Genomic DNA, 72,089 nt, shown 5'->3' with positions numbered 1-72,089 from the left:
ACTGGTTAATCCAGCCCTTAGTGTGACACTGATACTCAGAAGATTATGAAGGTGGTTTTTTTTTAGGAAAGAGTGACATTTGGGAAGCACTAGGCCAAATGACCTCAAGGATCCCTCCTGCTCTGAAAAGCTGTAAAGCAGTAATTGTGCCCATAGGCATAAGCGCCAGACTGCCTGGGTCTGCATTCTGAGCTTGGCCACGTACAATTTTGGGTAAATTCGGGCAAGTTACTTAATCTCTCAGTGCCTTTGTTTCTTCATCTGTGTAATGGGAATAACAGTATACCTAACTCAAAAGATTGTTAGGTAACGTACCTAGAAGAGTGTCTGGCTCAGAGTAAATGCTATATGAGTGTTACCTATTATTATGACATGCAAGAAGTCCTTGATCAGATCACAAGCATTTGGAAGGGAGAGGTTAGCCCCAGCAACCACGTCCACGCTCATAGGTTTACCAGAACTCCACTGCTCGCCCATACATGCCATACCATTTTCTGTCCCTGAGCACAAAATCCCAGTCTCTCCTTCCCTCCTTCTTTCTCCTCCTCCTTCTTGTTCTCCATCTCTATCCTGTCTCTCTCTGTTGGAAAGTGACTGAGCCTTCCACAAATGAAGGCGGTGAAGGAGAGTGTCTATCCGGCCCCATTCTCCATCCACGCAAATGGTATAAAGGTGCCCAGGTGTTACCTGTCTTCTCATCGTTTATCCAAGATCCCTGCAAGAGTCAGCTGTAAGCCACATGTTAAATCAGCTCCTGGGCCAAAAGGAAAGAAAAAAAGGGTTATGAAGCCAGAGAAGCCAAGATGGCAGCCTGCCCACACAAGTGTCTTCTTCAGGCTGTTCCATTTCCACCCAGCACCGCTGCTCTGAGTCATACATATTTTTCTTTCTGATAGTCCCTGTTGTAGTCCCCTCAAAGGGTGGCAAGGTAGCATCTTTGAGACTCCCAGACCTGCGTGAGGCCCCAGGAGGAGGCAGCCTGACCTTGCAGGGGGCCCCTGTGCAAAACCTCAACTGGATCTCAAGCTACAACTGGTGGACCACATCCCAACTCCACTTTGGGCAGCAGAGGTGGGTGCAGGATGCTCCTAGGACTTACACCTGTTATCTTCCTGTGCAACTTCACATTCTCCTGGGCTCAAACATTCGGGCAGGGCCATTCTGAGCAGCCTGGGTTTTCATTTATAATTTACTGCTCAACACTCAGCAAGCAGAGACGAGTGAGATGCTTCCCACCTGCCTGAGCTCCCTCCTGGCAGTTAGCAGATAGCAGGTAATAGACTGGCTCGGAGGGTTTAGTTAGAGGGAAACGTTCATTGTATGCTTTTCCAGGGAGGTGTGAACATGACCAAGTATATCCACCATCAGAGGGCATCTTGAGGGTGTTCCCAAGCAGTGACAGGAAACAGTGCCAACTGTCACCGGGGCCATTGTGTATGTCCAGATCTTTCTGGTGGAGCAGGAGCTTCTGGGCTCTTGAATGTGCTCTTCTGAGCACAGTATCAAACAAGCCTCCTCCACCTCCTTTGGGTTGTGACAGTCCTTGATATTTTCTTTCCCACTCTCATAAAACAACTGCAAACAGCACCTACCTCACAGGGTTTTGGGAAGATTAAATTAATTAATACACGTAAAGCACTTTTAATAGTGCCTGGAACATAGTAAGTATGAGATAAATGGTAGCATTCATTATTTTTTGGAAAATTTTTCCACCTGTCAGATATCTATCTCCTACCTTGGGTGTAGTAGCTACCCTTCAAGATGGCTCCCAGTGATTCTTGTCTCGTGGTATTCATGTTCTTGTATAGCTACCTCCCACATTGACTGTGTGACCACTAGGACATTGATGAAATGATGTGGGGTGACTTGTGAGGTTAGGCAATAAAAGCCATTGTGGCTTCCCCCTTGCACTCTCTTGGATCACTCACTCTCAGGAAAGTCAGTTGCCATGTTGTGAGGACACTCCAGCAGCCCTATGGAGAGGCCCATGTGGGGAGAAACTGAGGCCTCCTGCCAACAGCCAGTATTAATTTGCCAGCCATGTGTGTGAGCCACCTTGGAAGTGGATCCTCCAGCCCCAATCAAGCTTTCAGATGACTGCAACCCTGGCCAACATTGAGTAAAAACTCGTGTGAAACCCTAAGCCAGTACCACCCAGCTATAGCAACAGATGACTAAAAAATACATTTAAAAAAAAAATTTTTTTTTTTTTTTACATTAGACTTCACAAATTGGGGGAGGGGGGTGTACTAAAGAATGGAGCTGTGGTGGTTCAGCAGTTAAGAGTTCAGATGTTAACCAAAAGGTCAGCAGTTCAAATCCACCAGCCACTCCTTGGAAACCTTAGGGAGCAGTCTTCTCCATCCTATAGGGTCACTATGAGTTGGAATCAACTCAGGAGCAACAGGTTTGGTTTTTGGTACTAAAGAATTTGGCCTTACTCAAAGAGAAATTCTGGCCTTTGCCCTAGGTTTCTGGAAGGTAATCTCCGGGCCCTTGGGATATTATGCCTGATAGGAGTATCATCGTTTGCCCAGGCTGGGGGAGGAGGGAGAGGTGGTGGTGCTTGGGTTACACAGGATAGTCTAACAATATGAGTTAGGGCTGTCGCAGACCACACCGTTATAGTGTTAGGGTGGAGGCTGGTCATGCCAAGAAGACCAGCAATGTGACTTAGGGTAAAGGCTTTTGGTACACATGGAATCAGTTACCTGGAGACTAACCACAGGGGCAATCAATTAATCATGTCTAGGTGATAGACCGGATGTTCAGTCTGGACACCAACGCTCAGGAGAGCTTCTTTGGCTGGCAATGCACCATGCATAATGTCACACATCAATTGTGCGAGTATGCATCCTGACTCCATAGGGAGAGGACAGCAGAAGCTCCATATCTCTTTCTGTCTGTCTCTTTCCATCTTTCTCTCTTTCCTCTCTTCCCTTCTTTCCTCCCTCCGTCCCTTCCTCTCTCTCTTTCTCCCTTTCTTCTCCTCCCCCTTCTCTTTCTCCTTCTTCCTTATCCATGAATAAAGGAAGTCTCTATCCATGTCTGATGTTTGCCTCTAAACACAATAGGTGGACTTTCCTCGGCTGCTTCATTTAATAATTTTCTTGTTTTCTGCCAGACCTTTCCTTCCAGTTAGCTCTGCTGTGTAACAAGCCACCCCAAATATCATTTAAAATAAAAATGATTTATTATTTCTCACATCTGTGGGTCGGTTAGGATTTGACTGATCTAGGCTGGACTCAGCTGAGGACTCTGCTTCATTCATCTGGAGCAGCTGTTTCTCATTGCCTGATGGTTGGTTGGGGCAATTCTATTCCATATGCCTCGTATTCTTCTTGGACCAATGGGCTAGCCTAGGCATGTTTTCCGATAGTGATGGTAGAGTTACCAAAAGATAAGTGGAAACATGCAACTCTTCTTAACACCTAGACTAAGAGCTGGCACTCTGACGCGTGGCCACGCTCCAAATCAAGGAGCATACAACTGTATTCTGTCATTCTACTTATGTAGATAGTGAGAAAACTGCAAAGTCACTAGGAAAGGGTGTGAATACTCCGAGTGAAGAATTGGGACTACAACTAAAATCACTTACAGAGGTTCAAAGATAAAAGATCTGTTGACTTGGAGCCTGGCTTCAGGGAATCAAAGAAGAAGACTCAGAAGTGATGGCCTGAGAGAAGAGAGGGTGTTAAGGAGGAAGGAGAAAAGACTCCAGTAAAATGCAACCCAGCCTAGCACCACCAAATTTTCCACTTGTTCAAAGCTCCATCCAGGAACTGCCCAGAGCCTGCTGTTATCAGAGCTTCTTATGGAGCTACCCATCAGTTTGCCATACTGTGGTGGCTTGCACTTTGCTGTGATGCTGGAAGCTATGCCATCGGTATTTTAAATACCATCAGGGTCACCCACAGTGAATAGTTTTCTGCAGATCTTCCAGACTAAGACAAACTAGGAGAAAGGCCTGGTGATCTAGTTTCAAAAGTTTGCCAATGAAATCCTATGGATCACAACAAAACATTGTCCAATATAGTGCTGGAAGATGAGCGCCCTAGGTTGGAAGATGCTCAAAATATACAGCGGCTGCAGCAGTGGACTCATGCATATCGACAATTGTGAAGATGGCCCAGGACTGGGTAACATTTTGTTCTGTTGGATGTGGAATCACCTTGAGTCAGAGCCAACTCAAAAGCAGCTAACAACTCATGTAGCCAGCACATTTCCAAACTACTGATTCATGCTTTCTCCTGGAGTCTTGCAAAGAAAAACTATGCAGGGTTGGTTATTTCCAAACTAGTCTAACCACCCCAGTTAGACCCCTCAATCTGCATGTGGATCAGCTGTTACACAAATGAGCACATTTGTTGACTGTGACTCCCTAAAAGCTTTGTTGTTTTTAATTGCAAGTACATGCTCACCAACTGGTACACACAAGCAACTCCCTAAGGGATTTCATTACCGCAATGAGCAGAACTTTTTGTACAGAATAAAAATAGGTCCCCCAAAGGATGGAGCTGAGCCTACATTCTGTATTCTAAGGGCTTTGGTCTCCACTCCACATTGCCCCAGAGAACGGTACTCACTGTCTGCTTTCTGCTGAGCTCTTCAAAGAAACCCATATTTAATGCAAATTATGTTTTCCGCCTACTCCAGGAAACCTGATGGAAGGAAAATTAGAGGTTATCTAGTCCAGGGATTGTAAAACTTTTTCTGAAAAGGGCTAGAGAGTACATATTTTAGGTTTTGTGGACCATGCAGTCTCTGTCATAACTTCTCAAGTCTCCCGTTGTGGCAAGAACGTAGACACAGACAATATAGAAATGAATGAGCATGGCTGTGTTTCAATAAAACTTTGTTTACAAAAACAGCTGGTGGGGCAGATTTGGTCCACAGGCCAGCTTCAGTCTGCCGGTCTCTGTTCTCATCTAACCGCTCATTTTACAGATGTGGAAACTGAGGCCTTCCGGTTCCTTTTCCTGTGATCCCACTGAACCCTGCATACAATCACACTGTGACCAGGATCTTGCTGTGTCATCCATCTTTGTAGGGTTATACTCAGCTGGGATGCCCAGTATGGGTGCCCATGCCTTGCTGGATGTTAAACATTTTAAGTATCAGCCTTGTTTATCTGTTTATATGCAAAGCTTCCTGCAAGATTGAGAGCTCCTTGAGGTTGGAGACACCCAACTTGTAACCCCAGTGACTTCCTAGTTCAGCCTCTGGCACATCAGAAGGGCACAGCTGAAATGAATGAATGAGGTTCAGAGAGTCAAAATGACTTGACCAAGATCATGTAATCTAATTAGCAACCAACCATGCAGGGACCAGAAGGTTGGTCAAAGCATTGCAACAGCTTTGTATTAACACAGGGTAATCTACCATTGGTTAAATATAAAGCTGGTGCAGGGGTTGGAGAATCATAGGAATATTGGTTAATCCATCAACAAATATCTATGAAAGGTACCTGTAAGTTGGAAGGACTTGTGCTAAATAGTGCTGGCAAGTAAAAGGCTACCTTTAAGGAGGTCACAGTCTATGGAGAGACATACAGGCAAATAGCTCCAAGCCTGGTGCTTACTTCTAGCTACTGAATAAATACAGGAAGAATATGGTTAACTTTTGTTTTCTCACTCTCCCTAACTTGGCTCTCCACTGCTCAAACCATTCTAAGAGTTCTTCTTTTGGAAGGTCAGCCTAAGAGTCAGGCACCCATTAACAGTCACACTTCAAACTCACCTGTACATAGGCCTGAATGGTGTAGAATTTCATTCAGTGGTAACTTCCACACACACTATGGAACACTGCCTTTGTACCTTGTCCCTGAACCAGGTGCTGGACATACAGCCATGAATAAAATAGAGGCACAGTCTTGCCCTGGTGGAGCTTGCAGTTCAGCGGGAGAGCCAGACACAGAGCAAGGAATGACAGCAGACTATGCTAAGGTTTACGATTGAAGTGGTGCAGGCCCATGAGGCTGCACAGGAGCAGGCAATCTATATAGAGTCAGGGAAGACTTCCTGGAGGAAGGGACATCTTATCTGAGACCTAGAGGAGTTGTCCCTGGGTGGTGCAAATGGTTAATGCACTTAGCTGCTAACCAAAAGGTTGGAGGCTCAAGTTCACCCAGAGGAACCTCAGAAGAAAGGCCTGGTAATCTATTTCCAAAAAAAAAAAAACAGCCATTGAAAACCCTATGGAGCACAGTTCTACTGTGGAAATTGACTCGGCAGCAACTGGTTACAACAGGCTACTGGAGGATAAGTAAGAGCTAGTCAAGTCGTTGTTTGACTCCTTGGACCTTTTTATTAAGAGGAGACATTTGAATATAAGGGTCTGAGCTCAGAAGAGTGAGATCTGAGCTGAAGTAGTAAGGTGGGCATTAAAAACATATAATGGGTAAGTTAGGAAATTTTCCACAGGTAAGAAGGCTTTCTCAAAGGACCCTCACCTTGAACATCAGCCAGATAGAATGCTGTTGCACACCTGGAGGCTGGGATTGCTCTCTCCAAGGCTGGCGGTCAGGCTCACGACCCAGAAAGCAGCTAGTGTCCCTCCACTGCCTACCCAGATATTCACATGGGGACCAGCCAGGCTCTCCTTACCACTCCCACCAATGTTCCAGGAGTTTATTAGAGAGCTTCATGGCTGGAGGACAGAGCCATTCTTAGTGACCCACATAAGGCCAGACCATGGCCTCGGCACCTCTGGGGGCCCCATAGCCTAGAAACCTGCCAACACCCACGTAGTCTGCCCTTGTGTCATGCCGTAGTTTCCACAGCATCAGAGGTCTGATGTGATGCTATCTTCTGGGTCACACACAACCAAATGGGGAGGTGAAAAATGTCACTAGCTCAAGTGGCCTGAGTTGAAAGAAGCACAATCTTTGACTATAGCAACAGGTACAGAGCAGCACTAGATCTTATTGCGTTCTAGAAGTCCTTTGTTATGGATTGAATTATGTCCTCCAAAAATGTGTATCAAATTGGCTAGGCCATGATTCCCAATATTGGTGTTTGTCTGCCATTTTGTGTTCTGAAGTGATTATGTAATGTGTTGTAAATCCTAACCTCTATGATATTAATGAGGCAGGATTAGAGGCAGTTATGTTAATGAGGCAGGGCTCAATCTACAGGATTAGGTTGTATCTTGAGTTATTCTCTTTTGAGATATAAAAGAGAAAATTGACCAGAGAGGAGGAGGACCTCAGTACCACCAAGCAAGAGGAGCCAGGAATGGAGCATGTCCTTTGGACCTGAGGTCCCTGCACTGAGAAGCTCCTAGACCAGGGGAAGACTGATGGCAAGGACCTTCCCCCATAGCCGACACAGAAAGAAAGTCTTCCCCTGGAGCCAGCACCCTGAATTCAAACTTCTAGCCTCCTAAGCTGTGAGAAAATAAATTTTTATTTGTAAAAGCCATCTACTTGTGGTATTTCTGTTACAGCAGCACTAGGTAACTAAGACACCTTTCAATTCCAAAATCCTCTCTTGCTCCTTGGCCTGAAGCTAAGACACCCACATGAAGAGCTTTCATTTGAGGGGGTGGAAGGGGAGCCATGGGCATACAGGGGCTTCTGAACCACTCTTGAGCTCCATGGTTGGAGTATTAGCCTCCAACAGCTGCTGTAACAGGAAACAGGACCACGATGTCCACGTGTAAGCAATCAAAGGCACAGGTTCGCTTTCCTTAGAGTGAATCCAGCTTCAGGAGACACCGAGCTGAAATGGGGGCAGATGAAATTAACTGGCCTGGGATGGAAAGAGAGGGGAAATGCTTTGCTGAACCAGAAAACATGCTGGAAACTTAATAAAAACATTTCCACAAATTGGTTGGTGACTGAAATAGAACTCTTAGTTTAATTTATTTTTAACAAGAGGAATTAGAGTTCTGCTATTTGACCACACTCTGGGAATTCACTTTTGACAATTAGGCATTTTGCCTCTGTTGGCAATATGTTGGGGATCCCCACCAGGAACAGTAAGTCATTTTGTGGTAACACCCTGTTCAGGAAATCCCTCAGTCCCAGGGTTAAGCCTTGACCGTGTATCACAGCTTCACTCTTGCATTCCATTTCAGGCTGAGCTTTTAGCATGAAGGCTGGTGTGTCCTGTGCCAGGGCCTGAACTATGTGTCTCCATGGTAATGGCTGCTTGGCTGCTTGGCAAAGGCTGCTCCTCCAGAATGAGGAATCACAAGGTGCTCTCTGACCCAACAGCCTATAAAGAGCTGTCAACCCCTCTCCAAGAGTTCAGATTCTTTCTTGAAGATCAGGCCACAACTCTCAAAAGTCCACTGACCAAGAACATGGTTCTCAGACTCTGGAGCACAGGGGAAGGATTTCAATAAATGCATTGCAGAAAGCTCCACAGAGAGAAAAGAAATCTGGAACTGTCTCCCTCTACTGCACACCCTACCTTTAAAATTTGTCAAATGAGTATCTTTTTTTTCTAGAGTACCCAAGAGCAGGAGTTAGAAAACTAAACAAGCACCGGCTCAAACATATGAGGATCTATTTGCCTCATTCAACAAGAGTTCTTGAAGGAAATTCCTGGTGCAATCACTTAACAACTTCATCAAAGACCTGCCTCCTTCCATTTTCCTGTTCTACAGGTCCTGGTGTGTGGCAAAGCTGCCACCATTGTCCCAGCTGCCTAGGGTACTTTCCACATCTGTCCCAGACATAAAGGAGGAGAAAGATGAAGGGCAAGGTCAAAAGCCTTCTCCACAGGAGGTCTTTTTCTTCCCAACATTTTGAGAATCTTCTAAACATACAACAAAGTTAATTCGACTAGGAAGAAGGCCCAGCAGTCTACTTATGAAAAGAATTAGCCAGTGAAAACCTTATGAGTAGCAGCAGAACATTGTCTGATATAGTGCTGGAAGATGAATCCCTCAGGTTGGAAGGCACTCAAAATAAACTGGGGAAGAGCTGCCTCCTCAGAGTAGAGTCGACCTTAATGATGTGGTTGGAGCCAAGCTTTCAGGACCTTCATTTTCTGATGCGGCATGACTCAACATAAAAAGAAACAGCTGCAAACATCCATTAATAATCAGAACCTGGAATGTATGAAGGAAAATTGGAAATCGTCGAAAATGAAATGGAACACATAAACATCGATATCCTAGGCATTAGTGAGCTGAAGTGGACTGGTACTGGTCATTTTGAATCGGACAATCGTATCGTCTACTATGCTGGCAACAACAACTTGAAGAGGAATGGTGTTGCATGCATCATCAAAAAGAACATTTCAAGATCTATCCTGAAATACAATGCTGTCAGTGATAGAATAATTATACACACACCTACAAGGAAGATCGGTTAATATGACTATTATTCAAATTTATGCACCAACCACAAAGGCCAAAGATGAAGAAATTGGAGATTTTACCAACTTCTGCAGTCTGAAATTGATCAAACATGCAATCAAGATGCACTCATAATTACTGGTGATTGGAATGCGAAAGTTGGAAACAGAGACTATACACATGGACCTCACCAGATGGAATGCACAGGAATCAAATCGACTACAACTGTGGAAAGAGACAATGGAAAAGCTCAATATCATCAGTCAGAACAAGGCCAGGGGCCAACTTCAGATCAGACCATCAATTACTCATATGCAAGTTCAAGCTGAAATTGAAGAAAATTAGAACAAGTCCACAAGAGCCAAAGTATGACCTTGAGTATATCCCACCTGAATTTAGAGACCGTCTCAAGAACAGATTTGACACATTGAACACTAATGACCGAAGACCAGATGAGTTGTGGAATGACATCAAGAATACATGAAGAAAGCAAAAAGTCATTAAAAAGACAGAAGAGAAAGAAAAGACCTAAATGGATGTCAGAAGAGACTCTGAAACTTGCTCTTGAATGTCAAGTAGCTAAAGCAAAAGGAAAAAATGATGAAGTAAAAGAGCTGAACAGAAGATTTCAAATGGCAGCTCGAGAAGTATTATGATGACATGGGCAAAAAGCTGGAGATAGAAAACCAAAAGGGAAGAACATGTTTAGCATTTCTCAAGCTGAAAGAACTGAAGGAAAAATTCAAGCCTCAAGTTGCAATATTAAAGTATTCTATGGGGAAAATATTAAATGATACAGGAAGCATAAAAAGAAGATGGAAGGAATACACAGAGTCACTATACTAAAAAGAATTGGTAGATGTTCAGCCATTTCAGGAGGTAACACATGATCAGGTATGCACGGTACTGAACAAAGAAGTTGAAACTGCACTGAAGACGTTGGAGAAAAACAAGGCTCCGGGAATTGATAGAATACCAATCGAGATATTTCAATAAACAGATGCAGCACTGGAAGCGCTCACACGTCTATGCCAAGAAATGTGGAAGACAGCTACCTGGCCAACTGACTGAAAGAGATCCTTACTTATGCCTATTCCCAAGAAAGGTGATCTAACCGAATGCAGAAATTATTGAACAATATCATTAATATCACATGCAAGCAAAATTTTGCTGAAGATCATTTAAAAGCAGCTGCAGCAGAGTATTAACAAGGCATTTGACTGTATGGATCATAACAAATTATAGATAACATTGCGGAGAATGGGAATTCGGAACGTTTAATTGGGCTCATGAGGAATCTGTACATAGGTCAAGAGTTTGTCCTAGGAACAAAACAAGGGGATACTGAGTGGTTTAAGTCAGGAAAGGTGTGTCAGGGTTGTATCCTTATCTGCTAAGCGTACAGGTTGTATCAATCTGTACGCTTAGCAAATAATCCGAGAAGCTGTACTGTGTGAAGAACGGGGCATCAGGATTGAAGCAAGACTCAATAACCATCTGCGAAATGCAGATGACATAACCTTGCTTGGTGAAAGTGAAGAGGACTTGAAGCACTTACTGATGAAGATCAAAGACCACAGCCTTCAGTATGGATTACACCTCAACACAAAGAAAACAAAAATCCTCACAGCTAGACCAATAAGCAACATCATGATAGACAAGAAAAAAGACTGAGGTTGTCAAGGATTTTGTTTTACTTGGATCCACAATCAACACCCACGGAAGCAGTAGTCAAGAAATCAAAAGATACATTGCATTGGGCAAATCGGCTGCAAAATGCCTCTAGAAAGTGTTGAAAAGCAAAGATGTCACCTTGAAGACTAAGGTGCACCTGACCCAAGCCATGGTGTTTGCAGTTGCCTAATATGCATGTGAAAAATGGACAATGAATAAGGAAGATCAAAGAAGAATTGATGCCTTTGAATTGTGGTGTTGGAGAAGAATATTGAATATACCATGGACTGCCAAAAGAATGAACAAACCTGTCTTGGAAGAAGTACAACCAGAATGCTCCTTAGAAGCAAGGATGGCAAGACTATGTCTCACATACTTTGGACATTTTATCAGGAGGGATCAGTCCTTGGAGAAAGACATCATGCTTGGTAAAGCAGAGGGTCAGTGAAAAAGAGGAAGACCCTTGGTGAGGTGGATTGACATCGTGGCTGCAACAATGGGCTCAAGCATAGCAACAATTGTGAGGATGGCGCAGGGCCAGGCAGTGTTTCGTTCTGTTGTGCGCAGGGTTGCTATGAGTCGGACCCAGCTCTACAGCACCTAACAACAATAACAAAGTTAAAAGTATTTTATAGGAAGCACTTGTATACCCACTACCTAGATTCTACCGTTCACATTTTACTATACTTGCTTTACCGCATATCTATCCAGTTATCCATCCCTCTATCTGTTCATATTATTAATTTTGAGGCACTTCAAAGTAAATTGCAAACATTGGTACACTTCACCACCACCCCCATATTCAGCATCCTCATGAGGTTTAGCCTTGCCCGCTGATGCTTATATATCATTGGCCAGAAATGTATCAAATGGCCACCTTGCTGCAAGGAAAGCTGGGAGATTACGTATTTTAAGTTGTCTCTGCAGTTATGCTCTTGGCTGCTAACTGAAAAGTTGGCAGTTCAGACTCTCCCACTGGCTTCACAGGAGAAAGATCTGGCAATTTTCTCCTGTAAAGATTACAGCTTATGCCGTCTGGAACAAGGGGGAATAAAGAAAACCAAAGACACAAGGGGAAGATTAGTGCAGGAGACTAATGGACTGCAACTACCACAACCTCCACCAGACTAAGCCCAGCACAACTAGACGGTGCCTGGCTACCACCACTGACTGCTCTGATGCGGATCACAATAGAGGGTCCCAGACAGAGCTGAAGAAAAATGTAGAACAAAATTCTAACTCAGAAAGGAGGATCAGATTTACTGGTCTGACAGAGACTAGAAAAACCCCAAGAGTATGGCCCCTGAACACCCTTTTAATTCAGTACTGAAGTCAGTCCTGATGTTCAACCTTCAGTTAAAAATTAGGCCCAAAAAACAAAATGAGACTAAATGGACACACCAGCCCGGGGGCATGGACAAGAAGGCAGGAGGGGACAGGAAATCTGATAACAGGGAACTCCGGGTTGAGAAGGGGAGAGTGTTGACATGTTGTGGGGTTGGCTACCAATGTCACAAAACAATATGCATATTAATTGTTTAATGGGAAACTAATTTGCTCTGTAAACCTTCATCTAAAGTACAATAAAAAGAGAAAGACAGAGAGAAAAGATTACAGCTTAGAAAAACTTATGGGACAGTTCTGCTCTGTCACATGGGGCTGCTATGAGTCACAAATCAACCCAGTGTCACCTAACAACAACTGCCTCCTGAGTAAAATCCAAGTTATATAAGTAAGAAAGAAATGGGAATGGATATTGGCAAGATAGTTAGCAGTGTCTACTCAGAGGCGGAGTCCCTGGGCAATGCAAACGGTTAACACGCTCAGCTGCTAACCAATAGGTTGGAGGTTTGAGTTCACCCAGAGGCACCTCAGAAGAAAGGCCTGGCAATTGACTTCCAAAAATCAGCCACTGGAAACCCTATGGAGCACAGTTCTACTCTGACACACATGGGGTCACCATGAGTCGGAATCCACTGGACAGCAACTGGTTGGCAGGCAAGGAACAGCTCTTCATAAAGCTCGGCCTCGTTGGAATTTTTACCCTTCTTACCTGAAAATAATCGGAGAAGCTGGACTATATGAAGAAGAACAGGGCATCAGGATTGGAGGAAGATTCATTAACAACCTGCGTTACGCAGATAACACAACCTTGCTTGCTGAAAGTGAAGAGGACTTGAAGCACTTACTAATGATGATCAAAGACCACAGCCTTTAGTATGGATTGCACCTCAACAAAAAGAAAACAAAAATCCTCACAACTGGACCAATGAGCAACATCATGATAAACGGAGAAAAGATTGAAGTTGTCAAGGATTTCATTTTCCTTGGATCCACAGTCAACAGCCATGGAAGCAGCAGTCAAGAAATCAAAAGACGCATTGCATTGGGTAAACCTGCTGCAAAGGACCTCTTCAAAGTGTTGAAGAGCAAAGATGTCACCTTGAAGACTAAGGTGCGCCTGACCCAAGCCATGGTATTTTCAATAGCATCATATGCATGTGAAAGCTGGACAATGAATGAATAAGGAAGACCGAAGAAGAACTGATGCCTTCGAATTGTGGCGTTGGAGAAGAATATTGAATATACCGTGGACCACCAGAAGAAAGAACAAATCTGTTTTGGAAGAAGTATGGCCAGAATGCTCCTTAGAAGCAAGGATGGCGAGACTGCATCTCACATACTTTGGACATGTTGTCAGGAGGGATCAGTCTCTGGAGAAGGTTATCATGTTTGGCAAAGCACAGGGTCAGCGAAAAAGAGGAAGACCCTCAACGAGGTGGATTGACACAATGGCTGCAACAATGGGCTCAAGCATAACAACAATTGTAAAGATGGCTCAGGACCAGGCAGCGTTTCGTTCTGTTGTGCATAGGGTCGCTATGAGTTGGAACCGACTGGACGGCACCTAACAACAACAATAACAACAAAAACAACTACCTAAAAATGTGCCCAGAGCTGAGAACTGGTGTGGAAGGACTGATATGAAGTTCTTGGGGTGCAGCCCGCCTTATGTGATAACAATCTGTGTCGCATTTGGTAGCCAACCTCATCCTAGACACACACAGACAAGGAGCTGCACTCTTCCCTCTTTGCCAGCTGTTGGGTGGTTCTCAGTAAATTCATCAGAAAGACTGGAAGATCAGCATTAGTGAATATTTACATAGTGAAATTAGGCTTATCTTGATGGTTGTGCTTCCAGAGACTCAGCCACCCTAAACGTAGGCATAGACCCAAATAAGACTGTGCTTCTCCTTCCTGAAAATAAATTATGGTGGAAGAAGACTGGTGTCCAAGTCAAGGAATGTGAGTTCTAGTCTCAGTTCTGCTGCCAACTAGTGTGTAATCCCCAGCAATTCACATCTGTTGAGGCCTCCTTTTCTTTATTTGGAACACAATCTACGGAAAATAACAAATAGCCCTCATGGATGAACAATTCTGTACATTGTGCCTGGGACATTTTCATCACAGCCACATGATCTGGACCTTTAAAAATGTGTTAAGACTGTGACTCTTTTAAAAGGACTTTTCAATTTGATGAAACCTATTCTCTTTACCCTGCAGGCCATCGCGTTGGTAATTATGAGAAAAATAAGGCAGCAACTAGACACACCACAGTAAGAAATGACAACTAATGGAGAAAGGAAATAAAAATTAAAAAGTACAACTGTATGGGATCATTTATTGAAGGAGTAAAAGCTCTGCCCCTGTGGATACCCCTGTATTACAATACAAATCTATAAATGATGATTATAAGGATTGCCCTGACCCATTAAAAGGTTTAGTTATATTCAATTAAATCTGTTTAAGAAGGCAGGGGCATTTGTAATTCATTTTACAAATATTTTCATAAAATGGTTTAGTATTTTAAATGCTAATTGCATTTGAATTACCTGGATAGCTCACCAACATGTTTTATTCCATTGCACAGTAATGCAGGATTCACCATATTTTGCTGAATATGTCCTACACACAGAATTATAAATACACGCACTTCTTTACTCGACAGGTAGAGTGCCTACTCTGTGCAAGTTACTGTGATTCCATGACAGATAAAAAAAAAAAAAAAAGGGTGATGGATGACCAAAAGAGGGACAGATATTGGCCAACTTGAATTTCATGGAGGAAACGGTCCTTCCTCCACCCCTGTAATAGCTGCCGAGGATTTGACGTACAGTGATGGTGGAAGGCTCTCCTGGAAGAATGGGGGGGATGTCCCGGGATGGGAAAGTGTGGAGGATATACCCAGAGGAGAGTGGACAGTCTGGTGTGGCCAGAGGAAAGGCACTAAGGGGTGGGTTATGAGTGATATAGAAAGATCGGTGGACATTTTTGGCAATAATGAGCTTTGAGTTCCATTTACAGACTATGAGACATCACTGAAGGTATGATAGGATCAGTCCTGTGCCTTAGGAAGAATGTTCTGGAAGCAATGTGTAGGATATATTGGAGTAGGGAGAGGCTGAAGATAGCAAGACCCACTAAAAATTCAGTTAAAAACTAAGGAAATGGTCCATTCAAAGATTTGTACACAAATGTTCACAGCAGCTTTACTCACAATAGTCAAAAACTGGAAGCAATCAAATTCTATCAACAGGTGAATGGATAAAAAAAAAAAATATGGTATTTCTATGTGTCTTCCATATGTCTATGCTCAGGTACTGTGAAAAACATGCTTTTAACTCTCCACAAAGTGGTGAAAGCCAGAACTCCATTTGACTACCTCTGACATCCATCCTTTGCTAATAGAGGATCTTGCTTTAGGTATTGTTCTTGGTGAAGGACAAGATCTAACTTGGAGCAGGAGCAGACTACTGAGCTTATTCAAACTAGACCAATGTAAAGATCCCTGGCCTTAAATTTTACAATGATCATCCTTGTGTTGCCAGTGTTATTATTTTTGGCATCAGGAAACATATGGTTAAGTGATGAAATGTTTGGGGAAGAGGTTTCAGTCTACTGAAACCCCGAAAGCATTTTCACTGTTAGGTTGCACTGGTAATTCTTTGTTGCATTACTCTTCCTGTTTAAAAAAATAAATTAAAACAATCCAAGAAGGCAGATAATGTTTAATGGAAAAGGGCAGCAATGGGCTAATGGTTGCCTAGCAACTGCTAGACATTGTTTTGCTGCTTCACTCTAGAGAACCAAAATGGCGGCTATAATCCTTCTATAACCCCCTGGACAGTGTATGTGTGAATGACATTCCCCTCTGGGCCCAAATCATTTTCTTCTTTGTCTTGGGCAACAAATCATTCCCTTTTCAGCTTCCATGTAGGAAATAACTCATTGCCTAATTCTTAAATACGCTAATGCCTACCCTTTCATCTTCTCTGAAAATCTGTGGCTGAACTTTTCAGGTTCTTCCTTTGGTCAGCGCTACTTAAGTGTTTTCATACATTCTGCATTTTGTTCCTCGAGGTTTTCTTCCTGTCAATCAGCTACCAAGACTGAGTAAGTATTTTTTGAGGTCAAACAAGGTAAGTGACATAATTTACTTGTAGAAAGTCTCCTCTTATCCTCGTTGCTTGCTTCCCAAAGGACCTTGACTGCTCAGTTCCCTAGGGCCAAGGGAAGCTTGGTAATTATTTGACCATTGGGTTTCTCACAACTAGTGAATGGAGGGGAGGACAAGTATGGTTATAGAAAATATATTTAGAATTGTCACGGTTATAACCATGATCGTTAAGAATGAATGAACTTTTTTTTTTTTTTTTCACAAATAACATTTTCATTAGCTTGTCTTGGAAACCACAAGGACTGCAAGGAACCCAGAATACCTGAACCGCCTTAACCCTTTGCTACCCCTAATCGCAAATAGATTGGAAGTATGTCTTGTGTGGCCTTGACTGGAGGGGATGAAATAGCAACTGTGCTGTAGATTATTCATGACAGCTTGCTGGTTTAGGACAGATACATGGCATGTGGTTTCTTGGCCATCTAAGTGGGCTGGATACCCTGAAGAGGGTGTTTAAGCCGGGTTCCCTGGATGGGAAGGTTTTAGGTCTGTAAGCCACTGAAATTGTGTGCAAAGTATGTGTATCTGTATGATTGCATGTGTATCTTTCTAGAGAGAGAGTCTGTAGCCTCCAGAAAGGTGAACACTAGTGGCAGAGGGAAAAGTAAGGAAATGAGCTTTTTAGAGGAGCTTCGATTTCAGAAGAATTTATTGAGGACATATTAGATCAGATCTGAGCCCAAAGAAAAGATGAAAGGAAAGAACTTTTCACTTAAGTAGTACTTTTGTTTATTTATTCGGTCAACAAATATTTATTCAACACCTACTATGTACTGGTCATTGGGAAGGGCCCTAGGGATACAGACATGAAAAAGGAATGGCTTATTATTAACTCATGGTGCTACAGCCTAGGGGACTGGATAACATTGGTTGAACACATTCGTACGTGCTAGGAGTTTTATGCACATTAATAAAATCTTCACAATCAACCATGTAAAGTGATTGTATTAAAACTCAAATTGCAATAGAACCTGCAAAAGCAGGAACTGGTGTAAGGCAGAAATCTGACAGAGAAGGAAAATTCAAATCTTTTTCCACTAATAGACAGCGATAGAGAAGTGGTAAGACTGTACCCTGTCAGAGGTGGAAAACTTCGCGAGACCTGGAAAAACAAGGCAGTCCTGTCGAGTTCTGGCTTTCACAGATTTCGCTGTATATGTGAATGGAGATCTGTCTGACTCTAAAGTCAGTTCTCTACCACCTACCCATAGGAGCTTGGCTCTGGGGAATTGTTTGGGCAAAATTGAAGGATATAGTGAGTTGAAGTTTGGGTGGTTCTAGGAAATGGCTTTAGCCTGGAATGTAATACAGTAATTGGGGCCTTCCCTAAAGACCAAAGGAAAGGATTGAAAATGCTCTGGCCTTGTCCTAAGCATAGAAATAATAACACCAACCAATGTTAACTTGGGAGTCTCTGGGTGGTGCAAATGGTTAACACCCTTGGCTGCTAACCAAAACGCTGGAGGTTCAACTCCGCCCAGAGGTGCCTCAGAAGAAAAGCCTGGTGATCTACTTCTTAAAGATCCAGCCATTGAAAATACTATGGAGCAGAGTTCTACTCCGACACATGTGCGTTCGCCATGAGTCAGAATCAGCTCGATGGCAACCGGTTTAAGCATGGCTGCCCTTTGCTCCTGAGAGAGATGGTATCTCAATCTTCCAAGGCTGTTCTATATTCAAACGTCTTCGCAAAGACACTCTGGAAAAAAGGGCGGTTAGTGCCTCGCTTGCGGGATGTGCAGAAATGCAAGAGACCCGTGGAGAACAAGGATATTGGCTGCTATGTATCAGGATCTATTCTAAGCACTTTCATAATCATTAATTCCTTTAATCCTCACAACCCTATCAGATAGATAGTATTATTATCTCCATTTGTCAGAAAGGAAACCCAAGATACAGAGAGATTAAGTAACCTGTCCAAGGTGGTGGTTGTTAGGTGCCATGGAGTCTGCTCCGACTCACAGAGACCTTGTGTATAACAGAATGAAACATTGCCAGGTCCTGTGCCATCCCGACAATCCTCGTTGCTGTGTTTGAACCCATTGTTGTAGACACTGTATCAGTCCATCTCCTTGAGGCTCTCCTTTTTTTTCACTGACCCTCTACTTTGCTAAGCATGAGGTCTTTCTCCAGTGATTGGTCGGTCACTCCTGAAAGCATGTCCAAAGTAAGCAAGGAAAGTCTCACCATCCTCGCTTTTAAGGAGCATTCTGGCTGTACTTCCTCCAGGACAGATTTGTTTGCTTTGTGGCAGTCCGTGGGATATTCGATATTCTTCTCCAACACCACAATTCAAATGCATCAACTCTTCTTCCGTCTTCCTTATTAATTGTCCAGTCTTCACATGTATATGGGGTAATTGAAAACGCCATGGCTTAGTCCTCAAAGTGACATCTTTTCCTTTTAACACTTTAAAGAAGGCTTTTGCAGCAGATTTTCCCGATGCAATATGTTGTTTGATTTCTTGACTGCTGCCTCCATGGGCATTGATGGGTCCAAGTAGAATGATATCTTTGACAACTTCAATTTCTTCACCATTTATGGTGATGTCTCTTATTGGTCCAGTTGTAAGGAATTTTTTTTTTTCATGTTTAGGTATAATCCATACTGAAGGCTGTAGTCTTTTACCTTCATCAGTAACTACTTCAAGTCCTCTTCACTTTCAAGGTCATGTCACCTGCATATCACAGGTTATGAATGAGTCTTCCTCCAATCCTGATGTTGTGTTCTTCATATAGTCCAGCTTCTTGTATTATTTGCTCAGCATGCAGATTGAATAAGTATGATGAAAGGATACAACCCTGCTGCACACCTTCTCCAACTTTAAACCATGCAGTATCCCTTTTTTTTTTTTTTATCCCTTTGTTCTGTTCAAATGACTGCCTTTGGATTCATGTACAGGTTCTGCATGAGCACAATTAAGTGTTCTGGAATTCCCATTCTTCCCAATATTATTCATAATTTGTTATGATCCACACAGGTGAATGCCTTTGCATTGTCAATAAAACACAGGTAAACATCTTTCTGGTATTCTACGCTTTTAGCCAAGATTCATCTGACATCAGCAATGCTATTCCTCATTCCATGCCCTCTTCTGAATCTGGCTTGAATTTCTGGCCATTCCCTGTTGATATATGGCTGTAGCCATTTTTAAATAATCTTCAGCAAAATTAATGATATTGTTTGATAGTTCCCACATTCTGTTACATACCCCAGGAGTGCCAGATTGGGATTTGAATCTGGGTGCTCCAGAGTCCAGGGCATAACTACTTTGCTATTTTAATATTTGAATCCTTCTGGAGCCTCTCTTTTTCTCCATAGCTCATCATCATCACCATACCAGAGCACTGTGGTCCTCAAGCTTCCACACACATCAGAGACACCTTGAAGGCTTCTATGTTCTGTTACAGCCTAGATTGCTGCCAGGCCCCACCCCGGAGCTTCTGCTTCAGGTCTGGTGTGGGGCCTGAGAAGTCAAATTTCTAACTTTCCCAAGTGATGTTGATGCTGCTGCTCCAGGGGCCACAATTTGGGATCTGCTGTGATGCTGGTTAAGAGCTTGGCTGCTAACCAAAAGGTCAGCAGTTCAAATCCAGCCATTTCCTGGAAACCCTATGGGTCAGTTGTAGTCTGTCCTATAGGGTCACTATGATGTGGAATCAACTCGACAGCAATGGGTTTGGTTTGTTTTTTGTGATGCCACGTAGCTTACTTGTTTACCATCTGTCTCCCCTGGAGAATATACGCTCCATGAAGTTCAGGATTTCTGTTTAGTCAGTGCAGTATCCTCAGAGCTTACAATATTGCCTGGCACATAACCAGCCCTCAGTACCCGTTTATTAAAGGGATGAAGTAAGAAAATGGGTAAAAAAAAATCCATTTCTTCCAGATTCTGTTATTTGGCCTTAACTTTGGAAACCCTCTAGTGCCATCCTGGCAGGTGAAGAGCCTCGAGTAGCCTTTACTGCTACAAAGCTACAGCGGTAAAAGAAACAGCATACAGGATCTTGAAGAAAGCAGCTTGCCCCTGATGGGACTGAGCAACTTACAAGGTTTTTGACCTCGCAGATTGTTGGAGCCGTTTCTGGTAATAAATGAATTTCATAAAAATGCCTTCCAAGGTGCATAGAAACATCTGAGGACTTTAATTCAGCCCTCTGCCATGGGGAATGGAACTTTTATGTGCGTGGACTTTGGATTTTCTCTTTCTTTTTTATTTTTGAGTGCGGCTGGCAAGGAAGTAAGTGCCAGGCCGGGATTCCAATTGAGTTCTTTGACGCGGCACCTTTCTTTTCTGTTTTTTTTTTTTTTTTTTTAAATGAAAGTGGCTTACTGAGTAGAGCCTGTCTGTTTGGGGATATGTGCATTTGTATTAATGGAATTAGACTAGTATTTATGCTACATGGTACACCTCCCTCCCTATGGTTTGGGACAAAGCTCATGTAAGTTTCATTGGTTTGTTTTTCCTTCTTGTTCCAGCTTCCCCATTCTGGAAGGAGGTGCTACTCCAAGACAAAGATTCTTCAATTTTAGTATGCATTTTTTTTTTTTAGTCACAGAGGAGCTTGTTGACATGCAGACTCCTGGGCCCTGCCTCCAGAGTTTCTGATTCCTGAGGGCTTTGTGGGACCCTGGAGTTTACATTTCCAATTAAGTGATCTTTCTTGCAGGTGGTACATGGACGACACTTTGAGAATCACTGGAATAGGGGAAAGAATAAAGGCTGGCCTGGATCCCAATCTTGACCCGTTTATGCTAGATTTTTTTTTTATAGGCAGAGGTCTCTCTTAAAACCCCAGCACCTTGGTTTCCTCCGGGGCTTCAAACAGTTTATTCCGATTTGAACCCCTTCTGAGAATTTGCGTTTCTAACAAGTCCCCAGGTGATGCTAATGCTGCAGTTTAGGGACCGATTCTGAGAACCACTAGGAGAGCAGTGGGTCTCAAAATTTATTATACATAAGAATCACCTGAGGATCTTGTTAAACTGTAGATTCCGATTCAGTGTATTTTGGGTGGAAATGCAAGTCCTCAGCAGGGGTCCAATCTGAAATGAACCCGTTTGAAGCCCTGGTTTCCTCAACTACGAAAGAGTGTGTGTGTTCGGCTCCCAGAAAGAGATGGCACAAGAGTATTGTATGGAAACAGTGCTGAAAACATTTTAACTTTTCGGCCTGCTAGAGTAGAACTAAGGTGTCTCACACATTCTAACGCAGGAGCATGTGACACTGAACTCTCAAAGTGTTTAAAAGATTTTCAGTAGAACATTAGCAGTAATTTCAAAGCTTATATTCTCAATCAGTCATGAATATTTATTAAGGACACCAAGACTTCAAATAGCACAATCTTTAACTGGAAGGACAGGTATATATCTGTCCACCTACATGCTCACAAACCCATCCATCCATCCCTCCCTCCAGCCTATGTAAATTGCTGGCTTGCAAACCTGTACCATCAGATTTGCATGAGAATCACCACCTGAGAGCTTTGAAGCAAAACAAAACAGATCCAGATCCCACTCCTGGATATTCAGTAGGTCTGGCTTGGGCTCAGAAACCAATGGCTTCTGATGATTTGATTTCTATGCCCTGGGGTGGGATAGGGGAGAGAGGAGGTAAAAGCCAAGGAAAACTTGGGAGTAAAAAAGGGGGCTTAAAATGAGCCTAAAGTAAGGGAAGGCTAAGCTAGACAGAAGGGTTCAGAACAAACACAAAAGGGGGAATACACAGAAGCCTTTCCCAGACAAGCTCCCCTGGAGCAAGGGGACTGTTACAAAGTCTGAAACGTTACTGTTGTTGTTGTTAGGTGCATCGGGTAGGTTCCAACTCATAGTGACTCCATGTACAACAAAATGAAACACTGCCTAGTCCTGCATCATGCTCACAATCCTTGTTATGCTTGAGCCCATTGTTGCAGACACTGTCAATCCATCTCGTCAAGGGTCGGTCTTCCTCTTTTTCACTGACCCTCCACTTTACCAAGCATACTGTCCTTCTCCAGGACCTGGTGCCTCCTGATAACATGTTCAAAGTACATGAGTCGAAGTCTCTCCATTCTTGCTTTTAAGGAGCATTCTGGTTGTACTTCCAAGACAGATTTGTTCATTCTCCCAGCAGTCCATGGTATATTAAATATTCTTCACCAACACCACAATTCAAAGGCATCAATTCTTCTTCAGTCTTCCTTACTCATCGTCCAGCTTTCACATGCATATGAGGTGACTGAAAATACTATGGCTTGGGTCAGGCGCACATTAGTCCTCAAAGTGACATCTTTGCTTTTTAACATTTTAAAGACATCTTTTGCAAAGATTTGTCCAATGCAATATATCATTTGATTTCTTGACTGCTGCTTGGAAACCCTGGTGGTGTAGTGGTTAAGTGCCACAGCTGCTAACCAAAGGGTCAGCAGTTCGAATCGGCCAGGCGCTCCTTGGAAACTCTATGGGGCAGTTCTATTCTGTCCTATAGGGTCGCTATGAGTCGGAATCAACTCGATGGCACTGGCTTTGGTTTTTGGTTTGGGGCTATTATATAGATTTGTGTTTCCCAAAGTGTCCTGACCAATTACATGAATTGTTAATGTTAGGTGAAAAACAAGACCGTATGTTAAATCAAACTGAGAAGCACTGGGATTGGGTTCAACAAAGATCACCAGGTTTAGTGACTTCTCAGAGTTCCAGTGGGCTCGTGTGATTGTCAGGGTCCCAGTGGAGATAACCTGCAGCATTCCCCAAATATATCCAACCACAGAAACCTGTTTTTCTTCATGAGGCAAGGTTCCATGGAACTTACTTTGGGGGACACTGCTATGTTTATGTCTATGCATTTATCTCTATCTACAGAGATAGATATTTATATATTTCAGTATATCGTACTATAGTAGATGGTTTCCTCTTCCAGTGCTTCTGGTGCCCAAATCCCTGTATAATACCAGCTCTATCCAGTTGTAGGTGCTCATGAGTTTTTGTGTATTTAAACAGCTAATTTTCATACCACCTCAGGGAGGGTTATCACATTCATTCTTGAAATCATAATCACAGCATTTATTATTTCAAATCCAGCAGGCATCCATCCAGGACTCTCAGTCATGTCTACCTCTCATTTAGTCATGACAACCAGGCAAGCTGCATGTTATTTAAACCATTCTGACTTCAAGGCCACCATCCCACACTGCTTGTCCAAAGAGGGCTCCCCTGGATAGATCAGAGCCCGATGCCATGATCAGTGTACATGTGGGTGTGTGCACACACACCCCACTCATCTTGGCAGATGCCAGTCCGTGTACCCATCCCCCAGCTAACAGTGCACAGCTGCCCCTCTTTCTGGAGACTTGCCCTGCACTGAGCGAAGCCCCGCTGCCCACTACCACTCCCACCCACCACCCTGAAGCCCACAGCCATGGGCTGACTGACCTAAGGGTGCAAGAGGCCAGCTCCCTTGCCTCCAAAGAAGTTCAGAGCCCTCCCCTGGGTACCAGGTCAAGGTTGTACCCTGCCCAACTCCTATCTTCCCTATTCTGCTTCATTCCCTCCCCTACTAGTTTTTCCTGAAGTGCACACACACCTTTAATAAATCACTTCCCCAAGACACCTTAGGTGCTGCTTCTGGAAACCCGACCTAAGACACCGCCTATTTTGAACATGGCTTTAATCTTTGGTTTGGCCAAGACCATCAGTGCCCCTCTGATACCAACTCTAACAGCCACCTTACCACTCTTATCCTGCTTGACAGCTCAGCAGCATTTGTTGCTACTGACACATTACCTTTATAAATCTTTCTTCGACCTGTTAGCTGCTGATTCTGATTCTTTCTTTCCTATTGTTCCCATTTAACATCCTTTGTCTCTTCCTTCACCAACCTCTCATGCATTCACACCCAAGGACTGTCCTTTACCCTCTTCTCTTTTTGCACTTGAAGGTGCCCTAAGCAGTTTCGTCCACACCCAGAGCTTTAATTACCAGCTAGATGCTGGAGACATCTAACTGGTGTTCTCCTTTCTAAACCTCTTTCCTCAGCCTGTCTCCTGCACTCACCCTCTCTCTGACATCCAGATCTCAATATACAACTGCTGATTGGACATTTCCAGAAGGATGTCCCCGGGGGCCTTCACACAGGATGTCTAAATAGACCTACATCACTCTTACTCAAAAGCCCGCTCCTCCTCCACTTTCCTCATCCCACACAGCTACCCACACTGACACCCAAGCCTGCCCACACCTCTTCTTTCCCCTCACCCAGATTCTCATCAAGTCTTGTCAAATCTACCACCTCGACACATCTGGTCTTCATGCCTTCCTCTCAATCCCCAACACACTGGTTTAGGCTTTCATAGTTTCTTCCCCCTGCTGTTGAAATGCTTCCTTCCAGCCCACCACTCCTCAAAAGTGAACGTATTTCTTATTTAGTATGTGTTGATCCCCCCTCACTCTCTAGGCTTATCCAAATTCCTAGCATCTCACAAAACTATGTGCTCTGGCTCCAGCCACCCTTGCCAGCATCGTGTCTTTCTGCTGCTCCACCTCCTCACCCCAGTACTCCCCCCCATGCTAACCTCCTTGCTGTGCCCCTCATGTGTCACGCTGCACCTTCTGCCTGGGATGCTCTTGCATCAAATGGTCCACCTGATGAAATCCCAGTCGCCCTTTGTGCCTTACACTAAACATTACCTCTGCCGAGAAGCCTTGCCTGACTTCTGCAGGGTAACTACATTCTTACTGGAGCCCCACTGAGCTGGTAATTCTATTTCAGCACCGATCATACATGGCAATAATTCCTGGGGACCCCTCTGTGCATACCACCTGGTAATATGACTGGCTTTTTTGACTCAATTCTGTCAACAAATCCGAGTGAAAACGACCACATGTATTACACACAGCAGTTTGTGCTACTCAAATCATGCCACAGCAAAACTTGAAGTTATTTAAGTCAGTCATACATGATTTTTTTTTACATACATGATTGAGGCAATGTGGCAGATATTGCTACTTACCAAAAGGTGTTTCCTGTACTGTCTGGGAAACAGCTAGTCTACCTTTCCCGGCCTCCCTGGGAAGGTGTGGTGAGGTAACAAGGTTCTGGCTGGTGTAAAGCGAGCAGAAGTAATGTGTTCCCCTGCCAGGCCAGACCCATAACTTCCCACAAGCGCTCTTCCCCTTTCTGGTCAACTGAGATAGTGACAACCAGGGTACAAAGGAAAGATGGCAGAGCTGCTGTCTGCCTGCGTGTCAGAATGACTGCATGGAGCAGAGCCCTCTGTTGACAGGAATATCCTCGTCTTGCGAGCAAGAAATAAACTTCTACTGTGTTCATTATATGGGGAGGGGGGAGGGCGGTATTTGTTGCAGCAGCTAGCATTACCTAACATGGGCAGGCGCTATGACACAGCCATTCTGATGTAAAAGGACATGTTGATGTAGCCTAAGAAACAAACTCAAAGCTTAAAAAGCCTGAGTAATGTGCAAAACAGACGTCTGCATTCATTTCTGAGTCTTAGCCTATCAATGACCCGCACCTCTACGGTCCCACTCCCTCTAAGGCGAGCAAGTGTGGCTCCACCACTGAGCTGTGACTGTAGCTAACTGTCTAGACAGGCAACTTGGCATCCTGGGTTTTCTTCTTACTGTCTTACATTCAGGAAACCATCTGAAGTGATACAAGCTCAGGTTCTTTGCAGATTCAAGTCACCTTATGGTCACTGTTTCTAGAGTACTGCTGCTGTTGGGTACCATGGTCTATTTTCATGTCACAATTAAGACTGTTTTTGTTAAAAGATTTTGGGTTTTAAGAAGCCACTTACACTTCGCAGTCACCCAGATACTGCTTGCCTTTTTTAAATTAGTGAAAAAAAGAATATATATTCCTTCTGGTGTAGAGAGAATATACTCACATAACTAATATTTGTAGGTCTAGGTTACTTATTACACATTGATTATTTCTTTGTATGTAGCAAACAAAAAGTCACTGATTTTCTAATAGCCTACCTGAAAATCATGTTGTCCAAAATCTACGTTACCTACATGTTCTATTAGACTGCGTACTTCAGAGAACATGCCTTAGTCATCTTTGTATCCACAAGAGCTTAATGTCTTATTAGCGTTAGTAGGTGTTTAGTACATGTTCCTTAGATATTATGTAGGGAGGAATTCAAAGAAATTCAAAGCTTCATTGTTTCACTATTCCTTATGACATTCATAATTTACTTCTTCTAGTATCTCCCACATTACAAATGAAAACACTTTTTACTCTGGGTAGTCAGAATTGTATGCTATCCATCAAACAATAAAACATTTATAGCTGAGGCACATTCTGCCTAAAGATGAAGTGATATATTAACTTCTTGATCAAATGCCAGAACTTACAGATGAATATGAAAGACATCAATAATTACAGCTTGTACTGGAGCTGTTCGTTTCTAAATCTAAGTTCAATGAACAAGTAATAACTGGACAGACACACCCTTCAGAAATTAGAGGTGGGAAAAGATTACCTCATTCCATACCTGTCACCTGGCAGGCCCCCTGCAGCAATTCAGCAGGAGGCAGCCCTGGGCCCAGGAGGAGGTGTGGGCAGGGGCTTTTAGGATGATGCCAGCAAACAGGCACAGGAGGCCTGTTGTGGGAGCACCAGGCAGCGACGCTCCTCTCAACCACTACCTCCCTTCCCCTTCTAGTGCCTTCTATTCTGTGCTTCCTTACATAAGAAACCCGGTCTGGATACAAAATGCAAGTACTTAAATTCTAATTTTTAAAAAATGCCATGTCACTTGTAAATTTTTTAAGCTTTTATACTTGAATCTAAAAAGGGGTTACTAATAAAAAGATTAATTATCCCTCAGCTAATTCTTGATTTTACAAGCACATCTAAAGATACAACCTACTGCATGGCAATTAACAGGCAATGCAACCAAAAGGCTGTACACTTGTACTCCCAGGGTCAAGAATACAAAAGCCAGTATGGCGGGAAGCTACTCCAGCAGGAAGCTACTCCAGCAGCACTGCTGTATTAGAAGATGTTCTAGCAAAGTGAACACACTCCTCCAAAACCGAGGAGGAAAGATGCTGCTGAAGGGGCAACACGACTCAGCTTCACCCTAGAGCAAAATGGTTTGACACCTTTTAAACATTCGTCAGGGCAATCTTGATCTGCCACATGCTGTCAGGTTCTCAGCTGAAGTCAGGAAGCTCTTTCCCAGTAAGTCTCTGAGCTAATTACACATCAAGGATGTACTTTGTTTTGTTATCTTTTAAGGTGAGCAGGGTGATGGGAGAATAAAATAATAAAGACAAAAGTAAATTCAGTTCTGCTCATTTATTAAAATATACAGAACACTCCCTACTTAAAAAATGGAAAATGGGTCTTATTGTCTCAGTATGACTCAAAGGGCAAGAACAGATCTATTCTTGATATACTGATATACATTCATAAAGTAATCTCTTGAGAGTTTATTACAACTTACTCTAACACATACTCTATTTTCTAGCATCAGGTCTCCTACTAACCTAAATGTGAAAACCTTGAAAGACACTGTGATCACTTCATAATAAAAATTAATTACTTGAAATACATTTCCCTGGGTTTAAAATGCCTTAGACTTTTCAAAGTACTTTTGGATCCATTCTGTGTTAGAAGGCACTGATGCCACAAATACCAATCTACATTTGGTTTTGGAAAAGATTTTCGTGTACATATCTTGTCCAAATATTACTATTTGTTTCATGAAAGTCGGGACTAAGACTTTAGTAGAGTGTAAATTTTAAGCCAATGAATAAACAGTTGGCTTGAAAAAATATTAAATTGACATGCAAAGCATTTGTTGCTCTGCCAGATCCTAAAAATAAAAGCAACTTCTGCCAACATGGAAAAACTTGAATTGTTTCAAGTGGGCTCTGAATCTGACGACTAGGTTTCACTAAGCTAATTTTCCAAAATGGGGCCTGGCATGGCATCAATTAATTTTCCAACCTTTATTATCTCTTAAAAAAAACAAGCCACAATTGGCAGCTTATTTAAATATCGACCTCATACAAAATGTCTCATAGTTAGCATTTCTAAAAAATCGATATCTTTACCTAACAACTGGAAATTTGAGCATTTTGAAAATTATATCTGCATATTTTAAGAATTAAAATATTCTTATGAGAATAAAGAAATAAATTCATTAAAATATTTAAAAGACAACATTTTAGACAAAAGGTATCAAAGAAATCAATAGGTTTTAAATGTGAAGTTCTAAGCTGTTATTCAAAGTTCAGATTACATTTTATCCCTGTCCTTGGCCTGCCTCTCCCGTACCTGTCTGCTTAAAAAACAAAGTGTGTTTAAAACACGGAGTTAGAGATTTACAATCAGTTGCAAAAACCTGTTCAACTACTGATTTACAGTCTCGGAGATGTATTTAACTCTGTCATCAGAACTAATTATAACAAACCTGAGATTATATATTCAAACTTTCCTTTCGGTGAAAGAAACAGAATGTTCTGCTGAAAATTAGAAACATCCTGAGGGCTCCCAAACAAGAATGCACTACCAACTTTACTTCTCAAAATCAGCGCTGTAAAGCTCAAAATTACTGTTCTTTAGTAAGTTGTTTTAGCCTACAGTAGTTAAACAGTAAATCACTGCTACATTAATGCCATACCGATGGCCTGAAACATAGTCATCTCAGTTAACGGTAACTGACGTTTATGTTACTAATCTCACTCAGGCATTCTGGTGGAGTATGAGTACATGTCGAAGCTTCAGGGACTCAAGTTATTAGTAATCCAAAAAGAATCCGTATTTCAATGTGACCAGAATGGGGAGGACACTCTTGGGCAACCCTGGCAGTCTAGGAATAATGGCCCCATGTGACTGCTTTAATGAATAAAATGTCTAATTCACATTAAAACTGGTGAAACAAAACCAGTCCCAAATGATATGCCAGCAGGGCCAACCCAAGACAGCCAGCGTCTTCCACTCCCTCATTCCTTCCTCCTGCCCCCAATACCTAATGTCCTTAACTTTCCTGCTATACCAGAATGCTTTGGAGCTTTGCACAAACCATGCCCCAAGAAGTGTGGGCTTACAAGATGACTCCCCTTATCAAGTGAGTTACAATGCACCCCTCTAGGTGAGCATCCTGCCGAGGGCACTGAGGGGCAACTGCTGGCACTGCAGCAGGCTGAAGAAGGCCTTCTCGTCTGGGGCTCTCACCATCAGGCCCTACCAGAGGCCACTGTGCAAGGAGTCAACATGGTAAGAGTGGTGACGAGTGCCTGCCAAGGGTCACTCAATGCTCGAAGGATGTGGAAATAAGAAAAAGAAAAATGAGGCTGAGGCCAAGGGGAAATGCCCACCTCGGGACCCTATGTATCTGCCTGTTCAAAGACGAGATGTTTAATGTTTCAAACAAAACTACTGGATTGTGTAGTGGATTTTCCCCGCACAGGGGTTTTTAGAGGAAAGGCCCCTCCCTATAAGTTAGTCTTCATCTATAGGATTTTGAAATGTGATGTTCTAGGCAAGCAGTACATAGTTCTATCAACAAAACAGAACAGGAAATATCAAATCATAACAAGTAAGATCTTACAATATTCAGTCTGAATACCTTTTGATGATGGTTTCTGTAAGTAGAAACACAATCTTCTAAAACCTTGCTTTCTCTATACTGGCTTTTCTCAAACAAGTAGAAATGAGCTTTGTTCTCGTAAGTAGTAACTAGTTATTTATTCACTTATTCTGGAACACAGAAACATTAAACATGGCACCATAAATTGGTATAATGTTACTATTATACAAGACTAAAAGTAACAAAATGATTAGTATAATCATGACTCATTTTATATGTTCCTGAATTTATATTATGCACCCAGAGAACGTTTATATTAGACAGCTAGCAAAAAGAACCTCTGATGAGGGCTGAGAAAGGGAGGCGAACTGCTGAAAACCACGGTGAGCATGGATACGAGGCAGTGCCAAAAGGCCAAGGGCCTGACAAGGCAATCACAGTGTCCAACTGTGGTCTCGTTTGCTGGCTTGTTATATGGTTTCTCAAAGCCCTTCCCAGTTAGGACTCTGAAATGCACTATGAAAACTACTTTGTATGGTACTAATTCTTTCTTTATCCTGAGTATTTAATCTTTTAAGGAGTAACAGGAAGAGGAGCTAAAAACAACCAAACCACATTCTTAGAAGGTCCAGAGTGGTACCGTCCTGAGTTATAACTGTCTGTTTAATATAGTTATACCATTTTCTCTTCTAAGAACTATTTCATAACTTAAAGAATGACATGGCTGAGAGAAAGATTTAGGAAGACAGTTCCATGCAGGGCTGAATTTAAATCATCCCCCAAATACTACAGTATATGATGTTCTTTATTGAAGTATTATATCTGAAAGTACACAAAAATTAATCAATTGCTTTTACCATGTGACTATGACATATCACCTCTACTGCCTCCCAATAAAGAGTCAAGAATAACTTTTATAACATTAAGGTAATTAAAGTCAGTGGTGAAAGACAGAATCAAGTGAGACTTCCTTAGCACTTATGACCAATCCATCATAAATACCAATCTTAAAAACCACATTCCAGAATAAGTGCAGTTAAACCAAGTACAGACAAGAAAGTTCAAGGAGCTCGCTGGCTACGTTATACCAAACGGATAAAAAGTAAAACTGACTGTATTATAGGTCTACATAAATAAATAAATGAATTCTATCATTTCTTTCTCTGTGTATGCTTAGATTTCTCATACCAATCACAGAAAACTCCGCTTCAATAGGATAAGCTCCCCAGAAAAAGACTGAAAAGGTTTGATAATCAACTCCCAAATTTTAGACTTTGTTTATCTACTTCTATCAGTTTCTTGACGTATTTAATATATGCAGGAAAATCTCTTCAGTAAATTGAGCACTTGGAAGTCTAGAAAGATCTTGAAGAACTCTGGCAAGTTACATATATCCCATGTTGCTTTTGGTTTCCCATCTCTTCTTTGCTTCAAATCTAAAATGAAGAGCATAAAAATCTTGATTTATTTCTAAAGTAAAATAATTACTTTTGCTAAAGTAACATGTTTACTAAGTGCCCAAAGTAAAGCAACCTTAAAAAATTTTCACAGACTCCATTACAAACTAAACATCAAACAGGAGGAAGAAATGCCTCCATATTTATAAGCTGATAAACATTCAGAGACAAAGAACAAAATGAATCAAAATTACATACAAACTGGATTCACAAAATGTATGAACAGGATTTCTCAAACTCCTATGGAATTAGTAGAATTACTGCGAAAAATCTTAACCTTACCCCCATGCAAGTTTCTTCTTTTTTCGAACAACCTGTGAATTTTCAGCCTCCTTTTTGGCTTTTACAAAGTTGTGACAGGCAATAGCTTTGGCAATTTTAACTCCAAGCTAAGAATTGTAAAAAAGAAAAAAGAAAAAAAAAAGTGAAAATAAATCTTCCAGCTAATACAAAAATTACAATACAAATACTTAAGAACCCATGGGTAAGAAAACCACGTCTAGATTTTAGAAATCCTTTTACTCAGGTCCCTCGAACAACCAAAGTGTAACGAATACACAGAGACTGCCTGTATTTCCCTTACCCCCCGGGCTGTATTTCCCTTACTCCCCGAGTGACCTTTCACCCTCGCTGTTTCAGTCTCCTGGATGGCAATGCAGCCCAAACCCAGGCGCCTTAGGGTCCATGAAGGTGGTGATGAGGGCGCGTGGCATTTCACATTTCGGTAGGCCCAACGGGAACTCACCCCTGATAAGACTGCACAGACTGACAGAGACATCAAGTGCCTTTGCTCTGGGCTAGAATTACGGCAACTCAGTATGGTCACACCAGTTATCTCCTGCTCATCAGGAGCTCTGACTGGCAGTTATAGATGTGATTAATACAACATGGGAAAGCTAATTACTCCTTCATAAACGTACTTTGTAAGACAGGCAACTGCTTTTAATTCACTGAAAGAAAAAAAAGAATAAAAGGAGTGCTAAGAGGTGGAAAGGCTGGGCACCAGGACCACAGTACCTGTGTGTGGCCTTTGCCAGTCCCTCTGTCCAGGCTCCACTTATGCCCAACTGCCAGTCCTGCAGGTCCACTCAAAAGGAATCCCCCTCCTGGAAGTCTTCACTAACTCAACCCCAAATCATCTTTGCTCTCTGTATTTCAATGGCCCTTTAGCTTCTCTGCTGTCACTTTACAGTCCTCATTCTTTGCTCTACACAGCTCTCTGGCTGCAAGAGCTATTTCTCAGCAAGTTTCTTCAGCACAGACACACTGCTATCTTCTAGCTTTCGTGGGCTTATTTTAAAAATGCCCACCTACGTGGACTGCTCAAAGTATCTGATAAGACCCAGTTTAAACAACAAAGACTAAAAATCTCTTCCTGGTGTTCCTTGCCTCACCTATCTCTTCTAAAGGACAAGTAGACTTGTGGAATAGAAGAAATGACCCGGAAGCCACTCTGAAGTCAACATGTTAAAGCCCAGGTTGTACGGATCTGTTCATACATAGTAAGGCAGGTAGGAGGTCAAAAGCACACGAAGCCAATTTAGGACAGCAGGCTTGACGTTCCTTCCAGCTTACCTTGGAGAACAATTTCCTTTAGGGTGGACAGACAAGTCGTAATCAAGCCCTGACTAGAGTTCATTAATCAGAACAAAAATAGATCTGGGTTTTCAGCCCAAGGAAGAATATACATAAAGAATGGAAGCAACCTGACAATTAAACCAAGGTGCTGAATTGGTCAATGCCCAGAGAAAAGCCATTGAAGAAAGAATGACGGATTCTGACTTGTGAGAGCCCACTTGGGCAAGAAAACCAATCCCAGTGTCCTCTCCAAATGCTGAACCAATATTAGCAGCCCTACTGTTGCTACCATCTTTTTTCATAAGGACACCATTCATTCAACAAATACTACCGAGGGCACAAATGCATTGGTTTGCCAGGCACTGTTCTAGGTGCTGGAGTGACAGTGTCGAACAAAACAGGGCTTACTTGCAAACTGGGGGCCCAGGGAGAAAGGGTTTTTAGTTACATGTGACTGCTTCAATACTGGCCTTGTTTCTTTGGTTCTCTTTTCATTACTGGTTCTTAATCAGGGAAAAGTTAATCAATGTCACTAACCACCACAAAAGGCTAAGAACCAAAGGCCTGTAGCATCATCATCTAAGGAGAAAATGAACTTCTGGCAGGATGTTGTGGCACAATTTCTCATCAAGATGGATTTCCTACCCACTGAGAAACTACCCATTTGTCAAAAATATAAAAAATCAAGTTAGCACCTGTCAGATTCAAACAAATCCCCAAACTGACTGGCTCAACTTTTATTTCTTGTTTCACCTGAAGTCTACTCTGGATTGGCAGGGCTTCTATCCTGTGGTGCCACCATCTTGACATGTGGCTTTCAGGGTCATGATGGCAGAAGAAGAGTGAGCTGGGAGGTCTCACGCTGGCTCTTAAATGCTTTAGACCAGAAGTGACACAGTCTGTCTGCTCACAGCCCACTGGTAGGAACTGCTCACATGGCTCCATCTAAACACGCGGGGCTGGGAAATACGGGGATGCAATGGGCTGTCTGGTGAGCAGGAAACGCACCTATGAGCGTTTACTCCTGCCACAAAGCATCACTTGATATGCAGGTTTAAGATGTGCGAGAGCTCTCTCCACATTCCTGTGGAACATTTAGTCTCTTCCCCATCCCCAGCCCCCAAATGATAAAATACAGAAATCTATATTTTTCCATTAACTGCATTCTGATGCATGATACGTCAAATGCAAATCTGTTATATGATATAGCTTTGCTAAGTCCCTAAAAATAACGTAACCCCCTGCAAAAACGACTCACGCAGCTAGCTGGTCCTATATTTAAATTGAGCCTACACTTTGTGTAAGAAACAAAAATGACCTGAACCATCTCTGCCACATAACCATTAACCAGCCATCCAATAAAATTATTTTCCAAAATTGTTGTAAAATTAAGATATACAGTGAAACCTGTGAGAGCTAGAACTCAACGGGACTGCCTTGTTTTTATTCTTGTTTTCTGCCTTTGACAGATGCAGTCTTACCACCTTTCTATTGCTCTTTTTAGTGGAAAACATTTGCGTTTTCCTTCTCCGACAGGTTTCCACCTTACACAGGTTCTGGCTTTACCGGGATTTACCGTGGTTGGCGTTCTGAACTTATTGAAACTTCCCAATACGGGTTTTCTGGATTGGGAACAGACAAAAGAAGAGCACCTCGGTGTCTGGACAGGGGCCTCTTCACCTCCACGAGGCCAGGTACTCTGAGAATGTAAAAGCTTTTGGTTCTGCAGTAGCACTAAGGCCAACCCAGCACCAAAGCAGAGTTAGAGCAAATGTTCCTTAAGACATAGTATAAACTTGTTAAAAATAATTCATTACAACACATTAAGCAAGTATTCACATGAGAGGGTGCCATCAATTTTGTGAGCTAAGTAAATATAATAAGCGACTGGGTACACAGACAGACCTGTGGCTGTAAAAGATATATTTTCTAACTCTATTTTACCTTGGGCTAGGCTAAATGGAATGTTCTTCAACTGATGCACAGTAAACAGGCCTGGTCTACATATTTTATGGGAAAAATCTTTTAGCTCGTACTGATGAGGAAAAGTCATATCCTTTTTAGTGTCCTTCAGATGCTTAAAATGAACGTGTTTCACTTATTTCTGCGAAGAAAGAAGAATGGAAATGTTTTTTCATTCTACGGGATACGAAGACCTATGGAAGAGAGAGTTGAGAAGAAATGCATTTTCCCAGGCAAGACGGCTAATCCCAGTGCCAGAATATAAAGGAATATCGTCCCGTGTTTCAGTGTTGCAAACAAATAATATAGGCCTACAAGAATACCCCTTTTGCTTCTGTCAAAAAGAAAAATGCCATCTTCATGCCCTATGTAAACATCACAAAAGCTTGGCCAATGGTTTTTATGTTAAAAAACTGTTTCGGGGCATCAGATAACTACAGCAACACAATGTGGAAAGAAATTTCTTAAAATGAAAAAAATATATACAGGAGTTTTTATATGTGTAGCCAAAGTACCAGCATTTTCCATATAGAACATCCAATATTTTGCTGCATTTTAATTAAGGTGTCTAAACATTATCACAAAGAACTGCAAATTGGTCAGAGCACGCGGTAAGGAAAATTAAGCTCTAAAGGCTTTTTATCACCATATTTCAGGAACCAAGGGTGTAAAATGTTCTAATTTGGGATATATTAAAAGCCATAAAAGGTCTTTCAAAAAGATTAATGGTACTTTGCTTGGATTTAAGATAAGGGCTTTAGCTGGTTGGAAAAGCAGGGCCCTGGCTGGACCCTGGAGGCATTCATCTTTACAGCCACTTGGAAGATTTGTAAAAGCGGCTGCATAACCTCAAGCAAGAGCACGGCGACATTTTTTTAATTCCTTTCAATTTTACAGGTTTAGCGAGTGTAAACCACACAGGCCTGTAAAATAGACACAATGGCACGTCCTTGTAATACAGTACAGATTTTTAAAAGACAAACTTTCAAAATAAAGTTAGTTTTCCTTGCAAAATCTTGCCAGTATAAAGTTGGCTGATAATCATTTGAAGCATCTGATTCAAAGCGGCTTAATCTGGCTTAACTGTAAACTTCTTATCCATTTCATAAAATATTTTACTCATCTCAAAATTGCTAGCTTGTAACAGATTTATGAAGTCTTCCTCCCTTTTGAACACTTTCAAGGCACTTATTTAAAAATACCAATTATCATACTTTAACTTTTGATGGAATAATAGGTCTCTATGAAAAATATTTATGCCATTCTCTTTTGTTCTTTAATTAAATGAAAACAGATGTTTTCTGAAGTAAAGCGGAACCATTACTGGAGCACTTAAAGTGTTAAGGTCTTTAATTTTTATATCAGTTTGGTCGACAATTCCTGATTGTCTTTACTCAAGCTCAACATTAATGTCAAGCAAGTTACCTAGGAGACGAAAGAGATCAAAGAGACAAAAACCCCTCCAATGTCTGATTAATCAAGCCTGCAAACAGCTTATTTCTTTTAGCCTGCATGCAAGTATGAAAATGAGATTCTGGGAGCCGAACGTTGTGCAGATTTGTTCATTCTTATCAGAACAAAGCCAGCGGCAGCTTATTTCATGGATCATTGGCACTGTCATCAGTGCTACACAGAACGGGTGACAGCTCCTCATTTTGAGGCTTGAACAAAATTAGCAAAAAGTCGGCACAAATTAGCCTCTCATCTTTTTAGTAATATGACATTATTCATTTACTTTTTATCCAATTTTTAATTTTTTCCTTGTCAGCTATCCCTTTCTAGTGTCTCTTGCATGGCATCATAAAATGCCTCCTTTTAAAAAACAACCAAAGAAATAGCCCAAGTTGGAATAACATGCAAAGTTCAAAAAGCAAGTAGGAAAAAGCACTTCCACTGACTAATAACACTGTCATTTTTGGAACTTTCAAACCTTTGTGCTAATATTGGTAAACAGCTCCGGATGCCACGCAGTTACGGAGCTGGCGGGACATTACAGGAAAGGGTACTTTGTGGCTGCTGTGTTTCATGCAAACCACAACGCGATACGGTATGCGCTACAGTAAATTCAGGTTGTCTGCTTTGGGATGGGGACCTTTCTCTCCATGGTCACACCTGAGATGCCGAAGCTCTCTCTGTTGTCAGCAAATAAGCCATGCCACGTCCAGTCATTTAAACTCTGACTTTAAATCGAGTCATTTTCTCTGTTATAGGAAATAGCCTAATTGCACTGTCATCTTAAAATGTGCACGCCCAGGTTTGCACATGCTTGTGTAGTAAGTGTGTGTGTGTGTGTGTGGATGTATACACCTAATCATTTTTTATACCCTACAATTTCATATCACCGAAAGCTACATGGTTTTTATTTTAAAGCAAAACCTAACAAATCCTATTCTAAAAATACATCAAAAAGATATATATACATATATATGTATATATGTCTGCTTATATATTTTATTATATATCATATATATGAACCACCTTGCAATGTATACAATGTATATATTTGGTCCATAAGGTGTGTGAAGATATAGTTTGATTCCTATACTCGACTTTGATTTCATAGTGAAATAGTTTACATAACACCTGTTTTAATGATGACTATTAAGGCTTCAAATTATATGTAGATTACAGTATTCCAAATGAGGGAGAAAAGATGTTATACTGTTGAAATTACTCCTGGATATAGACATTTACATTCAGGCAACTTACTCCATTCATAGGGGAAAAAAGCATTAAAAAATTAACCATAAGCTGTTAGATGCTTTACACAGTCCCCATAAGACAGTTTTTTTAAAGAACTGTAGTACTGTTTTCAGCAATTTCTTTATCTCTGTTCTTCTAAGAAAGCTTATTAACAAGCTTTGAACTTAAAATCACATTTACAATAATGTGCCATCAACAGTTTTATAAGCTAATTAGAAAAAGATTAATTAATGACTGGCTGCTAATAAAATGGCAATCATGAAGAAAGAAACCAAGGGTGCTAAGCTTCAACTACCACCAATTAAGAGCTAATTACAAACAAATTATATATGTGTTTTGCTGTGGGCTTTAATTTACTAAAATGGTTTTAATTAAAAGAGAAAACATGCTGATTAATTGAACTGCAGAAAAAATCTACAGTATAAACTGCTTTGTCTGTCTCTTTAATTAGACTTGTAACATCTGAAATCTTTTTTTCAAGGTTTGTTAAAAGCACAGATAAACATAATTAAAAGAGAGCATGAGGAACGCCTCTCTAGGTGAGCACCCAATCACACCCAAAGGTTAAAAGCAAACACCCCTCCGCGATGAGTCGATGGAGGCACACCTAAAAACCCCAGAGAGACTCTGTCGCTGAGTACTATCTGATTTTTGCAATGTTAAAATACTCCATCTTTAAGGCTGTGCACATTTTTGAATGGCAATGAATACATCTTTAGATTCCCAATGTTAAGGAATTCGACCCTCCCTTACCTCTACAGACATTGCTTGTCTTCCATGCATCTTGCTAATTGTTCATCTACACGTAATAGCTGAATTGCTTCTAAGAATTAAGGAGAACAAGGCTTCAAAGAATTAAAATAACCATTTAAAAGGCTCCTGACTATGCTCAGACCATAAAGTGATACACAGAGGTACAGTTAAATAAAAAAAGCACTGAGAGATGACCGAGGTTAACAAAAGTCAGTCCTGATGACCCCCAACAGACACACGTGCCCCTTGCCAAGCTGAGAGCTCCCACCTCTCTAGGTAGCTGACCAAGCTTCTGACCAGCAAAAAAAAGGCCTATTCCACTGGGACTTTTTCCTCTCCGGTGTCCTGTATTCTTTACCATTGCTTACCAGAGAAATATACCACAAAGAAAATGGTCCTAAACCCTACTGCCTACCTGGGAAGAGGAAGAAACGAAGAAAGGAAGGCAGGGAGGGAGGAGATGAATAAATAAGGAACAGAAGGCAGAGCAGTAAAATTTTACTGTATTTCACATTGACAGAGAGAAATAAAATCTATCTCGCCAGACAGTTTGTACACAGATGACTGTATGAAATAATCATTTAAGTAAAAAACAACCTTTTGCTTTTAGGGCAAAACCTGTGGTTAGACTGTTTTTTGTACACATCCCTGGAACCAGCAAATGTGGAGATATTAAATTTTAAATTCTTAATATATATAATAGTCCATGCATTTTTACTCTGTTTATGCAATGTTCGGTGGCTAGAAATCACAGTAATTAAGAAAATAAAAAGTGCCTGCCATCCTTCAGCAGGGTCACAGGTTCCAGGGATAAATTCTTATAACAGCTAATTGGAACACACTGTTCAGCTTCGTATCTGAACAAGCCGTTATACCTTGGAAACACTGTTGTCAAGATATTTCTACCCAAAGAAAGTATTCACAAAACATAGGAAGAAAACAATTCTGCTCTCTGGATTACAGAATCAAGGGTTTAGAATCACATGATTTGCTTCACTGTAATATGTCTTCAATTCAGCTTTTTTTTCTTTGCTGCACAAACCTTCCCTAAAAATTGTAGCTTTGAAAATAGCATGGTCTAGAAATCACTTTAAAGTTATCAAGTTTGACCACATCTCCAGTTCAAAAATTTAGACAGGGTAATGTTCATGGTATTCTGATAAGTAAATCTGTCAAAACTGTTATTATATGGGGAGGTTCTTTTTTTTGGAGGGGATGTGGGCCTTCAAGCTCCTATTCTATCATGCCAGCGTGACACTTACACCTACAGAAAGCCAACCAAAATGAAAAGGGTGAACTGTAGCCAGAAACCTTTTGAGGAAAGCAAAGCCTAACAACAAACTGTCCTGGAAAAATTCTGAATGCTAAAGCGAATGTTAGAGCATCCGAAGCGTTTTTGATAAATAACTACTTTTTAGATGTTAGGAATCCAGAAACTATTTCCTCAAGTGTACATACACCTGTTCAATGAGATCACCTTCAGACTGCCTACGAAACTGCTCTACGAGTTCAGGCTACAAATTAATAATTGGCCCAAATTTAGAGAGCCTTTAATTCACTCAGCTGTCAGAGAATACAACGAAATCAGGTCTAGCTTTAGTTTTAAAGAGCCATGTCTACCTTCTTGATTTAAATATTAACAAACTATTATATTTCATCACTGCTAATTTACCTCTGCTTTGCAATCCAAAAATTTAGGTACTCTATAACAAAATCAAAATTAAATTCCCAGTTTAATTCATCACGCAAATATGTGTGTGTGTGTGTATATGATACTATTAAAGTGAGATTTTTTTTTCATCCTTGATACTTGTGATACTTTGGTTAGATTCTAAATAAATACAATGCAAAAACCATAAGCAACCTCTATTCCCTGCTCACTTCTGCCCTAACACTGTACAGGTATAACTAAAATCCAACTGAGCAGTACGTCTAGTGCGATTCATTTGATGACAGAAACTCACTGTTCTGCTGCCAAACCAAGTTGGTTTTAATCTACACAGGTTAACACAAAGATGCCTAGAGAAAAATTCTCTTTCTGAAATGTAAGATTCAACCTAACTGCTGCCTCCTTAACTAAATCTAGGCTTCAGTAATTTTTAAATTTTATTTAAATTCTTCTGGTTCCTATAAATTGGTACAATATGGACTGTAAGGACTATGTCAGAAAAGACACAGGACCAAAGGTTGGCATTTTCGAGGATCGCCATCAGTGAATGGAATGTACTTCCAAATCAAGCCTGAGGTTAACAAGCTACACATATGCTCAAATACTTGCACACTATATATTATTTTTAAAGAGCTCAACTTCTTCCTTTTTTTTCAAAATTAGAACAGTTTCATCAGTATTACACAACCCAAATATATTTTTCCATTTCATCTCTCCTCCAAGATTATAAACAACTAAGAAGTATTTAACCAACAGGAGGCGTAGTCCCAAAACCTCAATACTACATGGCAAAACCAAAGCTGACAGTACAGTCTAGGCTTCAAACATGTAAACTGGAGCCATTCCCCAAACCAGATTACATACATCCTGAATGTCAGCATTAATTTAAGGGAATGTGACTCTGGAAAAATACACACTTGCTGTGTCACAAAGATAGAGTGCTGACAGCCTTAATTTTGGCACACTGTGTTTTTGAGGAACTGTTTTCAAGGCCTGTTCGCAGACATGGTTCTACTTTTGGCTTCATTTTTCTTAACACTGATGCCGTCCTATTGGTTTCACAGGCTTATAGATGTTAAACATCAAAAATTAGTTTCACTTATTATGGTTGGAAAAAGCTTTAAGAACTCTGGGATCTGTGCCTCTGAGCAAAGGCTTTATCAGCAGGTCCCAGTCACTGCTTCTTGAAAAAAGAAAATGGTACTGATTAAAAACCAATACACCTGATTTCCAAAAGGACACCTACCACGCACATGTACATTTAATTCATAAAAGCTTTCTGCCCCAAACTCACAATTACTTACTTCTCAAAATCTCCTCTCCCATATTCACAGTGATTGTCACCAAGGGGATAAATACGAAAAATTAAATCTCAAACTATTTATTCAAGAATTCGATCTTGATTGCTTTAGTTATTCTTCACGGGTGCTTAATTAACATAGCATCAGTATCTCTCCAACGTCTGTGTCTGAACAGCAAACATTTTCCACATGTTTTTCCACTTAGACAGGGAAAAGAACAGGGCTCAAATTATTGTTTTTCTTTTAATCAGAATTCTTTAATCCCACACTGAATAAATTTAATTTATATTTACCAGAACAAAGAATTACATTCGTACAGAAAAAGAACGTGAGAAAAAAACGTTTACTATCCTTATAAGTGCTCAAAATATCATGTATTTCTAAACCAATCTCATTTGTTATTAAGCGTGACAAGAAATAACCAACCTTTGTCTTTGTACAAATGGAAAATACCTAGTCAGTAGAAGTACATAATTTTCATTTTTTAAATAGCAGTATGACAATATCCTCAAAGGAGGCACAGTATTTCTGAAATCAATAAGGCTCTTCTTCCCTATGTTTTGATTGAGGAGAACAGAAAGGGAAAGGAAAGCTCACCAGTGAAAACCAGTAGAGTAGAGAAGATTGGAGTTAATATGCAACCAATGGTGGGCAGAATTGGAAACCCTGGTGGCATAGTAGTTAAGTGCTACGACTGCTAACCAAGAGATTGGCAGTTCAAATCCGCCAGGCGCTCCCTGGAAACTATGGGGCAGTTCTCCTTCGTCCTATAGGGTCGCTATGAGTCTGAATCGACTCGACGGCAGTGGGTGGGTGGTGGGCAGAATGTCACATGATAACCCCATCCCATCCCAGGGCATCATTTAGGAGCCCACTGACTCATAGTGACCCTATGGAAGAGAGGAGAACTGCCCCATAGGTTTTGAAGCCTGTAAATCATTACAGAAGCAAGCTGCCACATCTTTCTCCCATGGGTTTGAACTGCCAACCTTTCGGGTAGCAGCCGAGTGCTTACCCACTGCACCCCCAGGCTCCTTCTATGCTAGCACAGAACGCTCAATTTAAGCGTTTTATATTGGCTCTCTTCTCACCCATCATGAGATGTCCTATTGCACCCCTATCCTTGCAGCCACAAATGATATCTATCCACTGGAGTCTCTTCCAACTCCACAAGCACTGTCCCTCCCCACCATTTCCTGACATTTCCATAGTCAACTCCCCCAATTTTGGAGATAAAATAAACTACTAGCATAATTTTGCTCTCTTGTGGGTTAACTCTACTTGCAGGTTGGCCAAGAAACTTAATCACTGTTTCTAACAACACTTCTATGAAGAAGTTTCAAGTGCCAAAATAGTCTACTTACTAACAAACAGTAGATGCTATGCTTGTTAAGAACAGAATTTTAAAGGTGATCTTGGCTCAAAGTTGATCTGTAGCGAAAGGGCCCCGATCTCACTCACACTGAAGAAGGCACTGTTAACAACCAATAACACTGAAATGCTACTGAATCCGTGGCATCATTTAACACGCCATCAAACTCGTTTCATTAAGATGTAGTATCTTCCTGAGTAAGGAAATGCTCTGATATCCAACGAACGGTAGACTACACTCAATGAAGCCGAAACGCAGCCACTTTAAGGATGAAATAGAGTGATGTCAAACCGAAAGCTCAGGTATCATAAGCTGGAACGAGGGAAATGATGGCTTAGGAGAAAAAGAAAACATTAAAAAAGGTTTTTTTAATATAGCATTATTCACAATAGCCAAAAGATGTGCCCATGAACAGATGAGTGGATAAATAAAATACACTGTATATATACACGATGGAGTACTGTTCAGCCATAAAGAAAAATGAAGTGCTGATACACGGCACCACATGGATGAACTCTGAAAATATTATGCTACGTAAAATGAGCCATATGCAAAAGATCAAATACTTTTATGAAATATCTAGAACAGCAAATCATTGAGAGAAAATAAGATTAGTGATTACTTGGGGCTGGGGAGAAGGAGGAAAAGAAGGCAGGAAGGAAAAGAGCAAAATTATTTTCTTCCTGTTTTCAACGGCGGCTAACAAGAACAATCTATTGCCTAGCACCAGTTAGTAGCGATTCTCAATTGGGGAGGACTATTCCCCCAGGGGTGTACGTAGAACTCCTGTGGTAGCCTTGTGTAGTTAGAAAAAGAACACCCAATATGCCTATTAATTTTATACTATAAATTACAGGAAAAAAGGCTGAAAATCTTTCCGGCTAATGGAGATGCGCAGACTATGCAGTAAGAAGCAGGTCGGGGAGCAAGGGTTAAGAAAGGGTTGAGGTGATGTGACTTTAGAACACAGAGCTGCCCTCAGGGAGAGTTAATCTGAATTAAGGATGCCAGTGGAGCAGCTGGTGGATTCAAACTGCCAACCTTTATGGTTAGCTGTGGAACTCTTAACCACTGCGCCACCAGGGCTCCTTCTTCTTCCACTGGCATAAGTTTCAGACCAGAATAACAAGGAAACATTAAGGACAAAAATAAAACCTAGTATTTCAGAATACACAGCAGGATAAAACGGAAGAAAATGGACCGAGATGAAAATTTTGGATGAGATAGTTTAATACTAAATTTACTCAGTCATAAAAAAATGCGTATTTTTTTTTGAAAATCTGGAAATACAGAAAACTTGTCATCAGTTTAGCTTACCTCTCGAGTAGCCAACTGGTTGCTGAGATCCTCGGCCTTCTCAATGTTCCACTCTTCCACAGCCTGGTCTATGCTTTTTTCAAGACCTGACTAAAAAGAAAGAAAAGAAACCTAAAAATGAAAGGCGTGAAAGAAAGGCAAAGGAACATTTGAGCAAAGCCTATGTCACAGGACTATGCCAAATGCATTACGTACTAGACCACACAACAAGCCCCTAAGAGAGGTGGTACCATCCCCAGGTACTGATGAGGAGAGGAAGGCTCAGAGCCTCACTAGCTGATCTGAGGGCAGGTAAGTTCTTCAACAAACACAAAGGAGCTGCAGATCCCAGTCTTTGTAACCCCAAAGCCTGTCCTTTCCCTTAATAACAAGGAAGTTATTAAGAATTAAAAATTATGGAGTGCCAATTATATGTAACCATGAGTTCAGTACTTCCAGAAAGTTCATTTATTCTTTGTGACAACTCCACAAGATAATATTGTCACCCTGCTTTAAAGATAAGGAAACGGAGCCTTGGACTCACTAACTTGGCCAAGTCCCAGAGTGGGTAAGTGGCAAGGCCATCACCATGTGTGTTACAGATTTAACTGTGCTACCCACCTCCAAAAAAAAAATATGCTCAAATCCTAACCCCTCTACCCATGTATATGACCTTATTTGAGGAAACAGAGTTTTCCTTGCAGATGTTATCTGTTAAATTAACTAGATCATACTAACATCTCATTGCTGAGCCTGGACCTGAAGGAGGATTCCCCAGCCAGAGATGTAGGGGCGGGGGACCCTGTGGGGAGGGACTGTTCTGTTGCTACTCCAGGTCACAGTTCAAGTGTGGTCTCCGAGTGTGGTCTGCAAATAGGGCTGGTCCATGAGCTGTTTATTTTGGTCCACACAGAGGCAAGGTGCTTAAGCCAAAATGCAAATCAACCACATTACTAAGTACGGGTTTGTCCAGCTGACTTTTTGAGGGGGTGAGTGGAGAGGCAACAAGACTTAGCCTCAACGAAGAACGTAGTGCCCAGCTCCCTATTTTTTGCAGACCAGTGCTTTCAGTAGCATTGTCCTAGGCCATGTTATACACATCACCTGGAAGTTTCACCTTTCAAACTTCACAGTCTGAAATTCTCCCTGAACACAAGCTTCTTCCGTCTTTCCACCTATCGCAGCCCTCTACCCAGGGAACCTGCTTTCTGTCTTCATTTGGAAGCTCATTTCCCTAAGGAGATGTTATATGTCTCTTCCACTTTTCCAAATACCTTCAAGCCTACCTCTTTCCCTTTCAGCCATTACAACCATACCTCCTACTTCAGGGGAGGCCATGGGAGTTGTAGGGGGAGAAAAACAAGGATGAAGTTAGTTGACAGACTAGATGATCAAGTAGAAGGAGAACAGAGGGTGTGGCTGATGACTGTAGACAAAGTTTCAGAAGAATGAGGCCAAAAGGAATAGAGGATTGGATAGGAGGTGACATGGAGGAAACCGATAGACACTGTTTTAGAGGAAACAGATGAAAAAGCAACACAAGAAGAAAGCAGTGTGAGGGAAGGGGGCTGTGTTGTTCCATTTTGTGTGGTAAAGACGAAGAAAAAAAGAGAGGAGAAAAGTTAAAGAGAAGGGTCCCTGTGACATGTAAAAATGGATGAGGTTATGAGCACACGTGGTGGGATTAGTTTTGGGGAGGGAGATGATTCTTGGAGGCTACAGGATGGAGAAACGGAGTTCGTGAAGATACATCCTGGCTGTACTTCTTCCAGGGCAGATCTGTTTGTCCTCCTGGCAGTCCCTAATATATTCAATATTCTTCAGCAACACCATCATTCAGAGGCATCAATTCCTCTTCAGTCTTCCTTATCCGTTGTCCAGCTTTTCCATACATACGAGGGAACTGAAAATACCTTGTCTTGGGTCAGGCGCACTTAGTCCTCAAAGTGACATCTTTGCTTTTTAATACTTTCAAGAAGTCTTTGGCAACAGATTTTTCCAATGCAATATGTCATATGATTTACTGACTGCTGCTTCCATGGGTGTTGACTGTGGATCCAAGTAAAATGAAATCCTTGACAACTTCAATATTTTCTTCATTTATCATGTCAGACCCCTGATGGCACAGTGGTTAAAGCACTCAGCTGCTAACCAAAAGGCTGGTGGTTTGAATCCACCAGCTGCTCCGCAGGCGAAAGATATGGCAGTTTGCTTCTGTAAAGATTTATAAACTTAGAAGCTGTATGGGACAGTTCTACTCTGTCTTATAGGGTCACTAGGAGTCAGAATCAACTCAACGGCAGTGGGTTTGGTTTGGGTTTTTATGATGATGTTGCTTATTGGTCCAGTTGTGAGGATTTTCATTTTATGTTGAAAATAGCCCCAAATAGCCATCTTAAAACTCCTTTAACACTCCTTATCGCCTTTTATTGCCCCTTAGTTACAGCAGTCCTCCAGGTTCTGTGATTGACCTTCATTAGTTCTTATTCTTCACACTCCCCTCCAATAATCCACTCAGTCCTGAGGCTTCAGCAAGCTGACTTACATCTCTGAATAATTCAAAACATCTGACTTCTCACCTGTACCAACAGCTACATCTCTAGCTACTTACTAGTCACCTTCATACTGAAGGCCTCACAAAGGCGGGTCTTTAATTTATTATGTGTGGAAACAAGCTCATTACTTCCTACCCTGCTTCTCTTCCAGAGCTGAACACCTCTTACAGAGTCCTATTATGTCCATTGCCTCTCCATCTCTTACTCCTATTTTAACCCTTCATTTGTCCCTTCTGCCCTTCTCCAGGGTCTCATCATCTTATTTAGAATATTAAAACTAGCTCCTAACTGGCCTTCTATTTTTCTAAAACAGGTATCATGTCATCGCCTAGCTTAAAACACTTATCACTGCTTTACTCCTTTAGAATAGCATTCAAAACCTTTCAAAATAGGGTCCCCAAATGCTTTCTCAGCCCCATCTTCACCAACACTATACTTTCTAGTCTCTGGCCACATTTACCATTCTCTGAATGTTCCCTGTGCCTACAATGTGTTTCCCTTTGAAAAATCTTAACTGTCCCTTAAGACCCATGTCAAATGTTACCTGCTCTATGCAAGCTCCCTCATCTCTATCCCTGTGGGCCCTGTAGCACCCTCCCATGCCCAGTCCCTAACTGCTTGCCACTGCTGTTACTGGGCTTCATGTCTCTCTCCAGTACTTCCCGGCCTGAAACACTACAGCAAGGTGTGTGTCTCTCTTCCTCGAGTTCTACACTCAATAATGACAGAAACTGTGTATCACTACTCCTATGTACCCAGCAGCTAGCCCAGTTCCTTGCACACAGGAGGCACCCACTAAGCCTATGTTACTGAGTTAATACCCACAGTGCAGTAATCTATGTTTGCATTAGGAACAAAAGGGGCCCATCCAAACTGGGGACATTTATTACATATCCACTGCTTTGAGGCCTTCCCAAGAGAATTCCACACCAGTAATAGTGGGGTAATAATACTCTTGTGGTTAAAAAAAAAGTCACATTTTATTGCATTTATTTATGTATAAATTAAGGAGCCCTGGTGGTGCGATTGTTAAAGTGGTCGACTGCTAAAGGCAGGCTGGCAGTTCGAGCACTCCAGCTGCTCTGCAGGAGAAAAGACCTGGAAATCTGCAGCCATGATGATTTCAGCCTAGAAAACGCTACGGGCAGTTCTACTCTGTCCTATAGAGTTGCTATGAGTCCGAAGCGGCTCAGTGGCCCACAACAACAATATATAAATCATCCCTGTACTAGAACGAACACTATTGGAAGGCATAAAGAATATCTTCTGCGTCTTAGCCTCCCAGAGGTTGGCACAGTCCCTACACATGGAACTTTATATGTATTATTATTATTGTATTAGAAATAACATTGCTTTATCGAAGAAATGCTAACACAATGGCCTCTTCTTCCTGAGTAGAATATTAGGTATCTCCTCAAATGTTCCTGAGATATGAGCAAACAAAACACACCACAAATTCTGGACAGGGTAGCCTGATACCTCAACCCAGACCTTAACTCCTCCAATCTTTCATCACAGTGACCTGGTCACTAACAGCATCCAGTCTTGAACCTGTCCTGCTTATTCCACACAGCAGCAATGTTTTTCTTCCCTTCCAATTACCTAGGCTTCCTGGGATGATATAAGACCTGGATGCTGCATTCCTTTACTCCAAGACCTAGAAAGATCAGTGAGGGAAAAGGAGCCCACTCCTATTTTGCCACCAATGCCCACTGGTCTGCTGGCCTGCTCACTGAGTTATTTTGCTACATCAGCTTGCTAATTCTCCTTGGTTCCCTGGAACCACAGCTTAAAGTTGGTATCAGGAAAGGGAAAACAAGAACATTCTCCTCTTCTAGCAAAGTATATAAACTGCTGTGCTTACAGATAGAATTTTCAACTAAAAATAAATGAGCTAAAATTGCCAATCTCTCTCTTCACCATCGACGACTCCCATTACCCCAGCCACTCAGAGCAGCCTCTAAGGGAGATGGTGTGGCATAGTAGAAAGAGCACTGGACTAGAAGTTAAGAGATACGACGGTCACTCCAGGTAAATGAAGTACTGGACTCATGATCGTAACTCAGTTACTTCAAGGAAAATGAGGGGATTGGCTTGGATGGCCAAAATTCCCTCCTAGAATTCTATTTACATTTTCTATTTACAAGTTTTAAAAGATGTCAACAAAGTTTATTGCTAGATGTAACAGTTCTTTTTTTTTTTTTTTCGTTTTGGCAATTTATTTAAATAAAAACTAACAGTCCCTTTTGGCTCTGAAAAATTTCTGGTTCTATGTGTACACCCAAACTTCCTGCTTCTTTAAGATATTAATATGCCAAATTCATTTAAAATGCTTATATTGGTAAGAAGCATTCTTATGTAAAACATTTCCATCACCTTAAGATCTTAAAGTTAATAGAAGTTTACAAAGAGCAGGCCAGTGAGGTTTGAGCCAGGTTCAAATTTCAGTTCCTCTACTTATTAGTAGCCAGGAAACCCTGGGTGCGTTCCTAAACCCCTATGGGTTACAGTCGCTTCATTACCATCATTATCATTATTCCTATGGGAATAATGCCACATACTTTGCATAGTTATGGTAAGGGTCAAAACTAATGCATGTAACATACCTAGCAGAGTGTTTAGAATATAACAGCTATTCAATAAATGATAGCTATGCATATTATCATCTAAATTATCCAGTTATCTATTAACGAAATAACAGGATACTATTAATACAAAGAAAAGGCTTATCTCTATGTGGCTACAGACCTCACCATAGTTCTTCAAGGGCTCAGACCCAAGTGCAAGAACCAAGAAATTCAACTTTGAGCCAGTAAGGAATCTCATGAAATAAGATTTGGGTATTAGGCTTTTTTAAGTTTTATATTGGACCCCAAAGTATTCTTCATTTGAATTATCCAGGATGTGCCACAAACAAATGGCAGGGGACACAGGCGCTGCCACCTTACAAACAGCTACTCTGAAGGGCTCCCATGTGCTTCTAAGCAGACTTTTGGCCGGAATAAAAATTTAACTTAGGAAATATCTCAATACAGAGAAACAAAGTTAGAGGTGATGGCAACTTGGGCACAGCTGGGAAAATTCATCCAAGGCCAGTATCTAACAGGGTCCCATGAGGTTACAAGGAACCTTTAACACAAGTTTTGCTGCAGATGTCAGAGACACCACTACAAATACCTAAGTTGTTTATGGATACTAAACCCGTTGCCATTAAGTCAATTCTGACTCATAGTGACCCTACAGGACAGAGCAGAACTGCCCCATAGGATTTCCAAGTAGTGGCTGGTGGATTCACACTGCCAGCCTTTTGGTTAACAGCCAAGCTCTTAACCACTGCGCCATCAGGGTTCCTTACGGGTACTAGGTTTAACACTATGGTCTAATCATCCATGTGTACATGCAGACTATCTTTTAACACGTGATTAAAGCGTTTTACATTGAACTGTACCACAATATATTTCTACGGAAATTTCATTGTTAAATATTTATTCATTCCAATAATATATTTTTAAAGCTTAGTACAAATGATCCTCCAATGGCATCTGCCATACTCTCACTAGACCTAAATACCTAAAAAAAGAAAATAGGCAATCACTCCATAAAGAAGAAGGAAAAAAAGAGCTAAGAATATAATGCTGTTAGCTTTATATATACCACACCCATTTAAATTACTGAGGCAGATTAAGTAAAAAGTAAGCTGGGCTATTACTATGGAACAATTTAGATTGGAACCAAATGACTTGGGTTTAAAGTCTCATTTCATTTCTCACCTGCTCTGTTTTTCTAAGACAAAGCACACCGAACTTCCAGTTTCTTCATCTATGTTATGAGAATAATACTGACCCTATCTACCCACCCTACAGGGATCACGGGAAAATGCTCTGTCATGGTCATCACAGTACCGCTACAAGGCATCCCTGCCCACTCCCCTTCCCTGGCCCTCTACTGCCACTCAGAACAGCCCTACTTTTACCAGCTCCATGTACTAGACTTCCATATAACATTCTTCTCGGAAAAAGCATTTTGAGGAAACATAAGTTTGAAAAAAGCTAAATTATATAACATTTTCCTTTTAAAACAACTTAAAAAAAAAAAGGCATTGTGCAATTACTCTAAAAATTATCAAACGTACTTCAGATTTTCCATGTCAAAAAGTATCCATTAGGTACATATAAACTCCAATAATAACTGCTAACTAATCAAACTGATTCAATTAAAGAATATTTGAGACAATTACAGTGAAACCTATTCGAAAGAAATTCCCACACAGATTCAAAATAATTATGCTGTGATTACAGAATTATTAGTTAAGTCCCACAACTGCTGCCAGAAACACAATTATAGCTGTATTTAATACAAAGAACATCTGAATACAGCTTTGGATATTGGGAAGATTACACTTAAAAACACCAGCCTCTCTGCATTGTCTGGGACGCAGGTGACAGCAGTGTCGTACTTGGTTGAGCCAACAGTTTAGTTGGCAGTGCTCCAAAGAAAGAAAAAAAAAAAGGCTTCATGATAGACACAAGATACAGAAGTTTGTTTTGGCTCTGTGAGGTGCGGTAACAGGTCAGCCTCTGGTCCAGAGAAACAAAACAATGGCCTGGAAACCCAGCTGCAGCCCGGATTTCCATGGTCCTCTCCAGACTCCTGAACAGCAGTGTTTATCAGTGGACTTACATTTATTCCTAGCCTTTATCTTGGTTTCTCCAATGTGAACATTCATTAAAGCGTTTTACTCTGTTGGACTGGTGATAGAGACTTTAGCACCACAGCACTTTGCATGACAGCAAAGGGGGTGTCATATAAAACCGTGACCCCAAACCAAAGAATGAGGGTAAGCCTGCTGGCATGCAATTATGCTAAACTACCAAGAGAATATGAAATAATTTGACTTCACTAAATCCTTCCTGAGTTTTCTTATAGAATACTAAGTGCTGGCAGAATCCTGGGCACATATAAGGTTGTTATGATTATAGATTTACGATCAGTTTCCTTGTTTAGAAGATGGTCACAACTTTCTTAGTCAGATTTCATTTCTATAGAGGAATGCCTACCATTTAAGAAAATCCAAACATATGAAAGAGATCAATTGTGGGTGATTACAGAAGGACTTACAACAGGGGTCTCATTTCAAAATGGCATTTGACTTTTTTTTTCCTAGAACACATCTAATGGATAATGTGAAACATAACACCAATTCCCAAAACTGAGTTGTTCAAAGGATTTTCTCTGAAGTTAAACATTTGCACAAAGAATCCTAGTTTCCTTTATTAAAGTTACCCCACACAAATTACAAATTCTAGACAATGTTTTAAGAGTTAGCCATATCCAGCCAGTACCAAGAAGGTACAATTTCATGTAAGTAGGGTAATAATAACACTCTAATAGATAGATAGTAAAAAAAAAAAAAAAAAAAAAACTTGCTGAATTTCTGCTTTTTACAATGGCTAAAAAGTTAATTTCATGTCTTCCACTTCACTGAGAAACAACTTAGACAGTCCAAAGTCAGTACAGTTTCGAGAGAACATGACAAATGCTGTAAGTAACTGAAGATCAAAGACCACCTGAAGTAAAACTTTAAAAAACTTTTCCTGGCAGAACCAAGATTTAACCATTTGTTCCCTCCGAAGAACAATCTAGTCAGGGCAGGGGCTCTAAAGCAGTCTGCCAGGGAGGACACACAGACTGCTGCTGTCACCATCATCATCTTCCCTGACCCTTTGGAACAGACTTGGTTTAGTCAAGAGCAGCCCCGTCACATGATCCCTCTGCTCAGGCCACCAGAATAACAAGGGTCAAGAGCAGGGCAGTTTCACTTTAAAATGGTGACCAGTCCCTTCTGCAGCGATGCTGGAGAACAGAGAACGGCGTAATAAAGTCTGGGTTTTACCAGCGATCTCTTTTTGTAAGAAACTTACCATTTCTGCACCTGCTTGAACATTGTAAAACTGAAATTGCTCAGTAGCAGTAATTAGTTGTGGTAGAAAGCAATCCTAGTACCAAGTCCCCAGTGTCCTAGGGACTATTTCTGGATGACAAGGATTCTTTGCAAAGTTGGAATCAGAAGATTCACATGTAAAATTCTGTGTGATCGCTCCTTAACGTGTGCACCCTGACTGACACAATACACACAACAATGGGTTTTAAATCAGGTCTTTCTCAAGAAAACACTGATTAACCAGAAAATGGCAAAGGTGTCTAAGTACACACAGCAGTCTACAGCAAGATCCATGAAAGCAGCATCATTTGTCTACATGCATAAAGGACTGACCTAAGACGGACAGCCCCCTGTGCCTCTAGCCCTACAGCTCAGCACTCGATTTTCATGCTCCTAGAGCCAGTCAGCATTCCTCTAATGTGAAGGTTGCTCATTCACCCAAGCAACTACTAAGTATGAAGATCCTCTATGTACTGAAGACTTCTAAATGTGTATCTCAAGCCCACACCTCTCCTCCCAACTCCTGACTCCTAGTACCTACAGCCTTCTCTTGCTTGTTCCAAACTAAACTCCGGTTAGCACCCACTCAAAATCTTTTCCTACCCCAAGTCTTCACGCTACTTCAGGGAAACTCTTAAACGGCTCTCTCTCCCACCTCACCCCAAAAGCCCTCCCCACCACCCTAGGAGAATGCCAGAGGCAAATACTGTTGATCCTACTTCTACAGAATACTTCAAATCCCCCCACCTTCCTCCATCTTTAGCAGCGTGACTCTTGTTCTCATGCCTTTCTTAACTGGTCTGTTCTCATCTATTTGCGGCACCCTACAATCCATTCTCATATAATAGCCAGGACAATCATTTTAAACATAAATTAGCTCATGTCACTCCCTTGAATTAAAATGCTTCCGTGACGTTCCTTTGCACTGTGGGTAGAATCAAATTCCTTACTATGCTCTTTAAGATCCCACACAGTTTGGCTCCTCCCTGCCTGCGTGCCTGCCTCTCCAGTCTTATGCTGGGTCACCCTCCTCCAGCTAACTGCATTCCAACCATGCTGGCCTTCTCCCAGCTATTCAAATGTCCCAGGATGACTCCCCACCTTATCTTTGCCCATGTGATTGCCTCTGCACCAGCACTCTCTCTACAGATGGCTCCTTCTCCTTCTTCAGGTCCCAGAGAACTGTACCTTCTGACAAAGGCCTTCCCTAATCCTCAGGCTACAGTGCAGCCCCTATTATAATTTCTTCACAACATCCTTTTCTTTTCCTTAATGGTTTTTAATTGATCTATAACACGTATTTACTTGTGATGTCTATTACTTACTTCCATCATGTTCATAAATAAATTAACTGGTATTCCACATCCAGCTTAGGATATAGTAGGCACTTTTTTTACTGAATTAACTAATGAGGACAAGTACCTTAGGCAAGCCTACTCACAAAGATATCCCACTGGCTAATACAATATGCAAGAAGAAAGATCCTACCTTGTCAATTTTTTTCTTTTTCACAGGGGGATCAAACCTATCATTGACTCCAAAATACTGAGTAAGCTCCTTCCACTGGGTTTCATTTGAGGATTGTTCACTACAAGAAGACAGATAATACTTTATACAAAATGTGCTCAGTTTTATTTTTACTATTTTCAACTGGCCACTACAATTATATTACAACTAGGTTTTACATTTGAGCAGTTTCAGAGATAGATATAAATTCTACAACACTGCCTAGTATCGGTAAATATTTTAAAATCTACCTACCTACAAGATGTCTCTTCATTCTTCAATTTACCTGAAAAGAATTCATAAAGTGTTAATACCCATATATTTGTTATTTCAAAATTATGTTTTTAAGAAATTACTGAACTCAATTAAGTCAAATTTTAACGTTAGCGCTACTGACAATCTGAATTAAAATACCTTTCCTGGAGCGTTTTCTTTTTTTCCTCCTGAATCTTGAAGCTGAGGTTTTCTGTTCAGAATGTTTTTTATGCAGTTCTTGAAATTTCTACATAAAAGTTGGGGGGAAAAAAGGAGAAGCAAGGCATGTATTTTAAAAATAAACTTGCTGGGTAGTAAAAACAATTATGTTCTAACATTTATCAAGTTAACGGCAGCTGTTCTTCTTGAGATACTCTATTCCCTGAGACTCTCACAACCGGTGCTTCTACCTTCATTTATTTCAAAGTATTAAGTCATGTGGTCACCTGAGAATAAAATTCAATGATTCATACTGATAAACAAGGGATAAAACTAAGTTAGAAACTCCTCATGTATCGTGTTAGGCAAAGGAGCTGTGTGTTTTTTCCCCTTTCTTCTGTTATGAAAACAAAGCAAAAATGAAAGCAATTACCTAGTCGCCAATGGTTATGACCACAGATCCCCAGAACAGTGAAAGTATTACCCTGAGCGAATCTTCTCCACCTATTATCTCCCAAGAACATGTACATTCTGACCATGGAGCACACATATACACACACACATGCATTCACATAGATGCCTAGGCTTTGGTACGAACACGCTAGAAAAGACCTACATTCCACGTATGCAAGGAAATTCCGGAAGGGCATTCTTCATATGCATTTGTATTTGCCTCTGTTTCAGTTTTTGGTCCATCTGTGGGGAAATCTGAGATTTCTGTTTTTCTAGTCATCTGATCTTCTTCAGCTTCTAGTAAGTGAAGTCCAGAGTTTTCTGATTTGGCTTCGTCTTCAGAACTCAGCTCGACATCACTTTCATTTAGTCCAGGAGGTAGCAGCCCACTCCACATCTTTTCCTCTACAGGAAAAAACATGAATTTAGACATACAAAGTAGCCACATAGAAAGGTTTTAAAACATTAAATGATACCCCAGGTGCCTAGTAATTACACCAACTATATAGGAATAGTTCATCTAAATTTTTTTTTAATCTAAAAATATGCCAATATTGAAAAATGAATGTTACGTCATTAATAAAAATACTTCTACTGCTCTGCAAACTCAGGGGAAGAGGGCAGTAACTGGCTCCAATATGACTTTACCATAGCACACCTTGGGGCTCACTCTCTATTTCAGGACTTATTTCAGACTTTGATCTCTTAACATAATTGGGGTTCTATATTTGAAACGACTGTGTTTTCCCTGTCCCATGGCATCTTTCATTCATTCCAAAAACACTTGCAAGTCCACTGTGTGCTAGGCACCCTTTTTTTTTTTTTTAATTTTATTTGTTCTGTTGTATTTTTTTTTTATTGTTGAGAATATACACAGCAAAACATACACCAATTTAACAGTTTCTGCATGCACCATTTAGTGACACTGTTGTGCGACCATTCTCACCCTCTTTTTCTGGCTTGTTCCTCCCTCATTAACATAAACTCACTGCCCCCTAAGGTTCCTACCTAATCTTTCAAGCTGCTGTTGTCAATTTGATCCCAAATAGAATAGTTCTTAAAAGGGCACAATGCTCAAGGCAGACATTTTTTACTAGTTAAGCTAAACTATTGTTTAGCTTTAAGAAGAACTGAGGGAATATTTTTGGTTAAGGCTTAAAGATTATCTCAGGGCAGTAGTTTCAGGGGTGTATCCAACCTTCATGGCTCCAGGATGTTTGGAGTCCGTAAGAATTTGAAATTCTGTTCTGTATTTCCCCCCTTTTGATCAGGGTTCTTCTATAGAATCTCTGATCAAAATGTTCAATAATAGTAGCCGGGGACTGAACCAGTTCTTCTGGTCGCGTGGCAAAGTTGTTCATGGAGGCAATTAGCCACACATCCCATATCCTCCTTCTATTCCTGACTCTCCTTCCTCTGTTGCTCCAGGTGCGCTAGGCACTCTTCAAGACATTGGGGATGGTAGTGTACAAAACAGGCAAAATTCCCAAACCTCATGGTGATGATATTCTACACACATAGCAGGTTCTGTTTATCAGCAGCCAAATCTCTCTCAGCTGGGACTTCACTGTTGATTGTCCATGAAAGGCATGTGCCTCTCAGACAGGCAGGGGCCCAGGTCCCCCTGGACCTCTGCTTCTGCATCTCAGTGTGCTCTGGTCACCCAAATGTGCTTCAACCAAGGGAGCAGTCTCAGGCGCCCTGGAGGGGGCATCGGCCCTTCAGCAGTTATCCATTTTAGATTCATTTCGAACTTTCTCAAAATTATCTATTTTTAGCTCTCTCACCAATGTGGCATTAAGTTGTCTTCAGTGTGACATCTGCCTGGTACAATAATCTCTTATGTGTACCCACAGGAAAAAGAAAAATTAAAATAACTTTTAAAAAATATGAATTTGGTTCCAAATCCATAAAACAAGGCAAAATTCAAATAAGGTATGTTTTTGAATTCAGTTCCTGAAACTCTTTAACGTGATGTACCACTCTTCTGTGATTTAAAAAAATAACAAAACAAAAAACACTGGAAACACAGTGGCCACTGTTAAACACAAGTAAGTGCTGCCACTCCCTCTGGAGCCTGCAACATGGAGCTGCCCATGTAAGCAGCAGCTCAACTGTAAATCTGCCAACTTGGAGTGGCTGCTTGGTGAATTTTGCTTTGAGGCTCACACTTGAAAACACTTTCTATTTACAGCACATACATGTCATGGATACGTTTTCTAGCTGGCCTATATCCGACGTCTTGTTTTCCGTTTGGGCTGCTCTGGAAGATGATACTCTATTTTTTTTTTTTTTTTTAAGTACCTCCCCCTCCATGCCTTTCAAATTGCATTCCTTTATTTTAGAGCAGATAGTCCCATATTCCCTTTAAATAAATGTGGTGAAAATTCACTCAACCATTCTTAAGAGATGTGGTATACCAGAGAAATAGAAACTTAATGTTAACGTAGATTATAGCCTGGTCCATGTAACGACCCATGTATTAGCTCACAGGGTTTCATTTTTTAGTTTGTAACATAAATAATTTTTCATTTAATCATTTTGACCCCAAGGAAGATGTAAATGATTCAGGATCCCTTTTTTTCTCTGTGGTTTTAAATATCACCTTCTCCTTCATTCATACCCCTTCTAGCTCTAGAGTTAAGATTTATTCCGTTCCACAATTATTCTACAAAAAGCATTCTGTGGGCACTACACAGAACATGCCTTTAGTCCTGGACTGACACAATTTACTCTGAACTGAAACATTTATGTATTCTCCTAGTCTGAATGGCTGGACTTTCTCTTGCCCTTGAAAACCAACACAGTCACTATTTAGCACACGGGGGCAGCCAGCAATGCATCAAGGGGAGCATGACACAGTTCGGCAGTTCCTGAGCTAAGGTTTTTACAGAGTTTTATGAAGACAGTAATGGTGGTCTCTAAGCTAATTTCCATATTCAAGGAGCCCAGCATATTTTCTTTTTCCTCCCAATGAGACAGTATCACCCACCTTTTGGTGAGAAGACTTACACTTAGTGACACAATATTCTTCACCTCATATTCATCATAGGCTCGGATTGGTAGTTACAGTCCTGCTTTTTGATAAAAGAAAAAAATTAATGTCATTTGGTAGACACAATCTTTCAAAATACGGTATCAATGAAGATATCAAATTATAATAAAAGGGGCCTTGGCTGTGAAAAGATTGAGAACCACTGGTGTAGAGGGAGAAACACAGCCTTGAAAGTCAAGACTGGTTTCCAGTCCTGAGCAACATGATTGTGGCAAGCCACTGCACTTTTCTGGGTCTCCATTCTTAAGGTTTACAATGAAGCATGTGATCAGATGATCTCTGAGATATCATGCAGCTCCTAAATATTTCTTTATGGATCTTAATGTTACATGTGCCCCAAATGCCCAGTTATCGCACTCCTTGCTGCAGCAACTCCTTCTTGTCTGGTCTCAGACAATACTGATTAAACCTCAGAACCACAGCAGATAAGGGTTTTCTCCTCTACTGAGCAGCCCCCAGTCAAGATGGCTAGTTTTTGGTAGGACTCTGCACTTTAGTCCTGTTTGATGCTTTGGAGAAAGGGAGGGGCAGGAAACTCTCAATTACAACAGAAGGCAGAAGAAACAGAAAGAGGAAACAAAGCAGGCACACAGACAATACAACAGGCAGTGTTTACCATTAATCCTCACAATGACCCTTCCAGGCAGGAATTACCTCTATGCCCTTTTTGTAGATGAGGCAGCTGGCTTGCCTAATGCATTGTGACCACTTATTTTATAAAAGTAGAACCCTATGGGTTTAAATTATAAACTTTTAGAGAGCAGGGTTTTTTTGTGTAAGTAACAATGTATTCTTTAAGACAAAAGATTTGAGAGTGGATCTGAAGAATGACTATAACCTGTAATTGTACACCTAATTGAAATCGGGTTAAAAAGAGCAATTTTCTCACCTTTTAAGTACAGAGAGCTATGTAGGATCCTACCTAAATCACATACATCAAAATCACACCCAGAGGTCTGAGTGATAATGTCATATTTTCTGGAAGACCAGGTAGCTGCTCATAAACAAAACCCAAAGGATACAACCTGAACACCTCAATGGATAAATGTTTCCTTTTTTTCCTGATCATATGTGGTTTGTTTGTTTGTTTTGTAATTTTTATTGTGCTTTAACTAAAAGTTTACAAATCAAGTCAGTCTCTCATACAAAAATTTATATACACTTTGCTACATACTGCTAATTGCTCTCCCCCTGAGACAGCCCACTCCTTCCCTCCACTCTCTCCTTTCGTGTCCATTCCGCCAGCTTCTGACCCCCTCTGCCCTCTCATCTCCCTTCCAGATAGGAGATGGCAACATACTGTCAAGTTTCTACTTGATCCAAGAAGCTCATTCTTCACCAGCATCTTTTTCTATCCCATTGTCCAGTCCAATCCCTGTCTGAAGAGTTGGCTTAGGGAATGGTTCCTGTCTTGGGCTAAGAGAAGGTCTGGGTTTTTTTTTTTAATGTCTCCTATTTTTAATATTTCAGAATGTGAATTCCATTTTCACCGTATGAAGCTGTCTTATTTCCCATATTCTGTATTCAATTTGAAATAATCACAGAAATCTGAATCACGTCCGATCTGATTTTAACCTTACTTGCATCATAATCATAAACTACCACCCACCAATTTGAAGATCGTGTTGAATAATGTTACGCAATAATCAATTTCTGTGACTTGGAATTAGTTACTTAATTACAATTTTAAGCGTGTATCACCAACATTAATACAAATGTTCTACCTACTCTTATGAAAGAGATGTGCTTCCTTTTCTCAAAAAGGTACAGAAAGTACAAGCAAATAACAGGCCTGACTTCAGATTTAATTTACCTGTCTGATTATCCAAATAAACTATTTAGCAGGAGTTTGCATGTATGCATATGTTTTAATGGCGGAGAGTGCTTACTTGTTTGTTTAGTCAAGGCCTGGATAAGTGAAGACAAACACTTCCCCTGACCCAAGACCCTGCACTGAAAGATTTACAATTCACCAAGAGCATGCCGCTGTGAGGATACTTACAAGATTGAAGACTGCAAGGGGGTGGCTCTTTAGTAAGGTACACCTTTTCCTGCCGGGCTGCACAACCTGGAATTCTGCAGATTCTCTGGCTGCAATGCCATATTCCAATCCCCAAACGTGAGGACTCCCCTGATCTCCCGGCTCGGGACTCAACGCCCCAGGTACCACTGCAGGATGGCTAGCCTGCTGACATTCCCATTAACTGTAGCTGTTTTCCGGATTACAGCAATTGTAAACCCCAGCCTGCTTTCCAGATCGAGAGCCTCCTCACCCCCTCACACTGTGGCTGGGGTGAGACAGAAGCCCTCTCCCACTAACTGGCTGGGGAAGGCGCTGCGACGCCCCTTCCGAGGCCAGCCCCACCGACGCTCCCGTGGGACCCGGCCGGCGACTTTTCTAGCCCGCTCCGGGGCGACTCAGCCGAGAAGCTCCCTGGCCTGCCCGCACGGGACCCTCCCGCAGCGATCGCGCCGAAGGCGAAGCCAGCCCGGAACCAGTATCGCCATAAGCTGTACTCACCGCTCGGGAAACAACTGCCGGGCAGCCATCTTAAGGGCGCGTCAACATACCGCCTTCTCATTGGCTCTGACCTCTCAGCCAACGGGCGGGGGCCATCCTAACCATAGGGTCGCCATGGCAACCGGCTTAGCTCCGATTCTAAACTGGAATAAAGAAATGCTGCCTTTTCCTTTTTTTCTTTCTTTCTCACATTTTTTCCCTTTCTTCTCAATGTTTTTGAAGACTTCGATCTTTCTCACTTCCCTGCCCTACGCCTGTGCGTCACAGTGAAGAAAGTGCTGGTTTAGACATTGAACTGAGTTCATTCCACAAGGAGGGAGAATCATTGTCGACGCGCTCTAGGCCCTTCTGGGAACGTTTTCATTCATTCATTCATTCATTCATCCTCCCTTCCTCTCGTCTTTCGTTTTCTTTCTTTCTGCACTTATTTAGTGAGCGCCCGCTCTGTACCAGGCCCGTGCCAATCTCCGTTTAGCAAAAAACAGTCCTTCCTGCTCGCGTTGAAGAGTGCAACGTTGCAGTAGTTGATTGAGTCTGTTGATGAGTCCAAGCTGCTTCCCTGACCAGCTGTGTGGCCTTCGCCAGAGGTTCACCGGGCTCCTTTTCAGTGCCAGGCACTGTTTTAGGCCTTGGGGAGAGGAGGGAGAGCATAGAAAATAAGCAAGGAAAATGCACACCAGGAAAAAGCGTTGTGAAGAAAATGGAATGATGCTATAGGATGGAAAAATAAAATAGTGATGGAAGGTGAGGCTATTTTAGAAATGCTTCCATTTTCTTAGTCGTTTTTGTAATAATAAGAATACCTACGTATCTACTCGAGAGAAAGATGTGACGGTCTGCTTCCGTAAAGATTACAGTCTTGGAAACCCTGTGGGGCAGATCTCCTCTGCCCTATAGGGTCGCTGTGAGTCGGAATTGATGGCAGTGGGCAACTTCTAGTAGTATGACAATTATATAAGAAAACGTGCAGAGGGGGAAGAACTGTATCCCAGCGTAGGAAGGAAATGTTAGCATGTTTAAGAACTATTTTGGTTGTTTCTACGTATATTCCATCAAAGAATATTCATTATTAAGTGCATATAAATATGCAAGGGATTTAAAAAAAAAAAAAAGTTGCCATCGAGTGGGTTCCAACTCATAGCAACCCTCTAGGACAGTAGAACGGTTCTAAAGAGTTTCCAAGGAGAGTACTCCAAACATATACTCCAGATTTTATATCGAGGGTTTGGGGAAAGTCCTACCTTTAAAACATGCATTTTAAAGTAAATTGCCTCAATGTTAATTTGAGAATTCTCAATTTTCTGATTGTTTACTCTATGACATTATTGGATTCCTATAATAAGCATATATGGGGTCAGACTTTTCTTCTGCTTCTGGTTGTTGAACTTTTTTGTCTCTATTACTCTTTTGCCAGTTTTGGGGGGAAATGTTAGTCGTTTGATTTATTTTAATCAATAAATTTGCCTTCCCTTCAGCAAATTCCTGCCCTGGAAACCTGCCAAGCCATGCATTTTGTGAATGAAATACTTGTATCTGTGAAATTTCTATGGAACAGAATTGTTGAATGTCTTTTACTAAATCACAGTGAAATACCTGATGCAGCTAGTGAATTTAGTGTTTCAATCTTGAATTGTGTTGCATCTGGCACTAATTTCAAACATGTAAATTTCATTTACACGCTCATATTTTTAAAAAACACAAAGCAGTTTTTCTTTGCCAAGAAATATTATACTTTATGAATAGATTTCCCTTATATTTAATAATATTTTTTTCTTAGTGTAGAGATTACAAGTCATATCTGTGTTATAAAAGATTAATTGTGGAGTTCTTTTTGGTGGCTGCTAAATCTCTGATTAATGAAAAATTTTTCCAAATAAAATGAAATCCTTTAAATAATTCTTAGTTGGGGAAAGTGAATACAACTTTGTTGAAAATATAATAAATATGCTTCTTGCTGAAACTGAGAAATAATTTCCCTCTGTAGAAAAATGTCTCTTTTTCAGCATTGAAGAAATAGTGGTTTAGTGACGTACAACAGAATAGAGAACAGTTCTGCATTTCAGGAGTTGAGTCTTCATGACTAAGGAATGATAATTCCTCTATCTGGATTTTTTTTTTTTTACTTGAAAACCAAAGCATCTGTATATAATGTTAATCTAGAAATAGGTTGAACAGCTAACACTAGGACATCAGCAAGAGTTGATATTTGAGGAAACAGAATTTCTGTGATAAACGATGTTGCCAAAGAAAGTACTTTTTTTATTGGTCATGTCTAGGCCTTTCAAGTCAAATAAGTTGCACATAGGGAGAGAGGACAGAAAAGGAAGGTTTATTGAACATTCCTGTGTGCTAGGTACTTTGCATCTATTTATGTTAATTCTACAAAGGAGCCCTGGTGGGGCAGTAGTTAAGCACTAGGCTGTTAACGGAAAGGTTGGCTTTTGAACCCACCAGCTGCTCCATAGGAGAAAGATGTGGCAGTCAGCTTCCATAAAAAATACAGCCTTGGAAACCCTACGGGGCAGTTCTACTTTGTCCTATAGTGTCACTATGAGCTGGAATCGACTCGATGGCAATGGTTTTTTTGGGGGGGGGGGTAATCTTATGAAATTGTCGTCGTTGGGTGCCCTCGAGTCTATTCCAACTTATAGCAACCCCATGTGTCGGAGTAGAACTGCCCCATAGGGTTTTTCTTGGCTGTAATCTTTACGGAAGCAGATTGCCAGGTCTTTGTCACGTGGAGCCACTGCGTGGGTTCAAATCGCCAACCTTTTGTTCAGCAGCAGACTGTTGCACCATCAGAGCTCCTTAATCTTACGAGGTAGTTATTTTTTACAGATAAGGAAGCTAAAGCTTCAAGAATTTAAGAAACTTGCCTAATGTCACCCCTCTGGTAAAGTACAGAACCAGGGTGGAGTGGTTTCACTGGATTCTAAAGTGCCTGCTTTTCTCGTTGTCACACACTGCCTTTTTTAAGGGGAGATTCCTGAGAAATCCCAACTTGCCACATAAAATAATATCACCTGTGAGTACTGTGCTCCTTTAACAAATCATCTATATGAGTTCAAATGGTCAACATTTACCCTAAAGCAAAGATGAGAAGGTAAGTGGGGGCAGGGAAGCCAGATTAATGGAAATAGAACAACCAGAATAGAAATAATAAGAATGTTGACACATTGTGAAAAATATAACCAATATCACTGAACAATATGTTTGTTGTTAGGTGTCGTGGAGCTGGTTCAAACTCATAACGAGCCTGTGTACAACAGAACAAAATGCTGTCCAGTCCTGTGCCATCCTCACAATTGTTGTTATGCTTGAGACCATTGTTGCAGCCACTATGTCAATCCATCTCATTGAGGGTCTTCCTCTTTTTCACTGACCCTCTACCAAGTATGATGTCCTTCTCCAGGGACTAGTCTCTCCTGATAACATGTCCAAAGTAAGGCGAAGTCTTCCCATCCTCCCTCCTAAGGAACATTCTGGCTGTTACTTCTTCTAAGACAGATTTGTTCATTCTTCTGGTAATCCATAGTATATTCAGTAGTCTTTGCCAACACCATAGCTCAAAGACATCAATTCTTCTTCAGTCTTCCTTATTCACTGTCCAGCTTTTACATGCATATGAGGAGATTCAAATTCCATGACTTTGGTCAGGCACACCTTAGCCCTCAAAGTGACATCTTTGCTTTTCAACGCTTTAAAGAGCTCTTTTGCAGGAAATTTTCCCAATGCAATATGTCGTTTGATTTCTTGACTCATGAGTAATTAGAAAAATTAAAACCAAAATGAGATATTACACACCTTCGTTTCCTTGACTGCTGCTTCCATGGACGTTGATTGTGGATCCAAGTAAAATGAAATCCTTTACAGTGTCAATGTTTTCTCCACTTATCATGATGTTACTAGTTGTATAGAAATTGTTAAATGGGAAGCTAATTTACTGTGTAAATTTTCTCCAAAAACACCATAAAATACTATAATTTTTTTAAAAAAAAGAGGCTTCAGAGTAAAACGTCTCTTCTCTCTCCTTCCTGCTTAGTACCTAGACAGCAACCAAATCCCGTCAGATGCATCCTCTTCAATCATTCCTGATTTGCTACTTTGACGTCTATGTTAATCCCCCTTTTCTTAATATCTTCAGCTTCAGAAACACCCCATGGCCTGATTAATCTAAATGAAGGAACACATGTAAAGCTTTTCGCACAGCCTGGCATGTAGTCAGTGCTCAATAATATTAGTTTCCTTTCCTCACACATAAAAACTAAGGACAACATAAATGTTGATAGCAAATAATCTGTCAGCATCTACATGGCCCTTACTAAGTGCCCAATGCTCAGCGCTGTGCTAAGGGTTATGGAGGACACCAAGGAAGTATATGAACTGGCCTGTTCTGTCAAAAAGTCTGTAGGCTAATTGAGACATGTAAAATGGTTGTAAATGATGTATTTGACACCACAAGTACTAAAATTGTGAAGTCCGTGATGTAAGTAAAAAAAAAAAGCCAAACGCGTTGCCCTTGAGGTGATTCCAACTCATAGCAACTCTACAGGACAGAGTAGAACTGTCCCACAGGATTTCCAACTATCAACCTTCTCATTAGCAGACGAGCTCTTAACTACTATGCCACCAGGGTTTCCTGATGTAAGAACTACAGAATTCCTAGGAATGGGAAAAGAAGCTGGATGGAATTGTCTTTTTCCAGTTGCTGTCCAGTCAATTCTGACTCATGGCAACCCCGTGTGTATCAGAGTAGAATTGTGCCCTCCATAGCGTTTTCAGGGGTTGCTTTTTCTGGAAGTAGATTGCCAGGCCTTTCTTCCAAAGCACCTCTGGGTGAATTCAAACCTCCAACCTTTCTGTTAGCATCTGAGAATGTTAACCGTTTGCACCACCCAGGGACTCGTACATGAAATTTTTTTTGTTAATTACCAATGAATTGGCTTCGATCATGGGTAGGTCTCCCCCCAAAATTGTTAATTCCTTCAAAGACACAGGGCTTGACGCATAGTAGGTATCTAGTAAATGTGGGGTGATTTGTTCCACAAACAGATTTGTTTGTTCTTCCGGCAGTCTGGTATGTTCAATATTCTTCGCCGACACCACAATTCAAACATGTCATTTTTTCTTCAATCTGTTTTCACTGTCTAGCTTTCCCATGCATATCAGGAAATTTCCAGCTGAGGTTGAACATCCTGATTCAGTAGTTGCTAATTCAGTGCTTGCGGGGACTTAAAAAAAAACAAAAACAAAAAAATCAGGAAATTTCCAGCTGAGGTCGAACATCCTGGTTCAGTAGTTGCTAATTCAGTGCTTGCGGGCACTTAAAGAACCTAATTACCAGGAATTATTAGAATCAACTGTACGTCATCTGGAAACCCTGGTGGCGTAGTGGTTAAGAGCTACAGCTGCTAACCAAAAGGTTAGCAGTTCGAATCCACCAGGCGCTCCTTGGAAACTATGGGGCAGTTCTACTCTATCCTAGAGAGTTGCTATGAGTCGGAATCAACTCGACAGAATAGGGTTTTTGGTACATCATCTGGGAACCTCTTTTCCAGCTTCAGCTCAGTGTCTTGTTCTCCATCTTTTTTTGTGACCCATGAAAGCCACTACCCACCACACTAATCCTGACTTCCAAGCACAAAGCAGTGATGTGCTTGTGAAGAAAAAGCAAGGTGTCAGTTTTAGAGTGAAATAACTAATTGAGGAATTTGCATCTCACCTTGAACGAGTCCAGAAGGGCCCTTCAAAACCTTTCCCAAATATTCCACCCACTCCCTCCTCCTAGGAAACCCTGGTGACGTAGTGGTTAAGTGCTATGGCTGCTAACCAAGAGGTCGGCAGTTCAAATCTGCTGGGTGCTCCTTGGAAACTCTATGGGGCAGTTCTACTCTCTCCTATAGGGTCACTATGAGTCGGAATCGACTCGACGGCAGCGTGTTTGGTTTGTTTTTTTTGCCCTCCTCCTAGTCTAAGATTGTTCTTCTCTCACCCATCAGCATTCAAAGCAAAGGAACATAATTTCTTATTCAAATTTTATTATTTATTTTGTTTGGTTTTACTGCATTGTGGCAGTATCTTCTATGACCTGGGAAGCTAATGTTGCATATTTACAACATTCTCTCTAATGCAATAATTATTCTGGATTTCCTATAACTATTTAGAAATGACTACTTGAAACCACACATTTGCTAAATTGAGCGACCATCCTGAATAATCTGTCTCACATGATTTTACCCTTATGTTCTGTCTTTGAATTTTTTTTTTCAAATTGTTTTCTGTCTGAAACTTTGGATGCATTTACTTCCTATTTAATTTCAGTTAACAAAAGCACATTCCATTACTACGGTCTGGAACTATAGACTTGCTCTCAGCCTGTCAAAGCAAATCAGATCTGAGCCACAAAGACTTTCCATCTTGCCCTCCAAGCTCTGAGACTTTGTCCATCCCTTCAACAATTCCTTCCATCTTTCCAAGCTCACTTCTAGGTCCCCTACAGCATTTCATTTTAATTTATATACTGTACCTTTTTGTCCTACTTTTTAAAAGTCACTTTAGGAATTACAATATACATCCTTAACTTTTCATAGTCTACTTAGTAATGTTTACCAGTTCATGTCAAATGTAGAAATCTTGGAACTGTACATACCCAGTTACTGCTCTTGACCCATCCTTGATGTTGCCATATTGACTACATGTACATACATTGCAAATCCCACAATACAGTGTTGTTTGCTTTAAATCATTACATGTTTTAAAGGAATAAAGAGGAAACAATAATCATTTATATTTACTTACATATTTAGTATTTCTGATCTCTTCATTCTATCCTGTACAGCTGAGTTCCCATCTGGTTTTATTTACCTTCTTTCCCAATAACTTCCTGTAGCATGTCTTGTAGTACAGGTTTGCTGGCAACTACTTTTCTTGGTTTCCTTTATCTAAAAAATACCTTTATTTCACCTTTGTTTTTTTTTCAATGTCAGGTTTTTTGTGGTATAATTTACATAGAGTAAAACCACCCCTTATTGTATACAGTTCTGTGAGATTTGACAAACACATCCAGTCCAGTAACCACTATGACAATCAAGATACACAATATTTCTATCACCTCAAGTTCCCTCATGTCCCTTTGTAGTCAACCACTTCTCCCACCCCCAACTTCTTGCAACCATTAAGATGTTTCCTGTCCTTATAGTTTTGCCTTTTCCAGAATGAAGTCATATAAATAAAATGGAACAGTATGTAGTCTTTCGAATCTGGCCTATTTCATAATGCATTTGTGGTTCGTTCATATCATGGTGTGTATCAGTAGTTTATTCCTTTTGTTACTGAGTGGTATTTCATCTCATGCTATAACACAATTTATTTATCCACTAAAGGATATTTGGATTGTTTCCAATTTAATGATTATGAATAAAGATGCTGAAAAACATATAGGCTTGTCGTGAACAAAGTTTTTCATTTCCCTTGGGTAATGCCTAGGAGTGGGATGGATTGACACAGTGGCTGCAACAATGGGCTCAAACATAGCAATGATTGTGAGGATGGCACAGGGCTGGACAGTGTTTTGTTCTGTTTCCATAGGGTCGCTATGAGCAGAACCGACTAGACGGCACCTAACACACACACAATGATGTCTGTGGTTTGTCTGTTGATATTCTTAACAGTGTATTTCAAAGAGTAAAAGTTGTTTTAATTTTGATGAATTTCAATTTATCAATTTTTTCTTATTTGGTTTGTCCTTTTTGTGTTATGTCTAAAAAATCTTCGCCTTATCCATAGTCACATAGTTTTTTGGGTTTTCTTTTTGCTGTTTTATGCTAGACATTTTTATAGTTTTAGGCTTTAGGTCTATGATTCATTTTGAGCTAATATGTATACGACACAAAGCATAAGTCAAGGTTTATTTTTTGGCATCTAGATGTCTAATTGTTCCAGCATAATTTTTTGAAACCCCTTTATTTATTTTATTGCCTTTGCACCTTTGTTGAGAATCAAATAGGCCGTACATATGTAGATCTATTTTCGGGACCCCCAATTCTGTTCCACTGATTTATGTACATACGATACACCTTTATGCAATACCACACTATCTTAATTACAGTGGCTTTATAGTAAGGTTTTAAATCAGGTCGTAGTATTAGTCTTGGAGCCCTGGTTGTGTAGTGGTTAAGAGCTTGGCTGCTAACCAAAAGGTCAGCAATTCAAATCCACCAGCTGCTCCTTGGAAACCCACTGGGACAGTTCTACTCTGTCCTATAGGATCGCTATGAGTCAGAGCCCACTCGACGGTAACGGATTTTTTTTTTTTTGCTTTACTGTGAGTCTTCCAATCATGTTCTTTTTCTTTTTTTTAACTGTTTTGGAAATTCTAGTTCATTTGTTTTTCCATAAAGTTTCAAAAATTAGTTTGTCAATTTCTCCAAAAATATACTGCTTGGATTTTGATTGCTAGTGCATTGAATCAATTTGGAAAGAGCTGACTTATTGAGTCTTCCAATTCATAAACAGTTTACCTCTCCTTTTATTTAGGTCTTCCTTAATTTCTCATGAATATTTTATAGTTTTCAACATATAGATCTTGTATTTTTTTTAGATTCATATGTAAATATTTCCTGGTTCTGTCTTCCTTAATTTCTCATGAATATTTTATAGTTTTCAACATATAGATCTTGTATTTTTTTTAGATTCGTACATAAATATTTCCTGGTTCTGAGGCTCTTATAAATGGTACTGTTTTTAAGCTCGTTTTCAAATTCTTCATTATTATTACTATATAGAAATACAATTGATTTTTCAATTTTGATCATTTGTCATGCAACCTCACTTAACTCATTTCTTAGTGCATTTACAATACAAATTTGTGTCTTCCTTTCCAGTCTGTATGATTTTTGTTTCTTTTGTTGTGTTCTTGCTAAATAGGACCTCCAGTATGATATTGGATAGGGGTGATGAGAAGACATCTTTGTCTCTTGTACCTAATCTTATCTTAGGGAGAAAGAATTCTGTAGGTTTTTTTTTATTTTATGGGTCTTTTTTTTTTTTGGTTGATGAAGTTTATCAGGTAAGAAAATTTCACTTTAATTCCTAGATTGCTGACAGTTTTATCAGTAGTAAATATTGAATTTTGTCGAATGCTTTTCCTGAATTTACTGGGATTATCATATATAGTTTTTCTCCTTTAGCCATTTGATATGGGTCAAAATATTTTCCAATTTTCCTTATAACTTCCTCTTTTATCCATGGGTCTTCTGGAAGTATAACATAAAATTTCTAGGTATTCAGGACTTTTCCCAGATATTTTTCTGTTATTTATTTCTATTTTAATTCCACTGTGGTCAAAAAATATACTTTGTATGATCCAATTCTTATACATTTTTTGAGGTTTACTCAGTGACCCAGAATATAATCTTTCTTAGTGAATGTTCCAGGTACTCTTAAGAACAGCATGGATTTTGTCGTTGTTGTATGAATTGTCCTATAAATGTCAGATCAAGTTGGTTGATAATGGTGTTTGGATTTTCTTACAGATTTTTTTTTTTAATTGATTACTGAAAGAGAAATGTTGAAGTTTCCAACTGTTATTCTGTCTTTGTCTACTTCTCCTTTCATTTATATCAGATTATTGCTTCCAATATTTTGAAGCTACATTTTTCCATGTGTATACATTTAGGATTTTTATGACTTATTTGTGATTTGATCTCTTTGTCATTATGTAAGTCATCTTTATCCTTGGTAATAGCCCTTGTTCTAAAGTCTGCATCGTCTGATATTAGTATAGCTACTCCAACTTTCTTTTGATTAGTATTTGCATGGCATATCTTTTTCCATTGTTTGACTCATAACATATCTATACATTTACCTTTGAAGTGAGTTTCTTATAGATAATATATACTTGTGTCCTGCTTTTTCATCCTGTCTGACAATCTTTGTCTTTTAATTATTGTATCTGGAGCATTCACATTTAATATAATTATAGACATGGTCATATTTAAATCTACAGTCTTGCTAGTTTTTTTCTATTTGTTCCTTTTTTTCTGTGTTTCTTCCTCTCCTCTATATTTCTGCCAGGGTTTGTCTCAGTCAAAAAGAAAATAATCCTGGAAGTGAAAACACATTAAGCTCTATTAACTGCATGCCCTGCATTGTTACTGAGTGATGAGCTGATTTCCTTGCGGGGGGGGGGGGGCAGGGAGGGGCTTTTGGAGAAGAAGGAAGGCTAGCAGGCCACAAGTCACCCGAGAAGAAAGGAAAAAGCTGAGTGGGACGGGGAAGGAAGGAGAACCTTCTGAGGATGGTTGAGGCACAGAAAACAAACATTACCTACTTCACTTTTTTCTTTTCTGGGCATGCTCCTGCTAGGAAACAAACTCATATTTGAGATTCATAAATGGATAGGAGGCAGTTAGGTAAACACACTGTGTTCCAGAGAATATCATGAATTAAAGTACTTTTGGTTTTTATTCACTGAATTACATACAGTACTTTGTGTGAGATTAGAGGTTAAGAGCTGTCATTTCAATCTGCCAAATATTAACTCAGCTAATTGTAGCCTGCCCAATCTGTCATTCATGTAATGGTTTCAAATTGTAAAATGACTTATTAATTTTTTCCTCTAAGTTGATATTCTTCCCACACTATATATCATTTGTGATTTGCCATCCAAATTGCATGGGTGTGTAATGCTGTGAGTGACCCTCTGGCAAAGAGGGAAGTGCAAAGAGAGTGGGGAAGAGCCAATGTTGTGTCCTAATCATACCTCATCCAGCTGTGATAGTCAATCAAGTTTATCTGCAGGTATTTTTTAACTGTGGACTGAAAAATCTCATTTTTGAGAAGTTGTTTTGACTTTTTAAGCAGAGGACACTATGAAAGGTGGACTATTATAGACTCTCTTGAAGCAAGTTGTTTGCTTTAGGTAAACAGCCTTCTCGCGGTAATAAATAATTAAGGAACCTCAAAATAAAATAATATATGAAGCTCAGAATTTCTTACCAAAAAGGTTTCCAAAGATTTACTATCACTGGGTGGGACTACATGAGATTTTTATTTATTTACTTTTGTTCATTTCTCTACATTTTCTAGTTCTTCCATAAGGAGAATGTATTATTTCTATTAGAAAATATTATTTCCTAACTTTCCTGTAGTATAAAAAGTAAATTCAGATTTTACATTTCTTAACCTATGTTTTTGTTGGAATCCATGTAAAACACTAGGTTATTTTTTTCAATTATTAGGCACATTATCTTACAGGTTACTTCCTTTAGCACAGAAAATGTGCCTCTCGATCACCACAATTGTTTATGGTAATGAGTCCTTCCACTCTCATTTGGCAGTTAGACTGCCCGGCTAGACTACTTCGCTTGGGCCTGCTCTGCTAGGAATGGGATTGGTTGCAGAAAGGGGTGTGGTACAAGTAACCCTTAAGGAATACAGGCTACTGAGCTAATGAAGTGCCCCAAGGAAAGAAAGTCTTACCTATTGGCTATGAATTCTCTCCCC

General features: G+C 40.7%; 1 protein-coding gene across 7 annotated transcripts; it reads right to left on the bottom strand.

Moving 5' to 3' along the window:
* Positions 1 to 20,911: 20,911 nt before the first annotated feature.
* Positions 20,912 to 60,650, bottom strand: FAM204A (family with sequence similarity 204 member A). 7 transcript variants are annotated; one of them, XM_023546674.2, is made up of 9 exons: positions 60,585 to 60,640; positions 58,021 to 58,082; positions 55,172 to 55,413; positions 54,556 to 54,643; positions 54,397 to 54,427; positions 54,124 to 54,223; positions 44,161 to 44,250; positions 31,788 to 31,894; positions 20,912 to 31,484 (listed from the first exon to the last, which is right to left on the bottom strand). In XM_023546674.2, exons 3-9 carry the CDS (start codon positions 55,403 to 55,405, stop codon positions 31,433 to 31,435), a joined length of 702 nt encoding a protein of 233 aa, XP_023402442.2. In that variant the 5' UTR covers positions 55,406 to 55,413; positions 58,021 to 58,082; positions 60,585 to 60,640; the 3' UTR covers positions 20,912 to 31,432. The 7 variants fall into 7 exon arrangements, with proteins under 7 accessions (XP_023402442.2, XP_010587264.2, XP_023402443.2 ...); XM_010588962.3 differs by having other exon boundaries at positions 58,021 to 58,085; positions 60,585 to 60,635; XM_023546675.2 differs by lacking the exon at positions 60,585 to 60,640 and adding an exon at positions 60,066 to 60,553 and having other exon boundaries at positions 58,021 to 58,085.
* Between the last annotated feature and the right edge of the window lie 11,439 nt (positions 60,651 to 72,089).

The sequence above is a fragment of the Loxodonta africana genome, chromosome 16 (genome assembly GCF_030014295.1).
Source record: "Loxodonta africana isolate mLoxAfr1 chromosome 16, mLoxAfr1.hap2, whole genome shotgun sequence".
In the NCBI taxonomy this organism is placed as follows: domain Eukaryota; kingdom Metazoa; phylum Chordata; class Mammalia; order Proboscidea; family Elephantidae; genus Loxodonta; species Loxodonta africana.
Note: the sequence above shows the minus strand (reverse complement) of the source record. Positions and strands in the feature narration are given on the sequence as shown.

Bases quoted from the DNA above. Each gene is read 5' to 3' on its own strand.
- FAM204A (XM_003409103.4), bottom strand. From the start codon at position 55,405: ATGTGGAGTGGGCTGCTACCTCCTGGACTAAATGAAAGTGATGTCGAG. The intron at 44,251-54,123 runs GTAGGATCTTTC...CTTTCTTTTTAG, and splicing joins AAAAGAAAAAAATTGACAAG to TCAGGTCTTGAAAAAAGCAT. The intron at 31,485-31,787 runs GTAAGGTTAAGA...TCTTCATTTTAG, and splicing joins AAGAAGAAACTTGCATGGGG to ATTTGAAGCAAAGAAGAGAT.